The following is a 72,089-nucleotide window of genomic DNA, read 5'->3' on the forward strand; positions in this document are numbered from 1 at the left end:
ACCTCATCAGATTTCTTTTGGCCCAATCCTCCATTCAGCACAGCTTATTTTATCAGCCAGTTAAACAAAACAGAATCTAACACATATCTAACTAGATTGCTTACTAACTCTTTACAGGAGTTCTGACCTGCATTCCTGCTCTTGTCCCAGCAAAAACATCACACAGACAGAGAGAACCCTTTGTTTCCCTCCCCCCCCCAGCTTTGAAAGTATCTTGTCTCCTCATTGGTCATTTTGGTCAGGTGCCAGCGAGGTTATCTTAGCTTCTTAACCCTTTACAGGTGAAAGGGTTTTTCCTCTGGCCAGGAGGGATTTAAAGGTGTTTACCCTTCCCTTTATATTTACGGCACACACAAAATAGCTAATTCCAGTAATGTCAAATTTAATTCTCCCCACAACACCATGACTGCTTACTTTGCTTCAGAGCATTTCGTGAGGGACCGCATCAAAGGCATTTATTATATGCACAGGATCATGCTTGTTCACGTATTTATTGACCCCCCTCAAAAAATTCTAATAGATTGGTGAGGCATGATTTCTCTTTACAAAAGCCATGTGGATTCTTCTCCAAAAAATCATGTTCATCTACGTGTCTGGTAATTCTGTTCTTTACTATGGTTTCAACCAATTTCCCTGGTCCTGATGTTAGGCTTGCCTACCTGTAATTGCTGGGATTGCCTCTGGAGCCTTTTTTAAAAATTGGCATCATGGTAGCCATCCTCCAGTCATCTGTTACAGAACCTGATTTAAATGATAGGTTCCATACCAGTTAGTAATTCTGCAATTTAATATTTGAGTTCCTTCAGAACTCTTGATCAGGAGTGTGATTTACCCAAATTCGGTGGGCACAAACAAAGATCTCTGAAGTAATTGCCTGTTTTGAGAGAATGCAGCCTCTAAACTACACGGGGACCACAGATAGGATGCAAGGAGCATGAGTACATAAACTGCAAAGGGTACTATCCCATTGTTATGCAGGCCTTTGTTAACCACAGAGGCTGATTTATGGATGCCAATGTGGACTGCTGCAGAGCACAGCTCTACCAGTCAGTATTATTTGCAGTACAACTGTATAGGGGGATTTAAACACTATGTTCTGGGTACTGGCTGGCCGTTGACATGTTGGATGGATCAAGCCTTTCTACACCTGCTCTGTTTTCCCTACCCTGACATACAGCATGCTCAAAATGGCATTGATACAAGAGACTTTTAAACTCTAATGGGTTTATTTCCCTAAAAGTATCAAATACCACAACCATCAGCGCAATGTGCCACCCAAGATTCTGGGCTGCCTGGTGCTCTCTCTCCTGCCTGGTCCACTGCTGCCCTCCCTCCTCCCCTTTCCAAGAAAATGGCATTGTAGTATTTCAGAAAACAAAAAACAAACGAACAAAACAGATTACAGGGCAGGCATGTTTACTGTTCTGGAAGATACAGAAAGAATAAAGGCAACAGAAAATGTCCTTTGGCTCACAATGTGATCAGTCACCTGCATATCTTCCAGATGTATCCACTATCTTTTTAAACAAGGCACTTCTGTGCCTATTGGAGACTTGCTTCAGGGTAACAGCCTGTAGAGTTGCACCCATAGTTACTATCCTGACCCCTGCTCCCAAGGAAAAACATAGACAAAGGAAAGGACATGCTGCAGAGGATGTCTGAAGAACATGCTACAAGGAGCCAAGTTTGCAAGTGTGCAAGTGATATGCTGGGGCATCTTTATCTTGAGGCAACTTGCATCAACCAAAGTTTGTGATGTAAACATGGCTCTAGTATCAAATAACCAAGTATAAATTCAATGAAAGGTTTCAGAGTAACAGCCATGTTAGTCTGTATTCGCAAAAAGAAAAGGAGTACTTGTGGCACCTTAGAGACTAATCAATTTATTTGAGCATAAGCTTTTGTGAGCAACAGCTCACTTCATTGGATGCATACTGTGGAAAATACAGAAGATGTTTTTATACACACAGACCATGAAAAAATGGATGTTTATCACTACAAAAGGTTTTTGAAGTTTTTTTGTTGAAGGATAGTCACTTTGAGATCAGAAATCGAGTGACCAGAAAGATTGATGTGTTCTCCAACTGGTTTATGAATGTTTTATATATATATATATATATATATATGTATATAATGTTACAACTACAATACCCACCTGTGGAAGTGAAGAAACAGATTGATAGAGCCCGAAGAGTTCCCAGAAGTCACCTACTACAGGACAGGCCTAACAAAGAAAATAACAGAACACAACTAGCCGTCACTTTCAGCCCCCAACTAAAACCCCTCCAACGCATTATAAAGGATCTACAACCTATCCTGAAGGACGACCCCACACTCTCACAAATCTTGGGAGACAGGCCAGTCCTTGCCTACAGACAGCCCCCCAACCTGAAGCGAATACTCACCAGCAACCACACACCACACCACAGAACCACTAACCCAGGAACCTATCCTTGCAACAAAGCCCGTTGCCAACTGTGCCCACATATCTATTCAGGGGACACCATCACAGGGCCTAATAACATCAGCCACACTATCAGAGGCTCGTTCACCTGCACATCTACCAATGTGATATATACCATCATGTGCCAGCAATGCCCCTCTGCCATGTACATTGGTCAAACTGGACAGTCTCTACGTAAAAGAATAAATGGACACAAATCAGATGTCAAGAATTATAACATTCATAAACCAGGTTTCAGAGTAACAGCCGTGTTAGTCTGTATTCGCAAAAAGAAAAGGAGGACTTGTGGCACCTTAGAGACTAACCAATTTATTACAGCATAAGCTTTCGTGAGCTACAGCTCACTTCCTCAGATGCATCTGAGGAAGTGAGCTGTAGCTCACGAAAGCTTATGCTCTAATAAATTGGTTAGTCTCTAAGGTGCCACAAGTCCTCCTTTTCTTTTTATTCATAAACCAGTCGCAGAACACATCAATCTCTCTGGTCACTCGATTTCTGATCTCAAAGTGACTATCCTTCAACAAAAAAACTTCAAAAACAGACTCCAACGAGAGACTGCTGAATTGGAATTAATTTGCAAATTGGATACAATTAACTTAGGCTTGAATAGAGACTGGGAATGGTTGATTCATTATAAAAAATAACCTATTTCCCCTTGTTTATTCCTTCCCCCCCACTGTTCCTCAGACGTTCTTGTTAAACCCTGGATTTGTGCTGGAAATGGCCCACCTTGATTATCATACACAGTGTAAGGAGAGTGATCACTTTAGAGAAGTTATTACCAGCAGGAGAGTGGGGTAGGGGGAGAGAAAACCTTTTGTAGTGATAAACACCCATTTTTTCATGGTCTGTGTTTATAAAAACATCTTCTGTATTTTCCACAGTATGCATCCGATGAAGTGAGCTGTAGCTCACGAAAGCTTATGCTCAAATAAATTGGTTAGTCTCTAAGGTGCCACAAGTACTCCTTTTCTTTTTGCAAATTCAATGAAGTAACTCAATTTAAAACTATAATTTGACTTGATATTAAAACTTTTGAACAAAAAACAAAATTGGACAAAACTAGATAGGGTGGATGGGACAATGGAATTTAAATCAGTGTCAACTTAACAAAATCTAGCAAAATCATTAATACTTCTTTTATTTTGTCTTAAGAAGGAAGCATTCTTAGGCTAAGCATGATTCTTAAATTAAATTCACAGTCATATGATTACTACAGCTTGAAATGCAACAGCATTTAGACATGTCTCTAGCTGAAAATGGTTAGAATAATGCATACAAAAGTTGGAGTACATGAATCACCAATTCTTCCTGGTTCAAAGCAAGAAAGTCGCAAATAAACCATTCTCCTGCCTCAGTGCCCAGAGGCAAGTCAGGACATCACATTGACAACCTAACAGAGCCCATCTCTGCATCTGTATGTATCAATTGTACTAAGGGGAGGCAGGATTCACAAAAGGTTCTTAGGCACCTTTCTAGGCACCCCTGTGATTACAACACTTCCATTTACTTGTCGACTATCCCTGTAGGCTCTTAAACTCACTCACTTTTTGCAGTAAAAGTCTTCTAGATGCCTGTGCTCCTACTTCTGGGCATGCACCCGACTGCCTCACTCTAGGCAACCAAGCCCTTTTTTCTACTCTAAGCCCCAGTACAATTCACAAACCAAGGGAAGGTAGGCAGAGGCCCAATCTGGTAGGCATGATCAGAGGCTCCCTCACTCCACACAAAACAGCCAGGAGTCTGGGAGAACGTGAAAGGAGATATTTCCCTCATAACTTTTAACCCTGTAGTTAGGGTGTTTAGCCAGGATGTGGAAGTTACATGTGAAAGCATGCAGTTTAAAACAGCACAAAGTCAGTTTTAGTTACAATGGTGTCACATTGAAATCCTATAACCCATTCCAGTTTGTGTTTCGAAGAATTTTCCCCAATCTGAAGCACTTTTAAGGCTGTACTACTTTTACTATTTCTAATTCTTTTCTTTTGTACCATTTGAAATTAGGATCTTTTTCATAGTTGGATGGAAGTTGCTGGGTTTATATGACTTGGGTACTTTTCAGTTAACAGCACCTACCAGCCCAAGAGTCCGGTTTTACAGAACAGAACTGAACTCCAATGGGTTCAGTGTTCTAGGAAAGCAATAACTATCTTCTCCAAGGCCAAATTCCAACTTCTCTTAAGCACAGAAATTCCCTATGGAATTTGAGCAACAACAATTGATTTCTTAAACATTTGTGAACATTTTAGCAGCTGAAATTTCTGTAATCTTCTTCTTCGTGGCAGGATGTAGGATTTTGTCTTCAGGGACACTTAGAGAGTCATTGGAGCACAGGGACTGGACTCAGGGATATCCACCTCACACATGGGTGCCCTAACCACCAGTCTATAGAGTCATTTTCACTCTCTGTCTTGAGCAAATGACTCTTGGTTCTAGGACAGATTGAGACACCCACATCAGAATATCTGAGAGCTGAGAGGCCAGGGCACTCCCCTGAGACGTGGCAGAACCCTGTTCTAAACCCTTGGATTAAGTAGGCGGGGAGGGGACCTGGTCTCCCACATCTTGGGTGAGTACCCTAACCTCTGACCAAAAGCTTATGTAGGAGATTCCTGCACCGCAGAGTTAGGCAGCCTCTGAAAACATCTACTGAACTGAGTTCTATCATCAGAGCATCGTCTCACTTCCATGACTCATGAATTGCAAGCAGAGATATGCGCCTATTCCCATAAAAGGGTCAGGGCTTAGGACATACCACTCTCATCAGCATGCTTCACTGGCTACCTTACATGGCTCCCCATGTAATGTGTGGGGATTTGGGGATTCTATTCTAAGGCACCCCTCTCTCCTCATTCATTTTATAAGGGGCTTGGTCACATAACTCAGTCTTTGTGGATCCCACAACTGTTTCTCTGATATTCAAGGTACCCAAAAGTTAGGCATTTGCAACACTCAGTGTCACAAGGCTTAAGTCCTTTGGTGGATTCCAGCCTAAAAACACTATCAGGGATGAATGAGAAGTCACAGCAGACAAGAAAAAGAGGGGGTTAGGTGTATAACATCAAACTTAAATGAAGTGGCTGAACACAAAACATTCAAATTTCCCAGCAAGTCATAATCAAGTCCCATCATAATGTTGGAATCTTATCTCAGCCTCTTGTTCTGCATGGCTCTGTTCTAGAGAGGAGATTTCATTCTCTGCTTTAATAAGGTTGCATGTCATAGAATCATAGAAGATTAGGGTTGGAAGAGACCTCAGGAGGCCATCTAGTCCAATCCCCTCTCAAAGCAGGACCAACACCAACTAAATCATCCCAGCCAAGGATTTGTCAAGCTGGGCCTTGAAAAACAATAAGGATGGAGATTCCACAACCTCCCTAGGTAACACATTCCAGTGCTTCACTACCCTCCTAGTGAAATAGTGTTTCCTAATATCCAACCTAGACTTTCCCCACTGCAACTTGTCCTCACTACATGGCCTCTGATATTTGTCAGAATACGAAAAAATGTTATTCATTTGGCTCATCCCTAGCCAGCACACTTTTATGGTATGTGTCCTGGGTGGATTCTCAGACATCTCGTGAGGGATGAGTTGTGCTAGAAGGCTTTCCCGCACTCAGGGCACTCTTCCCTGTAGGTTCTCTGAGGTTTATTAGGGGCTGAGCTCTCACTGAACATTTCCTAAATTCAGGGCATTTAAAAACTTCTTCCCTGTGTGGATTCTCTGGTGGGCAACAGGATTGACCTCCAACTGAGGCTTTTCCTGCACTTGGCAATTCATAGGGTCTTTCTCACCTTTAGGTTCTCTGATGTGATAGAATGTATGAGCACTGGCTGAAGCTTTTTCTGCTTGCAATGCATCTGTAGGCTCTCTCTTTTGTGTGGGTTCTCTGATGTTCAATAAGGCTTGAGCACTGAGTGAAGCTTTTCCCACAGTCAGAGCAGTAGAAGTGTTTCTCTCTTGTGTGGATTCTCCTATGTCTAACAAGGTCAGAGCTCTGACTGAAGCTTTTCCTGTAGTCAGGGCAGTTCATAGAATCATAGAATATCAGAGTTGGAAGGGACCTCTGGAGGTCATCTAGTCCAACCCCCTGCTCAAATCAGGACCAATCCCCAGCTAAATCATCCCAGCCAGGGCTTTGTCAAGCCTGACCTTAAAAATATGTAAGGAAGGAGATTCCACCACCTCCCTAGGTAATGCATTCCAGTGTTTCACCACCCTCCTAGTGAAAAAGTTTTTCCTAATATCCAACCTAAATCGCTCCCACTGCAACTTGAGACCATTACTCCTTGTCCTGTCATCTGCTATCACTGAGAATAGTCTAGATCCATCCTCTTTGGATCCACCTTTCAGGTAGTTAAAAGCAGCTATCAAATCTCCCCTCATTCTTCTCTTCCGTAGACTAAACAATCCCAGTTCCCTCAGCCTCTCCTCATAAGTCATGTGTTCCAGACCCCTAATCATTTTTGTTGCCCTTCGCTGGACTCTCTCCAATTTATCCACATCCTTCTTGTAGTGTGGGGCCCAAAACTGGACACAGTACTCCAGATGAGGCCTCACCAATGTTGAATAGAGGGGAATGATTACATCCCTCGATCTGTTGGCAATGCCCCTACTTATACATCCCAAAATGCCATTGGCCTTCTTGGCAACAAGGGCACACTGTTGACTCATATCCCGCTTCTCGTCCACTGTAACTCCTAGGTCCTTCTCTGCAGAACTGCTGCCTAGCCATTCGGTCCCTAGTCTGTAGCGGTGCATTGGATTCTTCTGTCCTAAGTGCAGGACTCTGCACTTGTCCTTGTTGAACCTCATCAGATTTCTTTTGGCCCAATCCTCCAATTTGTCTATGTCCCTCTGTATCCTATTCTTACCCTCCAGCGTATCTACCACTCCTCCTATATCTAGTTATAGGGTTTCACTCGTGTGTGAATTCTCGTATGTCTAACAAGGTCTGAGCTTTGACTGAACCTTTGCCTGCAATCAGAGTAGTTATAGGGTTTCTGTCCTATATGAATTCTCTGTTGTAAAATGAGGTGTGAGTGTTCACTGAAGCTTCTCTCGCAGTCAGAGCAGCTGAAGGGTTTTTCTCCTGGTTGGATTATACAATGTCTGTTAAGATTTAAGCGTTGACTGAACCTTTTCCCAATATCGAGGCAGTTAAAGGGCTTCTCGCCTGTGTGCGTTCTCTGATGTTCAATAAGGTATCAGCTCTGATTGAACCTTGTTCCGCAGTCAGAGCAGCTATTGGCAATATTTCTTCTTTTATTTTACATCCATGTACGGAATTAATTTTGTTATGTTCACCAATATGGAGGTGATGTGTGGCGGGGGTGGGGCCCAAGGGGTTCAGAGTGTGTGTGTGGGTTGCTCAGGGCTGGGGCAGAGAGTTGTGGTGCATGGGGGTGAGGAATCTGGTTGGAGGTGTGGGCTCTAGGGTGGGGCCGTGGATGAGGGGTTTGGGATGCAGGACGGGGCTCAGAGTTAGGGCAGAGAGTTGGGGTATGGGGGGGTGAGGACTTCGGGGTGGGGCCAGGGATGAGGGGTTCAAGGTGTGGGAGGGGGCTCAGAGCTGGGGCAGAGGGTTGGGGTATAGGGGGTGAGGGCTCTAGTTGGGGGTGTGGGGCCGGGGATGAGGGGTTTGGGGTGCAGGCTGCCCCAAGGAGAAAAGACTCCCCCCAGCCCTCTCTCACCACACCAGCCTGGGGTCAGGGGAAAGCACCTCTCCATGTCTCCCCATCCACGATAGCTATGGGTCCGGAGGAGAGGCACCTCTCCCCATCCCCAATAGCTCCGGGTTGGGGCCAGGGGAGAAGCATCTCTCCCCACCTGGGCAGCCCTTGATAGCCTGCTGTGCAGTTTAGAGGGAACTTAGGTTATAGGGTTTCTGTCTTGTGTGAATTTTCTGATGTGCAATAAGGTGTGAGCTTTCACTGAAGCTTTTCCCGCAGTCAGAGCAGTTACAGGGTTTCTCTCCTGTGTGGGTTCTCCTATGTCTAACAAGGTCTGAACTCTGACTGAAGCTTTTCCCGCAGTTATAGGGTGTCTCTCTTGTATGTATTATCTGATGTTTAATAAGGTATGAGTTTCGACTGAACCTTTTCCCACAGTCAGGGCAGTTATAGGGTGTCTCTCTTGTATGTATTATCTGATGTTTAATAAGGTATGACCGCCGCGTGAACCTTTTCCTGCAGTCAGAGCAGTTATACGGTTTCTTTCCTGTGTGGATTGTACGATGACTGTTAAGATTTGAGCGCCGACTAAAGCTTTTCCCACAGTCAGAGCAGTTGAAGGGGTTCTCGCCTGTGTGGATTCTCCTATGTCTAACAAGGTCTGAGATCTGACTGAAGCTTTTCCTGCAGTCAGGGCAGTTATAGGGTGTCTCTCTTGTATGTCGTCTCTGATGTTTAATAAGGTATGAGTTCCAACTGAAGCTTTTCCCACAGTCAGAGCAGTTGAAGGGCTTCTCTCCTGTGTGGGTTCTCTGATGTTCAAGACTTGAGTGCTGACGGAAGCTTTTCCTGTAATCACTGCAAGTGTAGTGTCCCTCTTCATGGGGGATTTTCTGTTGATTGGTTTCTTTGTTTCTTTTCACCCCTCTGCTCCTGTGAGAGGATGTACTCCGTCCCTCCCCTAGATGGTTTCCCTGCTGTCTTTGTGGCCTGTGCTGACTCTCGAAGGTTTCTCCCTGCTCAGGACTCTGGGAAACACGCTCTTCAGATCTTCCCCATAACATCCCACACAGTGCCACTTGCTCAGGACCTTCCTGCTGAAGACTTTCCTCACTGTTCTCATTCACTGTCCCCTCCCCTGTGGGATAGAGAGATAATCCAGAAAGGAGTCATTCTCTGTGCTTGAGGGAAAGGAAAACTCTGAAAGGGGAACAGGAAAAGGGGGGAACACACACAAATAACGGCTGGGGAGATTGAAATATCATGAGCTGAGTTCATTCTCCTTCCTCAAAACCCCTCCCCAGAGGAGAGAATCCATCTTTCCTTCACATCCTCTCACTAGAGATGAAGACAGGCTGAAGGGTCACATACACTTGATGAAAATGCAGAAGTGACATCTGCTATGAGGTTTGAGTCAGTGTAGCTGATTCCTCACCTGTGTGGGTGTCGCTGATGATCTCCCCTTCCTCAGAGCCCTGGAGATCCGGGACCCACAGCTCCTCACCTCGCTCCACCCAAGATATCACATTAGGTTTGGAAATTGGAAATCCTACTTGGGAAACAATTAATCAAGTGTTGATTTTGTTCATTAACATCAGTCCTATTACTACTTCCAGACCCAGGATCTGAGTCGCCCACCCAGAGAGGCTCCTCTCCCATCTTACAGAGACTGGGCTATAGATTGTACAAGATCCCATGACACACTCATCTGGAGTAAAGGTGCATCGCCTCTGCCTTGGGAATGCCCCAGCTTGTGCCCCAGGGAAGTTGAGCATTCTGCTACACTCTAGGATACAACTGAATCTCCATCACGGCCCATTCCATGCACCGCATCACAGGCCAGAACACATTACTTAAAATGTGAGCTCCTATGAGGGCTTGTAGGTCTGAAACCGAGGCCCTCAGGCAGTGCTCATACTGCAGCTGCCGCCTGGCAGACCACTTAGAGCTCGCAGAGAAAGGAGTTAGCAGAGTTCTAGCTCCCAGGGGCTCTCTTCTGACTTGGGGGGGAAGCTAGCCCCACTCCTTGGCTCGGATGCACTACTTAAACCAGAAGGAGAGAGAGGAAGCTGTCTGAGGAACGAGGTGAATCCTTGGCTGGCTGCTTCAGATCCTCCCTTTACTCCAAAGTCCTGAACGCCTTACTGCCTGTGCCTGGGTGGGACCCTCCAGCTGCCCACAATAGCTGCTGCTCCCGCAGCTGGCCATAGTGGCGTTTGGCTGTGCTGATCCTCCAGGAGTGTGTGTGGCTATTGCTGCAGCTGAGCTCCCCCTCAACTGCTTTGGTCCTACTCTGCCAGCAGCAGCAGCAGCCTCTTTGTGTTGTTTCCCAACCTTCCTCGGGTGCCCAGTCCCCCACCTCCTTCACCTTTGTCTGGGTGCAGGTGGCTCAGTCACACCCCTCTTGGTTGGACAGAATCTACTTTTCACATTTTCATACCTTGTGGGCCCATTCCTCACACATTCAGCCAGACCCCTTCTCAGACCTAAGTTCCCTCTAAGCTGCATGGTGCGCAGCTGCCTATTAAGCCCTGCGCATGGACTGCAGAGGGGAGAGGCGTCCCTCCCTGCTGGCCCCAGCACGGACCTGCCCCAGACTTGCCACGGCTGGGGAGAGGAGCCCCTCCCTCAGCCCAGCCCAGACCTGCCAGAGCTGCTGCAGTTGGGGAGAGGCGACTCTCCCCCCGAGCTGCTGCAGCGAGAGAGGGCTGGGGGGAGTCCTCTCTCCCCACCGCAGCCCCAGGGCAGCCTGTACCCCAAACCTCTCATCCCCAGCCCCATCCCAGAGCCCGCACTCCCAGACAGAGCCCTCATCCCCCCACACCCCAACACTCTGCCCCAGCCCTGAGCCCCCTCCCACACTCCAAACCCCTTGGCCCCAACCCACCACATGAATTTTGTTATGTGCACCAATATGAAATCCATATTGGTGCACATAACAAAATTCATCCTGCACATGGATGTAAAAAATTAGAGGGAGCACTGTCTTGGACCATCATTTAGTCTTGGGAAGGTCCCCCTGTGCCATTATATGATTAAAATATGACCATGTAAATCATTCTTGCTACCACTGTTATACAACTGGAACAAATCTTGTGCAAAGTATGTCATGTGAGGTGTCAATGGAAAAGTTATGATTTGCTGACTATGATTATCCTGTTTGTATGTGTATATCATTTTTGTATCTCAAGTTATGAATATTGCCTATGTATCTCTATTTCAAATGTGTTTGCTCTTGTTTTTGTACCCACAAGGTAGTTTACATCTAGTCTAGCCTGCATATTGTGAATAGAGTATTCTGGTTGATGGCCAATCAACAAAAACCATGGAAAAAGCTCATCCGCACTTGATGGACTTTCCTGTGGACGTTTCAGCCAGACTATGGGTAATGCCTGCCATGACGCATCGAAGTATGCAAGAGCATGTGACCAGCTCATGTGTCACTAAATTCCATCTTGTGCCTGTACTTTTCAACTAACTATGCTGGGGGCTTTTCTTGGAACAATGAGTGTCACTCCACATGGCAGAAACTACAAAAGGCCCTAGGAACATCTTCATTTTTCCGCTTTCCTGCTCTGATCTCTGGACTACACACTTATACTAATGGGAGCATTCTAACCAAAGGACTGAGGACCTTCCAATCTTTTAGAAGGAAGCAGAGACTTAACAAGCCAGTAGTTTATGTCATCACTGCTTCAAACCTGATACAAAAACTTTGCAATGTGTGTATGTATTTGATTCCTTTAACTGATTTTAACTCTCTCCTCTTTCTCTTCTCTTATAAATAAACCTTTAGATAATTAGATACTAAAGGATTGGCAACAATGTGATTATTGGGTAACATCTGAGTTATATATTGAGCTGGGTACATGGCTGGTCCTTTGGGATTGGAAGAATCCCTTGGTTGATTAAATTGGTTTTAAATAGCCACTCATCATTAAGTCTAGCGTTTGGGTGTTGAAATAAGGACTGGAATACCCAAGGAGGCTGCCTTTCTGACTTCTTGTTAGCCAGTGTGGTGAGACAGAAGTTTATTTTCGTTGCTGGTTTGGTATATCTTATGGAAGAATAATCACCAGTTTTGGGGTGTGTCTGCCCTATTGCTTAGCAGTTTGTCCTGAATTTGGTATTCTCAGTTGTGACCCACGGAGGCAAAGTTTTGGTAAAATCCATGGAACCAGGTCAATTAAACTTTGGATCAGAACCCAAACTAGTCAAAAATTTGAAATTTTACATTGAGAGTTTTGGTGGTTGAAGAGTAATTACAATGAGTGAGCAACGATCATATGAGGGTCCTGACAGAAAAACCCTGGAAGATTTGTGCTCCCAAAAGGCTTTATCCTTTAAGAAGAACTCCCCCCGATTGATTAAATCCACTCTCCGGGAGGCCCTCTGCAGCTGGAACCCATCCTGATTGATAGAGGGTGATGGGAGGAGTTCTTAGAGCGGTCACATGACTCACTTCTGGATGGATCACCCCGCCCCAGAACTCATAGAATCATGGAATATCAGGGTTGGAAGGGACCTCAGGAGGTCATCTAATCCAAACCCCCTGCTCAAAGAGGACCAATCCCCAATTTTTGCCCCAGATCCCTAAATGGCCCCCTCAAGGATTGAACTCACAACCCTGGGTTTAGCAGGCCAATGCTCAAACCACTGAGCTATGTGCCCCAAAGCTGCAGACTTAGCTGAAAGCAACTAAAGAAGCGTTCCTACCTTTAACACTCAGATGCTCAACGCCCAATGGGGTCCAAAATCTAAATAAATCCATTTTACCCTGTGTAAAGTTTATACAGAGTAAACTCATAAATTGTTTGCCCTCTGTAACACTGATAGAGAGATATGCACAGCTGTTTGCCCCCTCCCCCCAGGTATTAGTACATACTCTGGGTTAATTAATAAGTAAAAAGTGATTTTATTAAGTACAGAAAGTAGGATTTAAGTGGTTCCAAGTAGTGACAGACAGAACAAAGTGAATTACCAAGCAAAATAAAATAGAACATGCAAGTCTATGTCTAAGAAAACTGAATACAGATAAAAACCTCACCCAGTAAGCTTCCTTTTACAGACTAGTCTCCTTCTAGTCTGGTTCCAGCAATCACTCACACCCCCTGTACTTACTGTCCTTTGTTCCAGTTTCTTAGCTCAGAGGCTATCTCTTGAGCCAGATGAAGACAAAATGGAGGGGTCTCCCAGAGGTTTAAATAGACTTTCTCCTGTGGGTGGACACCCCACCCCCTGTGTAGAATCCAGCTACAAAATGGAGTTTTGGAGTCACATGGGCAAGTCACATGTCCACGTATGACTGAGTTTTTTACCGGCCAAGCCACATTCCTGGGAAAGCTCAGATGTGGATTGGCATCTTCAAGATCCATTGTCTGTTAAGTGCTTCTTGACTGGGCATTTAACTTGCACATTCCTTTCTCAAGAAGCTGACCAAATGCCTAGTAAGTCTACTTCAAAATCAAGCCAGTACACAGCCAATATTCATAACTTTGAATACAAAAAAGATACATGCATACAAATAGGATGAATAGATTCAGTAGATCATAACCTTCACAGAGATACGTTACATGGCATATGTAGCATAAAACATATTCCAGTTATGGCATATATATATACACACACACACATTCATAAGCATATTTCCATAAAGCCTTACGGGGGGCACCATCACAGTGGCCAAACCAGTTCCTCAGGGACAAAGAGCAAGCTGATGCCTCAGTCAGGTGAAAACAAGGCTAATGGACCATTACCTGCTCAATGGCCATTCTTTGGCAAGAAATGGGGTGGGACAAAAATTTACATCCTGGCAAAGAAAAAGCATGGTTTCCATCCACACAGACTTCCTGTCACCTTGCCCCCAGCTGGAAATGCTTCTTCTCAAAGGGAGGACAGAACTATAAAAAGGGGAAAACACCCCAAGACACCCCCTCCCTCTCCCTGTCTGTCTCTGGCATCGCACCTAAGAAGACAAAACAGCTGTTGGACTCTGGGAGAGTGGTCCTGACCTAAAGAGTTTGGTTCGTAAGACTGCTGAAAGCATGTGATGAGAAACTTTGCTTGAAGAGAATACAGTTTGTTAAGAGAGGAGTGTGTTGGGGTCACCCTGAGGTAATCTTTAAGGCTGCTAAAAGCCAGGGTGTGGCAGGCTATCTGACTGCAACTCATATAGACATAGCTGGGAGTGACAAATGTTTTTGTAAAAGGAAATCATGCCTCATCAATCTATTAGAATTCTTTGAGGGGGTCAACAAGCAAGTGGACAAGGGTGATCCAGTGGATATAATGAACCTGGACTTTCAGAAAGTGTTTGACAAGATCTCTCACCAAAAGCTCTGAAGCAAAGTAAGCAGTCATGGGATAAGAGGGAAGGTCCTCTCATAGATCAATAACTGGTTAAAAGCGGGAAACAAATGGTAGGAATAAATGGTCAGTTTCAGAATGGTGAGAGGTAAATAGTGGTGTCCCACAGGGCCTTTCTTATAATTTTGAGGTCTTATGCCTTCCTCCATTGCCTCTGAGTCTTCTGATATGACCAGCAGCTTGCTTTCCTCCATCTGAGATGTCTCCTCCAAAATCTCTGTGAATTGACAGCGATCTCCTCAGGCCACACAAGTTGGTCTCTGCAATCAGATCTGTTGCAGCTGCTGAGGGTGGACACCTCCTTCCTGAACTCCTGTTGCACAATCCACCTTTTGTGGCACAGGGGGTGGAGGTTCCTGGTTTTGGCTGGTGTAATCAAAGTCCGTGACCTTCTCAACTATGTTTTGCAGGACTGGGTGGACCCAGTATGCTTGCCCAGTATATAGCACTGCCCACCCCACATGTCCCCCACTATGTGCTCCAGAAGATAAAGGCTGCCCTATCCCCCGTCTCTGTGGCTTTCCCTGGGCAAGGTGTTCCCGACCTGCCCGTATCCCCTGGCTCTCTGGAGCATGGATGTCAGGCTCCTAGCCCATGAGCCCCACCATCATTTTCAATCTCCCATTTGAGCTGACTCATATTGATACAGCCAGTGAGCCCCTCAGCCACATCACAAGAGAAGCTATATACACACACACTGTCCCCAATTCATTTCCTTGCACTCATGTCCTCCCCAGATACAAAATGGCTGGACATTTTGTCACCTATTGAGGAGAAGGAGCCCTGGTGGGCCAGCCTGTATTCCACCTTGATTCCGCGGCCGACCAGGAATATAAGTTGGTTGGGCTCTTTCACGTAGCGCGGGCATGTTGTTGACACAATTTTCAGACTTCCCTGGCACTTGTTCATTCTGTGGGAGAGGGAGACCCTGGCATATCCGTATCTGGAGTGTGACAGGTGGCAGCCCCTTTTCTGCACCCTCTGGAACCCCTTGTGCAGGGAAAAGTGCAGCAAGAATCTCAACATTTTTATTTACTCCCTGCCCATCCATGGCCCCACAAAATCTCGGGACTTCCTCGTCGGCCTATTCTTCACCCTGGTGAAGAAGGCCATATATCTATCCAGGAGGAGAACATTGGATGGGGTGTATTTTGTGATGTGCGGTCAGTGACACAGAATCCTAACTGAGGCACATATTATTCAAAACCATCTTGTTCAGTGTCTGGTAACCAACACTCAATCCTGACAAAGTAATATTTGATCATTAGAAACAACTGGGCGGTGGGGGAGAGGAAACTGTCCACAGGTCATATGAGAGAATGTGGAGACCAGTGGACACATGGGGCATGAATGTATAGATGGGTAAAGCAAAATGGCCAAGAAACAGCGTTTAGCCCACTGAGTATTTTCAGTTCATACAGTATGCTTTTCCGGGATGATGGGTAAACATCCTCCCATAAAAAGACAAAAAAAGAAGGGAATGTAGACCTTGTTGGAGCCCTAGGCATAACTAACAGTGTGAACCAATGGCTGGGAACCAGAATAGGCCTGGCCTTGGCAGAATGGTACCACACTAGGTGTCAGCTAAGCAAGTAAGCACATTCCTGATGGGTAAGGAGGGCATAAAAACAAAAAGATCTCTCAAGTATCTGTTAGGATATAGATATTCAGGCCTGTCTGTAAAGGCCTGTACTTTAAGAATTTAGGGGTATTCTTATTACTTGGCTAGTTCTAGAGGTATAAAAGAAAGAATCAAAATCACTGTCTGCTGGTGTAAGGGTCTTCTCTTACTGTGACAGTTTGAGGCCCTGTTCTTAGGCTAAGGCCTTTGGCTAAGCAGCAGAGGCAGCCATAAGCTAGGAAGCGAACGGTCACATCCTCACATTCCAAACTAGTCACATTGAAATAAGGTGCTATTTGGGCTGTCAGGCACTATCAGGACAGGATTGTATTCCTATCACCTCCAGAGAAAGGGAAGTGCCTAGAAAATGTAAAAGGAAACTTAGTTTGATAGCATCCTGTCTGGCAAGAACTCACTTATCAATAGCTGGGATGTAAAATCCTCACTTCTGTATTGTTTTGTCATTATAGTTCCCACTTTGCTATTGTTTGTCTGTATAATCTCTGTCTGGTTCTGTGATTGTTCCTGTCTGCTGTATAATTAATTTTGCTGGGTGTAAACTAATTGAGGTGGTGGGATATAATTGGTTAGCTAATCATGTTAAAATATGTTAGGATTGGTTAGTTAAATTTCAGTAGAATGATTGGTTAAGGTATAGCTAAGAATAATACTATATAAATTAGGGGCAAACAGGAAGTAAGTTGGGATCGAAAATAAGGAAAAAGGAACTTGTATTTAAGCTTGCTGGAAGTTCACCCCAATAAACATCGAATTGTTTGCACCTTCGGACTTCGGGTATTGTTGCTCTCTGTTCATGCGAGAAGGACCAGGGAAGTGGGAGAGTGAAGGAATAAGCTCTCTAACAGTAACTACATAAACACATTGCTAAGAGACGGTATAGGAACACACTGACCCCTTGTGAAAATAAGGATGGGATGACAGGATAATGGATAGGGATGTTTTGTTCAAACTAACTGGTACATGGATAAGGGTGGTAGCTACAGTTGGCGTGTAAGATGTATCTTCTTTGCATCAATGTATAGAAGAAGTCACAGGAGGGGATATTTGTGGTAGCTCAGGGGACAGCATCTTGGTTTGCTGATTGAGTCGGTACCATTGTCGGGGTGGGGGGCGGGTGTGGAGGGACTAAAACACGTTACTGTACCTGTACCCATTGACCTGGGACACTAGTACTGTGCTTCGTTGACAATAAACCTGGCCGAATGCGTTAGCCACTGAACCCAGCCTGTGATCTTTCTTTAGGAACGCCACTGAGGTGTGCTGAATGGGCAAGCTGCACTCTCTGCTAGTGCAGCTGACATCAGAGCTCCAGAAACAGCAGCACTGAGCAGCTGTTACAACACACTGTGGCGCTAACAACAAATCATACATCACTGCAGCCGCTACAGGAAGTGAAGATTATGAATTACAGCAGCACCTGGAATCTCCAGTGTAAATCAGGACCCCATTGTGCTATCAGGGTACTTACAGGGGCCCCCATGATCACAGTATCTGAGCATCTCCCAGATTTAATGTATTTATCCTTATACAGAACTGTGAAATAGAGACATACTATGATACCCATTGCAGAGACAGGGGACTGAGGCACAGTCTAAGTGACTTGCCCAAGGTTACTCATGAAGTCTGTGGCAGAACAGGGAATTGAACGGAGGTCTCCTGAGACCAAGTGTAGTGTCTGAAAACAAGAAGAGCCCTCCTCACTTTTTTCTACTACAGCGATACACCCCACAGAAGGCTCACAGAGCATTAACTGCTCAGTCCCAGAACCCAGCCCCGCTCACAGCGATCAGCCATAGCCAGGAAAGGACTCCAGGAACTGCACCCTCCTTCCCAGAGTTCAGCACACTGGCACAAGAGGTAGGCCTGGAGGCACGAACAGCAGCCAGCCCCAGCTCCAGCACTCTGGTATATGCTGTTCCTGACTGGGCCCTTCCACTCACACCTCTAGCCAAGACAGAACATGCACAAGATGGTGGTGAAGCACATTGAAACCTTGTTTGTGGGAAGAATAGCATCATTGTTATGTCACTGAATCTGCTGTTGTATGGGAGTGGACAGTCTCTCACACGGGAGCCAGTGATTATTGGGGCTGATCCCCCTGACATATGGGGGGCCAATGAAGAATCCTGAGCCAAACTCAACTCAGCTACTCCAGAGCCCACACAGCATCTGGCAGCTGAGGGGACAGGAATCCTTACCCAGCGAGGTCACAGTCTCATAATTCTCCTGGATCACATCCCTGTAGAGGGCTCTCTGACCCGGGTCCAGCAGAGCCCATTTCTTCTCAGAGAAATACACAGCCACCTCCTCGAAGGTCACTGGCTCCGCTGCTGCCATTTCCTTTCCCTGTCTCTGGAGGGCATGGGATGATCCGGAGCAAGACATGCGTGTTCTGCAGCCTGTCAGGGTGAGAAGGACAATTGGAGACATTTCAGGAGGGGCTTTAATCCTTTCCACACCCCCATCCCCCCCAAACTCTTTTCCTGTTAACAGACATTCTAGACTCTGATATTTTGGGCAAATGCTTGAATCTAGATATTACATACACAACACACAAAAGTTAGATCCCAAATCCATATTCATTTCTTTCAATACGTGGCTTGAGTTTCCAAATTACTGCGCCTACAACAATGGGATTCAGTTCTGAGTGTCCGGTGTTTCTAAAAAACAAGATGCTTATTCAGCTGCCTGAATATGGATTTAGGTGTCTAAATTTAGGCTCCTGTATTTAAAGCCCCTAGTCTTCATCAGTCTATTTGAAGCACAGAGCAAGGCCCTTTCACCAGGACTAAAGAAACGGAGACTTTTTAAGCCCTCTTCACAACAGAGATTAGGTGAAGTCAATGGGACCATTCAGATGCTTAATATTAAACATGTGTTGTGAGTGTTTGCAGGATGAGATCCTAAAATCCACAGAATAGATTCACAGTACCAGAAGGGATCATTAGTCACGTAATCTGACCTACTGTGTGTCACAAGCCATTACACTTAACACAGTTACCCAGGTACAAACCTGTATTTCCCAAAAGCATATTTTCTAGAAAGTCATCCAGTCTTGATTTGAAGACATCAAGAGATATCCATTGGTCATTTGTTTCAGTGGCTAATCATCTTTACTATCAAACATTTGTGCCTACTCTCTAATCTAAATTTGTCTGGCTTCCATTTTCACTTGTTTGTTCACACTAAACCTTTATCCACTAGACCAAGGGTTCTCAAATTTCATTGCACTGTGACCCCCTTCTGACAACAAAAATTACTACAAGACCCCAGAAGGAGGGATCAAAACCTGAGCTTGTCTGAGCACTGCCACACCAGGTTGGGGCCAAAGCCCGAGCCCCACCGCCCCAGGCGGGAAAGAGGAGGGCAAAGCCAAAGCCCAAAGGTGTCAGCCCCAGCCAGTAACCTGAGCCCCACCACCCAGGGCTGAAAGCCTCGGGCTTTGGCTTTGTCCCCAGGTGGTGGGCCTTGGGCTTTGGCCTCAGCCCAGGGCTCCAGCACGTCTAAGTCAGCCCTGGCGACCCCATTAAAATGGGGTTGCGACCCACTTTGGGGTCCCGACTCACAGTTTGAGAACTGCTGCACTAGACTGAAGACACCTTGGGGATCCATTAGTTTCTGTCCATGAAAATACTTATACAGCGTAAGCAAGTCAGCTTTCAGTCTTTCAACATATTTATTTGTTTAAACCACAGCTATATTTAAACTGACCAGATTAAATATTTAAGTCTCTCAGATTTAAGGTGCTGCAATTTATGTACTTTAACTTCACCTCTTTAGTGTCATACCGTATAGACAAGCCCTTAATAAGGGAACAGAATAACAGGAATTGAAGGTAAAAACCCTATGTTAATTCCTTCAATTCACTGGTCTCCAACCTTTTTATGCCCAAGATAACTTTTTGAATCTAAGGGTATGTCTACACTACGAAATTAGGTCGAATTTATAGAAGTCGTTTTTTTAGAAATCGGTTTTATATATTCGAGTGTGTGTGTCCCCACAGAAAATGCTCTAAGTGCATTAAGTGCATTAACTCGGCGGAGCGCTTCCACAGTACCGAGGCAAGCGTCGACTTCCGGAGCGTTGCACTGTGGGTAGCTATCCCACAGTTCCCGCAGTCTCCGCTGCCCATTGGAATTCTGGGTTGATATCCCAATGCCTGATGGGGCTAAAACATTGTCGCGGGTGGTTCTGGGTACATATCGTCAGGCCCCCGTTCCCTCCCTCCCCCCGTGAAAGCAAGGGCAGACAATCATTTCGCGCCTTTTTTCCTGAGTTACCTGTGCAGACGCCATACTGTTGGGAACACTGGGGCATGGCCACTAGGTAACTCGAGGGGATGGAAGACCACGAGTGTCAATGAAGCCCCCTTGCACTAGGCCCCGGTGTCCTTGGCCCCCCCTCCTGCCTGGAGGCACTCGCAGCAGCTCTGCGTGCTAGGCCCAAGTGTCCTTGGCCCCCCCGCCTGGAGGCACACACAGCAGTTATGCTGAAAATCTGCAACAGTATGTTGCAGAGTCAGACTGCCTGAAACTAAGCAAGGCCAAACAGGGAAAATATAAAAAAACAATGCTAAATAAAGCAGCTTTATGTATAGTTTAACAAATAATACAAAAAATCAAAAAACTAGCTAAAAACTAAATTAGCTGGCTATATAAATACTTAAAGCAGCTTGCTATTAAATAAATATACTAAAAATATATATATATAAAAGCCTATATAACTCCCTGCTCTATTATACAAAATTTAAAATTTTATTCTCCCTGTACCTTTTTGCAGCTGCAAATAAACTTTTCTGCTTCTCCACCCTGTTGTAATTATTAAATATAGCACACCGGGTAACAAACCACTCAAGCTGTTGTTCAGCCTCTCGGCACTGGGTGCCGGCAACAATACCACGGCAAGCATGGAGCCCGCTCAGGTAACCGTCACCCTATGTCTCCTGGGTGCTGGCAGACGCGGTACGGCATTGCTACAAAGTAGCAGCAACCCCTTGCCTTGTGGCAGCAGACGGTACAGTACAACTGGTAGCCGTCATCGTCATGTCTGAGGTGCTCCTGGTCGCCTCTGTGAGGTCGATCAGGAGCGCCTGGGCAGACATGGGCGCAGGGACTAAATTTGGAGTGACTTGAGCAGGTCATTCTCTTTAGTCCTGCAGTCAGTCCTATTGAACCGTCTTATGGTGAGCGGGCAGGCGATACGGACTGCTAGCAGTCGTACTGTACCATCTTCTGCCGAGCAGCCATGAGATGTGGATGGCATGCAGTCCTTCTGCACCGTCTGCTGCCAGCCAAAGATGTAAAAGATAGATGGAGTGGATCAAAACAAGAAATAGACCAGATTTGTTTTGTACTCATTTGCTTCCCCCCCTCCCCTGTCTAGGGGGACTCATTCTTCTAGATCACACTGCAGTCACTTACAGAGAAGGTACAGCGAGGTAAATCTAGCCATGTATCAATCAGAGGCCCGGCTAACCTTCTTGTTCCAATAACGACAATAACTTAGGTGCACCATTTCTTATTGGAACCCTCCGTGCAGTCCTGCCTGAAATACTCCTTGATGTACAGGCACACCCTTTGTTGATTTTAGCTCCCTGAAGCCAACCCTGTAAGCCGTGTCATCAGTCGCCCCTCCCTCCGTCAGAGCAACGGCAGACAATCGTTCCGCGCCTTTTTTCTGTGCGGACGCCATACCAAGGCAAGCATGGAGGCCGCTGAGCTCATTTTGGCAATTAGGAGCACATTAACCACCACACGCATTATCCAGCAGTATATGCAGCACCAGAACATAGCAACGCGATACCGGGCGAGGAGGCGACGTCAGCGCGGTCCCGTGAGTGATCAGGACATGGACACAGATTTCTCTGAAAGCATGGGCCCTGACAATGCATGCATCATGGTGCTAATGGGGCAGGTTCATGCTGTGGAACGCCGATTCTGGGCTCGGGAAACAAGCACAGACTGGTGGGACCGCATAGTGTTGCGGGTCTGGGACGATTCCCAGTGGCTGCGAAACTTTTGCATGCGTAAGGGCACTTTCATGGAACTTTGTGACTTGCTTTCCCCTGCCCTGAAGCGCATGAATACCAGGATGAGAGCAGCCCTCACAGTTGAGAAGCGAGTGGCGATAGCCCTGTGGAAGCTTGCAACGTCAGACAGCTACCGGTCAGTTGGGAATCAATTTGGAGTGGGCAAATCTACTGTGGGGGCTGCTGTGATGCAAGTAGCTCACGCAATCAAAGATCTGCTGATATCAAGGGTAGTGACCCTGGGAAATGTGCAGGTCATAGTGGATGGCTTTGCTGCAATGGGATTCCCTAACTGTGGTGGGGCTATAGACGGAACCCATATCCCTATCTTGGCACCGGAGCACCAAGCCGCCGAGTACATAAACCGCAAGGGGTACTTTTCGATAGTGCTGCAAGCTCTGGTGGATCACAAGGGACGTTTCACCAACATCAACGTGGGATGGCCAGGAAAGGTGCATGACGCTCGCATCTTCAGGAACTCTGGTCTGTTTCAAAAGCTGCAGGAAGGGACTTTATTCCCAGACCAGAAAATAACTGTTGGGGATGTTGAAATGCCTATATGTATCCTTGGGGACCCAGCCTACCCCTTAATGCCATGGCTCATGAAGCCGTACACAGGCAGCCTGGACAGTAGTCAGGAGCTGTTCAACTACAGGCTGAGCAAGTGCAGAATGGTGGTAGAATGTGCATTTGGACGTTTAAAGGCGCGCTGGCGCAGTTTACTGTCTCGCTTAGACCTCAGCGAAACCAATATTCCCACTGTTATTACTGCTTGCTGTGTGCTCCACAATATCTGTGAGGGTAAGGGGGAGACGTTTATGGGGGGTTGGGAGGCTGAGGCAAATTGCCTAGCTGCTGGTTACGCGCAGCCAGACACCAGGGCGGTTAGAAGAGCACAGGAGGGCGCGGTACGCATCAGAGAAGCTTTGAAAACCAGTTTCATGACTGGCCAGGCTACGGTGTGAAAGTTCTGTTTGTTTCTCCTTGATGAAACCCCCCGCCCCTTGGTTCACTCTACTTCCCTGTAAGCTAACCACCCTCCCCTCCTCCCTTTAATCACCGCTTGCAGAGGCAATAAAGTCATTGCTGCTTCACAGTCATGCATTCGTTATTCATTCATCACACAAATAGGGAGATGACTACCAAGGTATCCCAGGAGGGGTGGTGGAGGAGGGAAGGAAAATGCCACACAGCACTTTAAGCACAGCACTTTAAAAGTTGACAACTTTAAAATTTATTGAATGACAGCCTTCTTTTTTTTGGGCAATCCTCTGTGGTGGAGTGGCTGATTGGCCGGAGGCCCCCCCACCGCGTTCTTGGGCGTCTGGGTGTGGAGGCTATGGAACTTGGGGAGGAGGGTGGTTGGTTACAGAGGGGCTGCAGTGGCAGTCTGTGTTCCAGCTGCCTTTGCTGCAGCTCAACCATACACTGGAGCATACTGGTTTGGTCCTGCAGCAGCCTCAGCATTGAATCCTGCCTCCTCTCATCACGCTGCCGCCACATTTGAGCTTCAGCCCTGTCTTCAGCCCGCCACTTACTCTCTTCAGCCTGCCACTTACTCTCTTCAGCCCTCCACCTCTCCTCCCAGTCATTTTGTGCTTTCCTGCACTCTGACATTATTTGCCTCCACGCATTCGTCTGTGCTCTGTCAGTGTGGGAGGACAGCATGAGCTCGGAGAACATTTCATCGCGAGTGCGTTTTTTTTTCTTTCTAAGCTTCACTAGCCTCTGGGAAGGAGAAGATCCTGTGATCATTGAAACACATGCAGCTGGTGGAGAAAAAAAAAGGGAGAGCGGTATTTAAAAAGACACATTTTATAAAACAGTGGCTACACTCTTTCAGGGTAAACCTTGCTGTTCACATTACATTCATAGCACATGTGCTTTCGTTACAAGGTCGCATTTTGCCTCCTCCCACCGCGTGACTACCCCCTCAACCTTCCCCCCTCCCTGTGGCTAACAGTGGGGAACATTTCTGTTTAGCCACAGGCAAACAGCCCAGCAGGAACGGGCACCTCTGAGTGTCCCTGAAGAAAAGCACTCTATTTCAACCAGGTGACCATGAATTATATCTCACTCTCCTGAGGATAACACAGAGAGATAAAGAACGGATTTTGGTTGAATGCCAGCAAACATACACTGCAATGCTTTGTTCTACAGTGATTCCTGAGTACGTGTTACTGGCCTGGAGTGGTAAAGTGTCCTACCATGAAGGACGAAATAAGGCTGCCCTCCCCAGAAACCTTTTGCAAAGGCTTTAGGACTACATCTAGGAGAACCGCAAATGCCAGGGCAAAGTAATCCTTTCACATGCTTGCTTTTAAACCATGTATAGCATTTTAAAAGGTACACTCACCAGAGGTCCCTTCTCCGCCTGCTGGGTCCAGGAGGCAGCCTTGGGTGGGTTCGGGGGATACTGGCTCCAGGTCTAGGGTGAGAAACAGTTCCTGGCTGTCGGGAAAACCGGTTTCTCCGCTTGCTTGCTGTGAGCTATCTACAACCTCCTCCTCCTCCTCATCTTCTTCGTCCCCAAAACCTGCTTCCGTATTGCCTCCATCTCCATTGAAGGAGTCAAACAACACGGCTGGGGTAGTGGTGGCTGAACCCCCTAAAATGGCATGCAGCTCATCATAGAAGCGGCATGTTTGGGGCTCTGACCCAGAGCGGCTGTTCGCCTCTCTGGTTTTCTGGTAGGCTTGCCTCAGCTCCTTCAGTTTCACGCGGCACTGCTTCGGGTCCCTGTTATGGCCTCTGTCCTTCATGCCCTGGGAGATTTTCACAAAGGTTTTGGCATTTCGAAAACTGGAACGGAGTTCTGATAGCACGGATTCCTCTCCCCAAACAGCGATCAGATCCCGTACCTCCCGTTCGGTCCATGCTGGAGCTCTTTTGCGATTCTGGGACTCCATCATGGTCACCTGTGCTGATGAGCTCTGCATGGTCACCTGCAGCTTGCCACGCTGGCCAAACAGGAAATGAGATTCAAAAGTTTGCGGTTCTTTTCCTGTCTACCTGGCCAGTGCATCTGAGTTGAGAGTGCTGTCCAGAGCGGTCAGAATGGAGCACTCTGGGATAGCTCCCGGAGGCCAATACCATCGAATTGTGTCCACAGTACCCCAAATTCGAGCCGGGAACGTCGATTTAAGCGCTAATCCACTTGTCAGGGGTGGAGTAAGGAAATCGATTTTAAGAGCCCTTTAAGTCGAAATAAAGGGCTTCACTGTGTGGACGGGTGCAGGTTTAAATCGATTTAACGCTGCTAAATTCGACCTAAAGTCCTAGTGTAGACCAGGGCTAAGGGCAACTCAGGATCTACCCCGCCTCTTCCCAGAGGCCCTGACTCTTCCCCAAAGCCCCGCCCCACTCACTCCACCCGCCCGTCGCTCACTCTACTGCACCCTCACTCACTTTCACTGGACTGGGGCAGGGGTTCAGGAGGGGGTGCAGGTTCTGGGCTGGGGCCAAGGGGTTCGCAGTGTGAGAGGGGGCTCTGGGCTGAGCCTGGGGCAGGTGGTTGGGGTGCAGGAGGGGGCTACGGGCTGGGGTAGAGGCAGAGAGTTTGGGTGCAGGAGGGGGTGCAGGGTGTGGGCTCTGGGAGGGAGCAGGACAGGGCTCCAGGCTGGGGCAGAGTGTTGGGGTGCAGGATGATGGCTCTGGGAGAGGAGTCAGGGCTGGGGCATAGGGTGCAAGAGCGGTATGGGGTGCTGGCTCCAGAAGGGAACTCAGGGCTGTATGTTGGGGTGCAGGAGGGGGGTTGGGGTGCTGGCTCTGGGAGGGGGCTCAAGGATGGGGGTTAGGGTGCGGTCTCCCGCTGGGCAGCACTTACCTCCAGTGGCTCCTGGTTGGCAGCAGGCGCAGCAAGGCTAAGGCAGGCTTCCTGCCTACCCCAGCCCTACACCGCTCCCGGAAGGGGCCAACACATCCCAGTGGCCCCTGCGATGCAGGGGGCATGTGGCTCCGTGTGCTGCCCCTCTCTGCAAGCATCGCCTCCGCACCTCTCCTGGCCAATGGGAGCTGTGGGGGTGGTGCTTGCAGGCGGGAGCAGAGCATGGAGGAAGACCCCTGCTTCCCTGCCCCTGGGGCCACGGGGATGCAGTGGCCACTTCTGGGAGCAGTGTGGGGCCAGAGTAGGCAGGGAGTCTGCCTCAACAGCAGCCACGCTGTGCTGCCACCTGAGATTGCGATTGACTGGGAAATCCTCTAGAATCGACCAGTCGATTGCGATCAACCGGTTGATGGCCACTGGACTAGATCAAGGTGACTCTGCAAGTCAATAGCAGATCATAGAATATCAGGGTTGGAAGGGACCTCAGGAGGTCATCTAGTCCAACCCCCTGCTCAAGCAGGACCAATCCCCAACTAAATAATCTCAGCCAGGGCTTTGTCAAGCCTGACCTTTAAAACTTCTAAGGAAGGAGATTCCACCACCTCCCTAGGTAATGCATTCCAGTGCTTCACTACCCTCCTAGTGAAAAAGTTTTCCTAATATCCAACCTAAACCTCCCCCACTGCAACTTGAGACCATTACTCCTTGTTCTGTCATCTGCTACCACTGAGAACAGTCTAGATCCATCCTCTCTGGAACCCACTTTCAGGTAGTTGAAAGCAGCTATCAAATCCCCCCTCATTCTTCTCTTCCGTAGACTAAACAATCCAGTTCCCTCAGCCTCTCCTCATAAGTCATGTGTTCCAGTCCCCTAATCGTTTTTGTTGCCTTACGTTGGACTCTCTCCAATTTTTCCACATCCTTCTTGTAGTGTGGGGCCCAAAACTGGACACAGTACTCCAGATGAGGCCTCACCAATGTCGAATAGAGGGGGACGATCACGTCCCTCGATCTGTTGGCAATGCCCCTACTTATACATCCCAAAATGCCATTGGCCTTCTTGGCAACAACGGCACACTGTTGACTCATATCCAGCTTCTCTTCCAGTGTAACCCCTAGGTCCTTTTCTGCAGAACTGCGGCCTAGTCATTTGGTCCCTTGTCTGTAGCAGTGTATGGGATTCTTCCGTCCTAAGTGCAGGACTCTGCACTTATCCTTGCTGAACCTGATCAGATTTCTTTTGGCCCAATCCTCTAATTTGTCTAGGTCCCTCTGTATCCTATCCCTACCGTCCTGCGTATCTACCTCTCCTCCCAGTTTAGTGTCACTTGCAAACCTGCTGAGGGTGCAATCCACGCCATCCTCCAGATCATTAAAGAAGATATTGAACAAAACCAACCCCAGGTCCGACCCTTGGAGCACTCCACTTGATGCTGGCTGCCAACTAGACATGGAGCCATTGATCACTACCCATTGAGCCCGACAATCTAGCCAGCTTTCTATCCACCTTATAGTCCATTCATCCAGCCCATACTTCTTTAACTTGCTGGCAAGAATACTGTGGGAGATCGTGTCAAAAGCTTTGCTAAAGTCAAGGAACAACACGTCCACTGCTTTACCCTCCTCCACAGAGACAGTTATCTCATCATAGAAGACAATTAGATTAGTCAGGCATGACTTGCCCTTGGTGAATCCATGCTGACTGTTCCTGATCACTTTCCTCTCCTTTAAGTGCTTCAGAATTGATTCCTTGAGGACCTGCTCCATGATATTTCCAGGGACTGAGGTGAGGCTGACTAGCCTGTAGTTCCCCGGATCCTCCTTCTTCCCTTTTTTAAAGGTGGGCACTATATTCTCCTTTTTCCAGTCATCCAGGACCTCCCCTGATCGCCATGAGTTTTCAAAGATAATGGCCAATGGCTCTGCAGTCACATCCGCCAACTCCTTTAGCACTCTCGGATGCAGCACATCCGGCCCCATGGACTTGTGCTCATCCAGCTTTTCTAAATAGTCCCGAACCACTTCTTTCTCCACAGAGGGCTGGTCACCTCCTCCTCATGCTGTGCTGCCCAGTCAGTGGTCTGGGAGCTGACCTTGTTCATGAAGACAGAGGCAAAAAAAGCATTGAGTACATTAGCTTTTTCCACATTCTCTGTCACTTGGTTGCCTCCCTCATTCCGTAAGGGGCCCACACTTTCCTTGACTTTCTTCTTGTTGCTAACATACCTGAAAAAACCTCTCTCGTTACTCTTAACATCTCTTGCTAGCTAGATGTGGAATGGGAATTTCAGGAACATAAGGAGAATAGCACAGACTTCCCTCAATGGCTTAGTATTTCTTTTCAGTGTTACATCAGGACTTCATGTTACATTTCATTCAGTTTAGAAAAAAATAAATAATAGTAAAATCTTTGTGCTATAAAATCACAACAATCAGATAGAGCTCTCTCCTTACTAACATGGTCTATGTCTTTTGTGGAAATGGAGGGTTTTGTTTGTTTGCTTTTAATAAAAACATCAACAACAAATGTGTCTTGTCTAACTTTTTATCCCATTTTACGTCTACATTCCAAATGTATGTAGCTGTACATATCAATTACAATGAATTTATCTGGGATTGTTGATAATTCATGGAAGTAATTTGCAAGTGAAGTAAATGCAATAAATACATAATGTATATTTCTGAAGCGGTTTCATTTCTTAATACATTTTCAGTATGCTATAAAATGGAACAACATTTATAAATAATATTCTGAAATACATATCATAATTATGCTGACATAAGGACATAACACTGATAGAGAGGTATGCACAGCTGTTTGCTGCCCCCTACCCCGGTTTTAATATATATTCTGGGTTAATTAATAAGTAAAAAGTGATTTTATTAAATACAGAAAGTAGGATTTAAGTGGTTCCAAGTAGTAACAGACAGAACAAAGTGAATTACCAAGCAAAATAAAATAAAACACGCAAGTCTAAGTCTAGTACAATAATAAAACTGAATACAGATAAAAACCTCACCAGTTACAGTAAGCTTTCTTTTACAGACTAGTCTCCTTCTAGTCTGGGTCCAGCAATCACTCATACCCCCTGTACTTACTGTCCTTTGTTCCAGTTTCTTTCAGGTATCCTTGGGGTTGGAGAGGATCTCTCTTTAGCTAGCTGAAGACAAAATGGAGGGGCCTCCCAGGGGTTTAAATAGACTTCACTCTGTGGGTGGAGACCCCGTCCTCTCTCCTATGCAAAGTCCAGCTCCAAGATGGAGTTTTGGAGGCACATGGGCAAGTCACACGTCCATGCATGACTCAGAACTTAGAGGTGGCAGCCATGGTTCACAGGCTTCCTTGAACATCCTCAGGTAGACTTCTTATATGGGTTGGAGCATTCCAAGATTCATTGTCCTTTAAGTGTTTCTTGATTGGGTACCTAATCTGCACATTCCTTTCTCAAGGAACTGACCAAACTTTTTACAAAGGTTACTTAAAAAACAAGCCAGTACAAAGCCAATCTTCATAACTTCAAATACAAAAACGATATATGCATACAAATAGGATTAATAAATTCAGTAGATCATAAACTTTACATAGATATGCTACATGGCACATGTAGCATAAAACATATTCCAGTTATGTCATATATATATATATATATTCATTCATAAGCATACTTCCATAAAGGCTTATGGGGGGCACCGTCACACCAATATTCTGTGCTACTAATTTGGACTCAGTCAGGATCGCATCCCATTGTTCATGAATCTGTTGAATGTCATTGATAAGACTTTCAATGTTATCCCTCTCAACATCAAGTGTAGCATTGTGTGCTTTAATTACCAGATTAGTTTGATGGATCATTGTAAGTAGCTTTCTCCACAAAGATGACATCTGAATGCATTCAAATTTGGACATGTGCTTCTGAATAAACTGAAGGTCAGTTCAAGCCTGTGCAATGAGATTGAGAAATTCAAGCTCATTTAAAGCCTCTCTCACTGAATTCAAATGCTGCGCAACTGGTTGAATCCTTGCAGACCATCTAGTTTTGGACATCTCATGCAGTGAAACAGGAAGATATTGCTTCAGAATTTCCCACCTTTGGGGACTGCTACTGATGAGATTGTACATTTGCTGAACAGTTCCAAAGTAAATAATTGCCTCCTTGCATGATTCAGCACAGTCAACACCTACAAGGTTTAGTGCGTGTTTAGTGTGGTTTCCACAGCTGGAGAAAATACAGTCTGAAGTATGCTCAAGCAGAACTGCCTGTACACCTTTGTACTTCCCAGCCATATTAGATCCATTGTCATAGGCTTGACCAATGCAGACTTGAAAGTCTAACTTAAAACCTTCTAGAATTGCTAGTACTCAAGCAGCAATTTCTTTTTCAGTTTTTATCGTGAAATTATCAAACAAAATAAACCTTTCTTCAATTGAAAATTTTGAGCTGTCTACAATCTTAACATATTGAATAACCATAGTAGTCTGTTCCTTGTGAGAACAATCTGGAGTTGCATCAACAATGATTGAAAAATACTTGGCATTTTGAATATCATCAAGAATTGTTGTTTGTACGAATGACCCACATAGCTCAATAAACTTGTTTTGTATGTGTGTGGAGAGATAATGGACTTGCATGCGCTTTTGACTCTCTTGCGATTCTTGAACACGTTTAACATGCTCTGATAGAAGTGGGTCATATTTGCTGAGGAGCTCAACTATGCGTAGAAAGTTTCCATTTACACAATCACCAATATGTTGACTGGAACCAAAGAAACCTAATACCCACTCAGAAAGAAAAAGGATGATAAATTGTCATGGGATAAGAGGGAAGATCCTTTCATGGATTGAGAACTGGTTAAAAGACAGGGAACAAAGAGTAGAAGTAAATGGTAAATTTTCAGAATGGAATGGTGTTCCCCAAGGGTCAGTCCTAGGACCAATCCTATTCAATTTATTCATAAATGATCTGGAGAAAGGGGTAAACAGTGAGGTGGTAAAGTTTGCAGAGGATACTAAACTGCTCAAGATAGTTAAGACCAAAGCAGACTGTGCAGAACTTCAAAAGATCTCACAAAACTAAGTGATTGGGCAACAAAATGGGAAATGGAATTTAATGTGGATAAATGTAAAGTAATGAACATTGGAAAAAATAACCCCAACTATACATACAATACGATGGGGGCTAATTTAGCTACAACTAATCGGGAGAAAGATCTTGGAGTCATTGTGGATGGTTCTTTAAAGACGTCCTCGCAGTGTGCAGTGGCAGTCAAAAAAGCAAACGGGATGTTAGGAATCATTAAAAAAGGGACAGAGAATCAAACGGAGAATATCTTATTGCCGATATATAAATCCATGGTATGCCCACATCCTGAATACTGCGTACAGATGTGGTCTCCTCATCTCAAAAAAGAGATACTGGCATTAGAAAAGGTTCAGAAAAGGGCAACTAAAATGATTAGGAGTTTGGAACAGATCCCATATGAGGAGAGATTAAAGAGGCTAGTACTTTTCAGCTTGGAAAAGAGGAGACTAAGGGGGGATATGATAGAGTTGTACCGTATGACTGGAGAATTACTAACATAGTTCCTCTTTTTAAGAAAGGAAAAAAAAAGTGATCCTAGTAACTACAGGCCTGTTAGTTTGACATCTGTAGTATGCAAGGTCTTGGAAAAAAAATTGAAGGAGAAAGTAGTTAAGGACATTGAGGTCAATGGTAAATGGGAAAAACTACAAGACGGTTTTACAAAAGGTAGATCATGTCAAACCAACCTGATCTCCTTCTTTGAGAAAGTAACAGATTTTTTAGTCAAAGGAAATGCAGTGGATCTAATTCACCTAGATTTCAGTAAGGCGTTTGATAAGGTGCCACTTGGGGAATTATTAGTTAAATTGGAAAAGATGGGGATCAATATGAAAATTGAAAGTGGATAAGGAATTGGTTAAAGGAGAGACTACAGTGGGTCTTACCGAAAGGTGAACTGTCAGGCTGGAGGGAAGTTACCAGTGGAGTTCCTCAGGGATCAGTTTTGGGACCAATCTTTTTATTACTGACCTCAGCACAAAAAGTTGGAATGTGCTAATAAAGTTTGAAGATGACACGAAGCTAGGAGGTATTGCCAATACACAGAAGGACTGGGATATCATACAGGGAGACCTGGATGACCTTGTAAACTGGAGTAATAGTAACAGGATGAAATTTAATAGTGAAAAGTGTAAGGTCATGTATTTAGGGATTAAGAACAAGAATTTTTGTTATAAACTGGGGATGCATCACTTGGAAGTAACAGAGAAGGACCTAGGAGTATTGGTTGACCACAGGATGACTATGAGCCACCAATGTGATATGGCCGTGAAAAAAGCTAATGCGGTCTTGGGATGCATCGGGCGAGGTATTTCCAGTAGAGATAAGGAGGTGTTAGTACTGTTATACAAGGCACTGGTGAGACCTCACCTGGAATACTGTGTGCAGTTCTGGTCTCCCATGTTTAAGAAGGATGAATTCAAACTGGAACAGGTACAGAGAAGGGCTACTAGGATGATCTGAGGAATGGAAAACCTGTCTTATGAAAGGAGACTCAAGGAGCTTGGCTTGTTTAGCTTAACCAAAAGAAGGCTGAGGGGAGATATGATTGCTCTCTATAAATATATCAGAGGGATAAATACCAGGGAGGGAGAGGAATTATTTAAGCTCAGTACCAATGTGGACACAAGAACAAATGGATATAAACTGGCCATCAGGAAGTTTAGACTTGAAATTAGACAAAAGTTTCCAGCCATCAGAGGAGTGAAGTTCTGGAATAGCCTTCCAAGGGAAGCAGTGGGGGCAAAAGACAATTTTTTGGCTTCAAGATTAAACTTGATAAGTTTATGGAGGAGATGGTACGATGGGATAACATGATTTTGGCAATTAATTGATTGATAACTTTTCATGGTAAATAGGCCCAATGGCCTGTGATGGAATGTTAGATGGGGTGGGATCTGAGTTAGTACAGAGATTTCTTTCCTGGGTATCTGGCTGGTGAGTCTTGCCCATATGCTCAGAGTTCAGCTGATCGCCATATTTGAGGTCAGGAAGGAATTTTCGTCCAGGGCAGAATGGAAGAGGCTCTGGGATTTTTTCGCCTTCCTCTGCAGCATGGAGCATGGGTCACTTGCTGGAGGATTCTCTGCACCTTGAAGTCTTTAAACCATGATTTGAGTACTTGAATAGCTCAGACATAGATGAGAGGTTTATTGCAGGAATGCGTGGGTGAGATTTGGTGGCCTGCATTGTGCAGAAGGTCAGACTAGATGATCATAATGGTCCCTTCTAACCTTAATATCTATGAATGTATGAAAATCATGAGTGGTGTGGAGAAAGTGAATAAGGAAAAGTTATTTACTTGTTCCCATAATATAAGAACTAGGGGCCACCAAATTAAATTAATGGGCAGCAGGTTTAAAACAAATAAAAGGAAGTTCTTCTTCACACAGTGCACAGTCAACCTCTGGAACTCCTTGCCTGAGGAGATTGTGAAGGCTAGGACTATAACAGGGTTTAAAAGAGAACTGGATAAATTCATGGAGGTTAAGTCCATTAATGGCCATTAGCCAGGATGGGTAAGGAATGGTGTCCCTAGCCTCTGTTTGTCAGCAGGTGGAGCTGGATGGTAGGAGAGATATCACTAGATCATTAGCTGTTAGGTTCACTCCCTCTGGGGCACCTGGCATTGGTCACTGTCGGTAGACAGGATACTGGGCTGGATGGACCTTTGGTCTGACCCAGTATGGCTGTTCTTATGTTCAGGATGCACTCAAGAAGTTTTTTCCAGTTACTAGCTTCTGTAGAGAGTTCAGTCAAGAGTAAATTCTCAACTGAACTTTCAGCTGATGCTGCCTTACTGGCTGATTTCCATGCAACATAGCTTTCTTTGTGTGATGTTGAACTCTCATATAATAGTATTCAGCCTTTCAACTTCCTCCAACGTCTGCTGATGCTCCATCCTGATTGATCAGAGAGAACTGATGCATTTGCAGCATTTTTGTTCAAAATAAGCAGGGTGCACAGTCCAGAGATTGTTCTTCCATACTCCAGCATAACCAGTCTGTTGTTGCAGGTCTCACCATTTGGAAGAGTTTTTGAATGTCAGCAGAAAAGTAGGGAAAGCATGGAATGTTACTTGGAATTTCAAAACAACTACTCTGAAGAAAAGATTGGAATTATTGACAAGAGCAATGCTGCTCAAATGTAATGTCAGTCACAGTCAAACCTGTAGTACTCATGAATAGCTCTTGCTGCATAAGATCTACATCTTCCTGTTGCTGTTGATTTTCTTGATCCTACACAGGGTCTTCTGCTGCATCTGTTACTGTTGGTACATCTCCTTCTTGACTAGTGTCCTCATGTTCAGGTATTGGCATTGAAATATCTCCTGTTGCAGTTGCGGAGTTTTCATTATCTGTAGCATTGTTTGTTGGGTAAGGTGTGTTTTCCAGTGGTTTGAGAAATGAAGTTATTGGCTTTGAGCTCTTAGCTGCTGCTTCACTCAGTTGTTTTCGCCATCTCTTGCTTTCAAATCTCCTCTTCATAGTGATCTATCCAGTTACTATGTAGCCTATCCACACTTAAAATATTCTGCTGTAAATAAGTAGTTTATCTGCACTTGAAATCTTCTATTGTAAACATGTTACACAAATGCTGAAAAGACTTAAAATGAAGGAATACTAATTAAGAACGTAAAATGAAGCACTCAGAGAGGTTATTATCCTTATCACTGAATCAAAACTCAAGCATGCAAGGTATAATATAACAGGCTGAGCTGAGGACAAAGGAATGACATATATACAGTAAACACAGACACGGATACAGACAAAGGGATAATGTCCAAAAATTTCAAACGTGTGTCCTCATGAAACTCACTGTACAAGACTGTCCTCACAAATTTTCACCTTGAGTCTGGGCCTATAGACTACGAAAGCCTATGATGATGGCCAAGCTACCAAGCTAAGGCTCAACCAACCAGTCACTTCTTTTAGCTACCATATGAAGATAATAATGAGGAATTCTCACACATAAATAATTCCTTAGGCAACTAGATGTAAAATTCTAAAGATACTAAAATGTAACAATTCTCTACCTTTCAACTTACACTTGATCCAGCACCAGCCACTAGTAGTGGTTTGTTTATATAATCAGCAGATCTGAGAGGATAGGTTCATCACCGTCTAATCTTGTGCCATCAGAACCGGTATATTTTTATTAATATTTATGAACATTTTAACTCTTTAATCTGACAACATATATATATATATCAGTTAACAAAAAAATATGTCTTTTACCAAATCACATCTCTTATTTGCTTAAATTTGCTGCTCTAAGCTGATAGTGTGTGTCATATTTTAGTCCAATACAGATGAGCATTAAAAAAAGTTGTGAAACTTATCAAAGACCAAAAAAATTTACAAGGGTCTAAATTTGAGGCCCCCTTTGAGCTTGAGCCCCAGGCCAAATGGCCCTCCTACCCCTCGATTGGCCCTGGCTGGCAGTGCCTGTATCCTGTTCTTAAGCCTGGTGCCTACCCCCTGCCCTGGTGGGACTGAGCAGCCTCGGTTTGCAGGAGGCTGCTCAGGAGCAGCAAAGCAGCAGATGGTGCCATAGCCCCGGCCCCAGCCCTTCCCCCGGGTCTCTCCCCTCACCTGCAGGCTCCAGCTCAGGGGCTGGTGTCGGCAGAGCCCGGGGCTGGTTCCAGCCCCCGGAGAAAGTCCCCGCGGCTGGGCCCCGAGGGGCGCTGGGGAAGGGCTCTCCCCGCACACACCCCGCTGGGCAGCGGCAGCGGCTCAGCCCGGGCTCCGGCTCACGATGGAGGCGGCGGCAGCGTCTGACCCGGGAAGCTCAGCCCCGGAGCTGCGGAGCAGCAAGAGCCAGAGCAACTTCCCCGCCCCCAGCAGCGGGCCACAGGGTTAACCCCTCCGCTGCCAGAGACCAGCCACAAGCCTCGCCCTGCTCCCCGTCCGGAGCCAGTGACACCCCCGGCGCGACCGAAGCCGAGAGAGTCCCCGAGAAACCGGCCCCTGGCGCTGCTGGGGCGGCTTGTGCGGGGAGCATCGGGAAAGAGGTGGGGGCTTCTGGAGTAACAGCAGCCACTTGCCCGACCTCTGCAGAGCGGGGCGGCCCGTTGCCAGGGTAGTACAGGAACCTGCTCCCTGTAGGAACATCAGGCAGCAGTTTCTTACATCCATTGCGTATCAGTAACTGCTGCTACAGGGAGCACATTGCTACAGGGACCAGTTTCCTACATTATACTCGGAACAAGCCGCCCCAGCAGCGCCAGGGGCCGGTTTCTCGGGGACTCTCTCGGCTTCGGTCGCGCCGGGGGTGTCACTGGCTCCGGACGGGGAGCAGGGCGAGGCTTGTGGCTGGTCTCTGGCAGCGGAGGGGTTAACCCTGTGGCCCGCTGCTGGGGGCGGGGAAGTTGCTCTGGCTCTTGCTGCTCCGCAGCTCCGGGGCTGAGCTTCCCGGGTCAGACGCTGCCGCCGCCTCCATCGTGAGCCGGAGCCCGGGCTGAGCCGCTGCCGCTGCCCAGCGGGGTGTGTGCGGGGAGAGCCCTTCCCCAGCGCCCCTCGGGGCCCAGCCGCGGGGACTTTCTCCGGGGGCTGGAACCAGCCCCGGGCTCTGCCGACACCAGCCCCTGAGCCGGAGCCTGCAGGTGAGGGGAGAGACCCGGGGGAAGGGCCAGGGCTATGGCACCATCTGCTGCTTTGCTGCTCCTGGGCAGCCTCCTGCAAACCGAGGCTGCTCATCCCAGCTGCTGGTGCCCGGGCTGAGTTTTCCCCAGGAATTTAAATGTGGGGGGAGGGGTGGGGTGTCAGGGCTGATGAGGGGTGAGACCCTGAGGGTGAAGGTGGCTCTATGGCACCATAGTAAAAACTGAAAAATGTTTCATGACCATTTAATTAGATTTAACTCATGTTTTAAAATCATCACAAAAATTAAAGTGGGCTACTCAAGGCTTCTATGAAGCACTACATCTACATCCTTCTTGATTTCTTGTTATAATTTTGCACAACTCTGTTAATGAACTTCTTGAATGCAATGCATTCATCTTTGGTGGCTTCTCCTGTGTCCAGTACTTCCATTCCTTCCATTGATACGCTCATTAGATCATTCACATGATCAGGCAGAAGGCGACTTCTTTTAGAACACAAAATTTTATTCAATGAGGCAACAGAACGCTCAGCTGTAGCGGTTGTGACTGGGGGTAACAAGAGATGAATTCCTACTTCTTTCATCCCAGGAAACACAGCGCAAAGACCGGGTCGAGCCACTAGTGATGATAAAAAAGAAGTAGAAGTCAAATCTTCATTCATTCATCGTATGATATTCCACTGTGTGTTCAGATTCTCTATTCTGTCCTGAGCACAGGGCAGCCTCATTGCTGGTAGTGCCTCACTCCACTCAGCTGTCGGTGTTTTATAGGACAGGGATCTGTGAAAGCTGCGTAGAGGTTGAGTAGAATCTAGAAGTCACTGTTGTAGATTTTTAAGAATCATGTCTGTACTTTTTCAGTTGTCTTAACAAACACTTCTTGTCCTCTTCACTTAAGGATTCAATATAAATGCTTTCATTACTCAACTTCTGGACTGAAGTCTTTACTTCTTCCAGTACTTTTTCAATGGATAGCTCTCTGATTGATCTAATTGTAGCTTCTATTGCTGGACAAAGAACTACTCCTGTTGTAGCAGATGCCTGGATGGTATTATTTAATGACCCAAGTGGTTTCCAACAGTAGACTTAGAAGAGAGAGAATGGCAATAGTCTTCGCTGAATGTAGTAGCAAAAGTAATCCACCAGCTTCACTACTTAGATCCATCCCATCTTGGTAGATACTTTCCAAAGCTGGAGTAATTTTAAGACAACAGCCAAGGATCGTTCATGAGAAAGCCAGAGGGTTTCCGAGGCTGGACTAATTTGAACTTCAGTCTCAGTGTATCTTCTGTATTTTCCAAGATATTCAGTCTTTTTGGACTGTCAGGGTTCCCTCCCCATTCTGAACTCTAGGGTACGGATGTGGGAACCCACATGAAAGACCCCCTAAGCTTATTTAAATCATAGAATATCAGAGTTGGAATGGACCTCAGGAAGTCATCTAGTCCAACCCCCTGCTCAAAGCAGGACCAATCCCCAATTTTTGCCCCAGATCCCTAAATGGCCCCCCTCAAGTATTGAACTCACAAGCCTGGGTTTAGCAGGGCAATGCTCAAAACACTGAGCTATCCCTCCCACCCATTTCTACCAGCTTAGGTTAAAACTTCCCCAAGGCACAAATTCGTTGCCCTTGGATGGTATGCTGCCACCACGAAGTGATTTAACAAAGAATCAGGGAAAGGACCACTTGGAGTTCCTATTCCCCCAAAATATCCTCCCAAGCCCTTACACCCCCTTTCCTGGGGAGGCTTGAGAATACTATCCTAACCAATTGGCTACAAAGTGATCACAGACCCAACCCCCTGGGTCTTAGACAATAGAGAAATCAGGTTCTTAAAAGAAGGATTTTATTTTAAAAAAAGGTAAAAATCCCCTCTGTAAAATCAGGATGGAAAATAACTTTACAGGGTAACAAAAGATTCAAAAACACAGCACAACTTCCTCTAGGCTTAGTTTCAAAGTTACAAAAAACAGGAATAAACCTCCCTCCAGCAAAGGAAAAATTCACAAGCAGAACAAAAGATAATCTAACACGCATTGCCTGGCTTTACTTACAATTTCTGAAATATGAGAGACTTTTAGGATGCTTTATAGGAGAAGGAGTTTTATGACCGGATGCTTCTCTGCTTCCCAAGAGAACACACACAACAAAGCCTTCCCCCCCACCACAAGATTTAAAAGTATCTTCTTTCCCCATTGGTCCTTTTGGTTGGGTGCCAACCAGGTTATTTGAGCTTCTTAACATCTTCAGGTAAGGAGGAATTCTAGGCTACCCTTAGCTGTATGGTTATGACATGGACTCTTGCTGAAAAAAGAACATAATGAAGACATTATAATTTATAGCTTTTTAAATGTCTTTTGAAGAGTCTTCAGTTCGTACTAGCGCTTGTTGGAGTAGATGGCCTCTGCAGCGTGTATAGGAGAGATTAGGGTTACACTTTTCTCTGAGCAAATCTTGTACTCCACCATGTCTTCTAGAGAAGTTTGCAGCTCCATCAAATGCACAAGCAGCCATCTGTTTGGGGTCCAATTGACAGGCATTTAATTCTTCTAAGATGTGGGTTGTCACAGATGCAGCCAATCTGCCTTCTATAACTTGAAGATCTAGAAATGCATCTCCTGGCCTGCCACTGACATCAAGATAACATACCCAATGACTTAATACTTGATGCCCATTTGCATCGGTGCATTCATCAGCCATGTATGCAAATTTTTTTTGTCGTGAGAGAGTTCTTCACTTTTTCAACTGTTGAATCTTTCACTGTTGCACCACATGTGTCTAGCCAGTCAGTTGAGTTTCTTGCACAAAGATAGTGAGCATTTGCTGGTCTTGTTCGGAACCAGTGTTCAACTTCAGGATGAACAAGTGAAAATGCACTTAACATTGGCCTCCAGTTTGTAATGTGCGGTATCTCTTGCCTAAATAGAAAGTATGATGCCACAGCCATGTTTGTTCACATGAATTCTGTTGTGTCTCCAGCATTCTTAACAGCCTCATTAACACTCACTGGTGTTGTCCTTGGTAAGTGGAGATTTCCACATGAGTTCACCTCCCAGGTGGAGGGGCAAGAAGGCACCTTGCTCGTTCCTCCAGCTGCTCACTGTTTACTCTGGCCACTGTTGTTCGTTTTACCACCGTTCACTCCATCGCTCTATTGCCAATGGCCCTGCGCAGTCACCTTCTGCTGCCACCTGCCAGTGTGACCGCTGCGACTTGGTCTCTTGAGGTTCCACCCAGCTCTCAGTGATTTCAGCTGAGCTCTTAGTGGGGGAACCTCACTGCTAGTGCAGACTGGGCCATCTCTTCCACAGAAACACTGTCCCACAGCAGGTCTAAGCACTTAGACCTGATTATCAGTGATTTAAGCTGTAGTGGTCACTTAACAAAACAAAAGACTCTCTATGGAGCCTAATCAGCTCTGTCTTTAAACTGTGGAGAGGGGCAGGTCAAATCGTACTTGTGACACAGGCAGACCATCAAGCAAAACACCTGTCCCCACCCTCTCTCTTGATGCCCTCAATCAGCACAGGCTAGGTACAGTTGTACTGCCCTTTACTCATACAATAAGAATAACAACATTTCATTACCCCCCCTTCCCCACATTCAAGGGATTTATAATCCAAACCCAGCCAAAATCTATCACTTGGGCAACATGGCTCTGTTTGCTGGACACCTAGGTAGATTAGGTGTGAATGTAAATACAGTCTGGTCCTGAAGCCTTTCCCCCCCAGCCCCAGCTCATCACCTGCTGTCAGGGAGAGCTCATTCAGACTTTGCTTGAAATTATTAGGTTGGTCAACATCACCGAAATGAATGCACTGACATTGTCATAAAAAACAACAGCTGTATAAGGAAGCTAGTCTATGGGGCTACGCTTACAGATGTAGAGCGCTTTGAGTTAAACCAGCCTTTGGAGACTGCAGTAGGGAAAGCGCTGCAGTCTGTCCACACTGACAGCTTCAAGCGCACTGGCGTAGCCACATTTACGGCACTTGCAGCGGCATTGGGAGCGGTGCATTATGGGCAGCTATCCCAGCATGCAAGTGACTGCAACGTGCTTTTCAAATGGAGGTGGTGGTGGAGTGTGACAGGGAGTGTGTTGTGCATATGTGGGGAGAGAGAGAGAGGGTTTTTGGAGGACTGAGAGCATGTCAGCATGCTGTCTTGTAAGTTCAGACAGCAGCAGACACCCCCCACACCTCCCTCTCTCACATACAGCATTCCACACCAATGGTTGCTTTGTCTCAGAGCAGATAAGCAGCCGGCTATCAGAAATGGAGCTTTCAAAGAGCATATCTGCATTCCTGTAGCGATTCAAAAACGATGACAAGAGTGGCCACTTGACTTAAGGGGATTATGGGACGTTTCTGGATCAGAGCGCAGTAACGCAACACCTCGTCCACACTGACACCCAGGTGTTTCAGCGAAGACGCAGCAAGCGTTAATCTTCTCGCTGAGGTGGAGCACCAGGAGCGCTCTAGCCATGGAGTCAGAGCTCTCTACGTGCCTTGCCAGTGTGGACGGGTAGTGAGCTAGGGTGCCCGGTGCTGCTTTAATGCGCTCTAATTTGCAAATGTAGCCAAGCCCTATGTTTATACTTTTCAAATCTATTATACTTTTTCAGATACACGTATTTTATCATACACTGTATATGTTTTTAAAGTGTGTATTAACGTTTCAATTTCAATTCAAATTTCCAATCACTAAACAGGCAATACTGCATGTAACTAGTTCACAAAACTGGGCGGGGGGTGGGAGCATTTGGGGAAATTCAGGGGGGGTGTAGGGAAATCCCTGTCCGGCTCCCTCCTGCACAACGCGCTCCTGGGGCTTGAGGGGGCAAATCGGAGGGGCCAAGTCCGTGCAGGGGCCAGACTGACTGGGCGGGGAGTGTCACACAGCTGGAGGCAGGGCCAGGAGAGGGGCCAAGGGGCAACATCAGGGCAGGGGGTAGGCAGCGGGGTTAAGAACAGATACAGGCACTGCCAGCCAGTGGCAGAGGGGAAACCCCATGATAGGGAGCGGCAGAGGCGATAGAAGTGACCCCAGACGTGGGGGAGCCATCTGCAGTCTTTGCAAAAATAGAATGTTGGGGCACAGGGCTTTTTTTCCACTTCCAGGATGGGGCAACCCAGTGTCAGCTTCCCAGGGCTGTAATCTGAATGGCACAGTGTCACCCAATGCCTGGACAAGGCACCTTGTCTCTATCTCAAATGATGGATTTTAGGAGACTAGATTCAGTGAATATTTTAAATACAGTCCCTTCCAAACATTATAACTGTCAGGCATATTTTTAGGGTTTACAAGAATCCCTTATCAGTTTCTGTGTCTGCTTAAAACCTCATAGGAGTTCACAAATGTGTCCTAGCTGCTGTTCTATTGCCTGAATTCCTCTGTCTTTTTCTTGTAATGTTGTTTCGTTCCTTTAAGTCATCCTTTTTAAACTGTTACTTTTAAACTGTTACTTTTATTACTCTGAGCAGTTCATCATATACCTTCATTTACATTGTGCAGAGGACTGTTCTTATGTGTCATTGTGTATATTTTTAATAGCAAGAGATCACTGAAAATATTCTGTTGCTGGTAGTTTCAGCAATTCCGTCTCCCAGTGTTTCTAGTATAGCACTTCCTGTTTGTATGGCAACATTGGTTTTTAATTCTAAATTTTTGTTGTTGTTGTTGTTTTGTTTTCTGTGCAAGTTTATTCTTTCAGACCACATGATATCAAGGCTGACAGATTTCATAGGTTTGTATCAAAACTCCTTCAGTTTCCTTTAATCCTCCAAAGGGGATTGCCTTTGTCAACTGTTGTTTTGCCTCTCTATCCTAATGCTCTCTACCCTAGTGCCTTTTCACATGTCACCATGTAGACCTTGGTTCCCAAATATTCGCTACAGACCTAGATGCTTTTGAAAATGCTTTTGTAATAGAAAACGTATTAAAAATCCTTTTTTTCTGTAAGTATTTCCCCATCTTGCAAACTCTGTAATGAACACTTTACTCTTCTGTTAGTTTATTTATTACATCTATAAATGTTGGCTTTTCTACTCATTTGTTTATACTTCTAATTGCATATTTTAATTTCCTAGCTTTGTATGTAAGCTACATCAATTGTTATGATACAATTCAGTGATGTTCTTCATTCTGACAATCTTATTGTTCTGTGCTGCCAAAATTCAGGATCTTTAAATTGAATTATCCTTTTTTCGCATTGGTTGGGTCTGGGGCATAGTTCTGACCGCCCCAGATTTGGCATTCCCCCCATGTTTTTACAGGGGAATAGCTAATGCATGTTAATTAGTCCAAGACTGTGAGACACACATTTTCATTTTCTGTGGTGACCTAGAATCCTATTTTCGACGTCTCCGACTCAAGGAATATTTCCAAAATACCTCTGAACAACATACTAATCCACAGAGACCTCCCTACCAACACTACAGAAAGAGGGATTCTAGGTGGACTCCTCCTGAAGGTCGAAACAGCAGACTGGACTTCTACATAGAGTGCTTCCACCGACGTGCATGGGCTGAAATTGTGGAAAAGCAGCATCACTTGCTCCATAACCTCAGCTGTGCAGAACACAATGCCATCCACAGCCTCAGAAACAACTCTGACATCATAATCAAAAAGGCTGACAAAGGAGGTGCTGTTGTCATCATGAATAGGTCGGAATATGAACAAGAGGCTGCTCGGCAGCTCTCCAACACGAGTTTCTACAAGCCATTACCCTATGATCCCACTGAGAGTTACCAAAAGCAACTACAGCATTTGCTCAAGAAACTTCCTGAAAAAGCACAAGATCAAATCCGCACAGACACACCCCTGGAACCCCGACCTGGGATATTCTATCTACTGCCCAAGATCCATAAACCTGGAAATCCTGGGCGCCCCATCATCTCAGGCATTGGCACCCTGACAGCAGGATTGTCTGGCTATGTAGACTCCCTCCTCAGGCCCTACGCTACCAGCACTCCCAGCTACCTTCGAGACACTACTGACTTCCTAAGGAAACTTCAATCCATCGGTGATCTTCCTGATAACACCATCCTGGCCACTATGGATGTAGAAGCCCTCTACACCAACATTCCACAAAAAGATGGACTCCGAGCCGTCAGGAACACTATCCCCGATAATGTCACGGCAAACCTGGTGGCTGAACTTTGTGACTTTGTCCTTACCCATAACTATTTCACATTTGGGGACAATGTATACCTTCAGATCAGCGGCACTGCTATGGGTACCCGCATGGCCCCACAGTATGCCAACATTTTTATGGCTGATTTAGAACAACGCTTCCTCAGCTCTCGTCCCCTAAAGCCCCTACTCTACTTGCGCTATATTGATGACATCTTCATCATCTGGACCCATGGAAAAGAAGCCCTTGAGGAATTCCACCATGATTTCAACAATTTCCATCCCACCACCAACCTCAGCCTGGTCCAGTCCACACAAGAGATCCACTTCCTGGACACTACAGTGCTAATAAACAATGGTCACATAAACACCACCCTATACCGGAAACCTACTGACCGCTATTCCTACCTGCATGCCTCCAGCTTTCACCCGGACCACACCACACGATCCATCATCTACAGCCAAGCTCTGCGATACAACCGCATTTGCTCCAACCCCTCAGACAGAGACAAACACCTACAAGATCTCTGTCAAGCTTTCTTACAACTACAATACCCACCTGCAGAAGTAAAGAAACAGATTGATAGAGCCAGAAGAGTTCCCAGAAGTTACCTACTACAGGACAGGCCTAACAAAGAAAATAACAGAACGCCACTAGCTGTCACCTTCAGCCCCCAACTAAAACCCCTCCAACGCATTATTAAGGATCTACAACCTATCCTAAAGGATGACCCAACACTCTCACAAATCTTGGGAGACAGGCCAGTCCTTGCCTACAGACAGCCCCGCAACCTGAAGCAAATACTCACCAACAACCACATACCACACAACAGAACCACTAACCCAGGAACTTATCCTTGCAACAAAGCCCGTTGCCAATTGTGCCCACATATCTATTCAGGGGACACCATCACAGGGCCTAATAACATCAGCCACACTATCAGAGGCTCGTATACCTGCACATCCACCAATGTGATATATGCCATCATGTGCCAGCAATGCCCCTCTGCCATGTACATTGGTCAAACTGGACAGTCTCTACGTAAAAGAATAAATGGACACAAATCAGATGTCAAGAATTATAACATTCATAAACCAGTCGGAGAACACTTCAATCTCTCTGGTCACGCAATCACAGACATGAAGGTCGCTATCTTAAAACAAAAAAACTTCAAATCCAGACTCCAGCGAGAAACTGCTGAATTGGAATTCATTTGCAAATTGAATACTATTAATTTAGGCTTAAATAGAGACTGGGAGTGGCTAAGTCATTATGCAAGGTAGCCTATTTCCTCTTGTTTTTTCCTACCCGCCCCCAGATGTTCTGGTTTAACTTGGATTTAAACTTGGAGAGTGGTCAGTTTGGATGAGCTATTACCAGCAGGAGAGTGAGTTTGTGTGTGTATGGGGGTGGGGGGGGATGTGAGAAAACCTGGATTTGTGCTGGAAATGGCCCACCTTAATTATGCGCATTGTAGGGAGAATGGTCACTTTGGATGAGCTATTACCAGCAGGATAGTGAGTTTGTGTGTGTGGTTTTTGGGAGGGGGGTGAGGGGGTGAGAGAACCTGGATTTGTGCAGGAAATGGCCCAACTTTATTATCATGCACATTGTGTAAAGAGTTGTCACTTTGGATGGGCTATCACCAGCAGGAGAGTGAATTTGTGTGGGGGGGTGGAGGGTGAGAAAACCTGGATTTGTGCTGGAAATGGCCCACCTGATGATCACTTTAGATAAGCTATTACCAGCTGCACAATGGGGTGGGAGGAGGTATTTTTTCATATTCTCTGTGTATATATAAAGTCTGCTGCAGTTTCCATGGCATACATCTGATGAAGTGAGCTGTAGCTCACGAAAGCTCATGCTCAAATAAATTGGTTAGTCTCTAAGGTGCCACAAGTACTCCTTTTCTTTTTACACATTTTCTTAGCACTGAGGATACAGACTATAATGCTGACTCAGATGCGAAATTAAACATTATTATTATTATCTTGACAACTCTGATACTGAATGTGGGGCGAGTGCTGCTTCTTTGCCATGACAAGTATTTGCGTCTGAATGTCTGCAGCCCCCCATTTGTGTGGATATTATGGAAAAGCAGTTAAAACATTTTAAACTAGACTAATTAACATAGTTTTTTTTATCCTCATTTCCCCTTATTCCCTTCCCTTATTAAGGGCTTGTCTACATGGTGTGACGCTAAAGGTGTGAAGTTAAAGCACACAAGTTACAGTACCTTAAATCTGAGAGATTTCAATGTTCAGTCTGTTCAGTTTAAATATAGAAGTGGTTTAAAAAGTAAATATATTGAAAGACTGAAAGCTGACTTGCTTATACTGTATAAGTAAGTTCATAGGGAGGAACTCATGAATCCCCAAGGGCTCTTCATTCTAGTGGATAAAGGCTTAGTGTGAACAAATAACTGGCAGCTGAAGCCAGACAAATTCCGATTAGAGGGTAGGCACAAATATTTGATATCAAAGATGATTAGCCACTGAAACAAATGACGAAAGGAAGTGGTGGATTATCCATCTCTTAGCCCTGGTCTACACTACGAGTTTCGGTTGAATTTAGCAGTGTTAGGTCGATTTAACCCTGCACCCGTCCACACGACCAAGCCTGTTTTGTCGACTTAAAGGGCTCTTAAAGTCTATTTCTGTACCCCTCCCTGGCAAGGGGAGTAGAGCTAAAATCGACCTCGCTGGGTCAAATTTGGGGTAGTGTGGATGCAATTCGAAGGTATTGGCTTCCGGGAGCTATCCCAGAGTGCTCCATTGTGACCACTCTGGACAGCACTCTTAACTCAGATGCACTGGCCAGGTAGACAGGAAAAGCCCCGGGAACTTTTGAATTTCATTTCCTGTTTGGCCAGCGTGGCGAGCTGGTCAGCACAGGTGACCATGCAGAGCTCATCAGCACAGGTGACCATGGAGTCCTAGAATCGCAAAAGAGCTCCAGCATGGACTGAACGGGAGACACTGGATCTGATCACTGTACGGGGAGAAGAATCTGTGTAGGCAGAACTCCGTTCCAAAAGGTGAAATGCCAATATATTTGTCAAAATCTCCAAGGGCATGATGGACAGAGGCTACAACAGGGACACACAGCAGTGCCACTTGAAAGTTAAGGAGCTGAAGCAAGTTTACCAATAAACAAAGGATGCAAATGGTCGCTCTGGGTCAGAGCCCCATACATGCTGCTATGGTGAGCTGCATGCAATTCTAGGGAGCACCCCTAACACTACTCCACCACTGTCTGTGGATACCTGCAAGGGGGGAGTCTCACGCAACAGGGATGAGGATTTTGTGGGTGAGGAAGATGAGGAGGAGGTTGAGGATAGCGCACACCAGGCAAGCGGAGAATCCCTTCACCATGGCAGCCAGGAACTGTTCATCACCCTGGAGCCAATACCCTCCCAACCCTTCCAGGGCAGGCTCCCAGGCCATGAAGCCGGAGAAGGCACCTTTGGTGAGTGTACCTTTGTAAATATAATACAGGGTTTAAAAGCAAGCGTGTTTAATGATTAATTTGCCCTGAAGACTTGGGATGCATTCGCGGCCAGTATAGCTACTGGAAAAGTCTGTTAACGTGTCAGGGGATGGAGCAGAAATCCTCCATGGACATCTCCATGAAGCTCTACTGGAGGTACTCTAAAAGCCTTTGCAGAAGTTTACTGGGGAGGTCAGCCTTATTCCATCCTCTATGGTAGACACTTTTACCATGCCTAGCCAGTAGTCTGGAATCATTGCAGAACAAAGCATTGCAGTGAATTGGCCCGGGCCTTGGTGGCATTCAAGCAACATCCGTTCTTTATCTCTTTGTGCTCTCCTCAGGAGAGTGATATCATTCATGGTCACCTGGATCAAATATGGGAAATTTGTTTAAGGGGACATTCAGAGGTGCCCGTTCCTGCTGGGCTGTTTGCCTTTGGCTGAAAAGAAATCATCCCCGCTGTTAGCCATGGGGTGGTGGGCAGCCCGTTCATACTGAGCTGTTTGCTTTGGCTGACAGGGATCTTCCCTGATACTAGCCATGCGGTGGGGTGGGAGGGGAGGGGTGTGCTGAATCGATCATCCCAGAGAATTGGGGTGGGGGTTAGGTTGTGCAGCACATTCACCCTAAAACCGCAGCCCTTCCTTTTAAATGGCCAACCCAATGGGCTTTGCTTGGTATGGGAAAGGAGGGCGCTGCTGTTTGAAACCGTTCCCACATGTTATGAAAGTTGAAGAAGCTGAAACCCTTTGCCTTACCATGGCTGCCTGCAAGCTGAATTCTGTTGCTCAGCCGAGCATGTGAGATGTCTCACACCAAACCAGCAGGCATTCAATACAAGAGGCAAAATGCGACCTTGTACCAAAAGCACATGTGCTGTGTAATGTGAATCACTTGATTCAGAGTGAGAGAGTCTTCCCTGTGTTCTCTAAAATGTGTCTTTTTAAATACTACTCTCCCTTTTTTTTCCTCCCACAACTGAAAATGTTTCTATGCTCCCCCTATCATCTCTGTCCCAGAGGCTAGCGCAATTTGGAAGGCAAAAAAACCACACTTGCGATGAAATGTTCTCAGAATTCATGCAGTCGTTCCACACTGAAAGAGCTCAGCAGAATGCATGAAGGCAAACAATGGCAGAGACCAGGAAAGCGTTAAATGAATGCGATGAGAGGAGGGAGGAGTGTGATGAAAGGAGGCAGGATGCAATGCTGAGTCTAATGGGGGAGCAAACTGATATGCTCAGGCATCTGGTGGAGCTGCAGGAAAGGCAGCAGGAGTACAAACTGCCGCTGCAGCCCCTGTATAACTGCCTGCCCTCCTCCCCAAGTTTCATATCCTCCTCACCCAGATGCCCAAGAACACGGGGTAGGGAGGCTATGGGCACCCAGCCACTCCACCCCAGAGGATTGCCCAAGCAATAGAAGGCTGGCATTCAATACGTTTTGAACTGTAGTGTTGTCCTTCCCTCCTCCCCTCATCCACCACCCCACCCGGTGCTTCCCGCCTCACCCACCCCTCCTGGGCTACCTTGCGAGTTGTCCACCTATTTGTGTGATGAATTAATAAAGAATGCATGATTTTCAAACAATAATGACTTTATTGCCTCTGAAAGCAGTGATCGAAGGGGGGAGGTCGGTTGGCTTACAGGGAAGTAGAGTCAACCAAGGGTGCGGGTTTTCATCAAGGAGAAACAAACAGAACTGTCATACCGTAGCCTGGCCAGTCATGAAACTGGCTTTCAAAGCTTCTCTGATGCGCAGGGCGCCCTCCTGTGCTCTTCTAACTGCCCTAGTGTCTGGCTGCACGTAATCGACTGCCAGGCAATTTGCCTCAACCTCCCACCCTGCCATAAATGTCTGCCCCTTACTCTCACAGATATTGTGGAGCACACAGCAAGCAGCAATAACAATGGGAATATTGGTTTTGCTGAGGTCTAACCTAGTCAGTAAACTGCGCCAGCGCGCTTTTAAATGTCCAAATGCACGTTCTACCACCATTCTGCACTTGCTCAGCCTATAGTTGAACTGCTCCTTACTACTGTACAGGGTGCCTGTGTATGGCTTCCTGAGCCATGGCATTAAGGGGTAGGCTGGGTCCCCAAGGATAACTATAGGCATTTCAACATCCCCAAAGGTAATTTTCTAGTCTGGGAAGTAAATTCCTTCCTGCAGCTGTTCAAACAGACCAGAGTTCCTGAAGATGCGAGAGTCCTGCACCTTTCCCGGCCATCCCACGTTGATGTCGGTGAATCGTCCCTTGTGATCCACCAGTGCTTGCAGCACCACTGAAAAGTACACCTTGTGGTTTATGTACTGGCTGCCAAGGTGGTCCGGTCCCAAGATAGGGATATGCGTTCTGTCTATGGCCCCACCACAGTTAGGGAACCCCATTGCAGCAAAGCCATCCACTATGACCTGCGCTTTTCCCAGAGTCACTACCCTTGATAGCAGCAACTTAGTGATTGTGTTGGCTACTTGGATCACAGCAACCTCCACAGTAGATTTACCCACTCCAAATTGATTCCCAACTGAAGGGTAGCAGTCTGGCATTGCAAGCTTCTAGAAGGCTCATCTTGGTATTCTTGCACTTCAAGGCAGGGGAAATCAAGTCACAAAGTTCCTTGAAAGTGCCCTTATGCATGCGAAAGTTTCGCAGCCACTGGGAATCATCCCAGACCTGCAACACTATGTGGTCCCACCAGTCTGTGCTTGTTTCCCCTACCCAGAATTGGTGTTCTACAGCATGAACCTGCCCCATTACCACAATGATGTCCAAATTTCTGGGGCCCGTGCTTTGAGAGAAGTCTATGTCCATGTCCTCATCACTGTCATGATCGTGCAGTCGTCTCCTGCTTTTGCAGGTTCTGCACATACTGCAGGAAAATGTGCTAGGAGTTTGCAATGCTCACAACAGCAGCGGTGAGCTGAGTGGGCTCCATGCTTGCCGTGTTATAGCATCTGCAGGAGAGCAGAGTTGCAGCAGAAGCGGTGGAGGACAACAGTTAGCACTGCGCACGTTTCCCGAGGAAGAACACAAGCACCCGGGAGCCCACAACAGACAACATGGAGAAATTCGCTATTGAGACAAGAGCAGCAGAGCAGAGTTGCAGTGGAAGCGGTGGATGATGACGACGGTTAGCAGTCCTACTGCACCGTCCGCTGACAGCAGTATGGCGTTTGCACAGAAAAAAGGCACGAAACGATTGTCTGCTGTTGCTTTCACGGAGGGAGGGGCGACTGATGACGTGTACCCAAAACCACCCGTGACAATGTTTTTGCCCCATCAGGCATTGGGAGCTAAACCCAGAATTCCAATGGGCAGCGGAGACTGCGGGAACTGTGGGATAGCTACCCACAGTGCAACGCTCCGAAAGTCAATGCTAGCCACGGTACTGTGGACGCACTCCACTGACTTAATGCGCTCAGAGTGGACATACGCAATTGACTTTATAAAATTGATTTCTAATTTTGTAGTGTAGACATACCCTTAATGTCTTCAAATCAAGCTGGATGACTTTCTAGAAAATATGCTTTTGGGAAATAAAGGTTTGTGCTGGGGTATTTGGTTTAAGTGTAATGGCTTGTGACACACGGTAGGTCAGACTGCATGATCTAATGATACCTTATGATACTGTGAATCAATGGATCTTAGAATCTCATCCTGCAAACACTCACCACACATGTTTAATTATAAGCCTCTAAGTGGTTCCATTGACTTCACCTAATCTCTGTTATGAAGAGGGTTTAAAAAGTCTCTGTTTCTTTAGTCCTGGTGAGAGGGCCTAGGTCTGTGCTACAAATAGATTGATGAACACTAGGGGCTTTAAATACAGGAGCCTAAATTTAGACACCTAAATCCATATTCAGGCAGCTGAATAAGCAGCTTGTTTATCAAAAACACCGGACACTCAGAACTGAATCCCATTGTTGCAGGCGCAGTCATATGGAAACTCGAGCCATGTATTGAGAAAAATGAATATGGATTTGGGATCTAACGCTTGTGTGTTGTTTATGTAATATCTAGACTCGAGCATTTGCCCAAAACATCGGAGTCTAGAATGTCTGTCAACAGGGAAAGAGTGTGGAGGGAACGGGGGTGTGGAAAGGATTAAAGCCCGTCCTGAAACGTCTCCAATTGCCCTTTTCACCCTGACAGGCTGCAGAACACCCATGTCTTGCTCCAAATCAACTCGTGCTCTCCAGAGACAGGGAAGGAAATGGCAGCAGCAGAGCCAGTGACCTTCGAGGAGGTGGCTGTGTATTTCTCCGAGGAGGAATGGACTCTGCTGGACCTGGGTCAGAGAGCCCTCTACAGAGATGTGATGCAGGAGAATTATGAGACTGTGACCTCGTTGGGTAAGGATTCCTGTCCCCTCAGCTATCAAAAGCTATGTGGGCTTTGGAGCAGCTGGGTTGAGTTTGGCTCCGGAGTCTTCATTGGCCCCCAATATGTCAGGGGGAACAGCCCCAATAATCCCTGGCTCCTGCATGAGAGGCTATCCCCTCCATGTCCCGTCCCATGTGACAGCAGATTCAGGGAGATAACAATGATGCTATTCTTCCCACAACCAAGGTTTCAATGTACTTCACCACCATCTTGTGCATGTTCTGCCTTGGCCAGAGGTGTGAGAGGAAGGGCCCAGTCAGAAAAAGCATGTACCAGAGTTCTGGGGCTGGGACTGGCTGCTGTTCGTGCCTCCAGGCCTACCTTTTGTGTCCATGTGCTGAACCCTAGGAAGGAGCGTGTGGTTTCTGGAGTCCTTTGCTGGCTATGGCTGATCTCTGTGAAATACCAGTTCCTCCCAGTGGGAGGGGCTAGGTTCTGGGGCTGAGTGAGGGCTTATGAAGCAGTTAATGCTCTGCGAGCCTTCTGTGGGGTGTATCACTGTAGTACAAAAAAATGAGGAGGGCTCCTTATTCTTCAGGTATTGCCCTGGGACTCGGGAGACCTGGTTTCAATTCCAGGTTCTGTCCCAGGCTTCCAGTGCGAGCTCTTGTAAGTTACTGAGGCTGTGGCTTTCAAAGACACCCAAGAGAGTTACACATTCAATCCCATTAACCTGGGGGCCTGGGTGTCTTTAAAAATTCTGGCTGTATTCTCTCTGTGGCTCACTTGCCCCTCTGTGAAATGGAGATAATCACTTTGTCTCGTCTTTTTAGATTGAAATATCTGGGTCAGGAACTTTTTCTTCCTATGTGAATGTCTGGCTTGAAACTCGGGAGACCTACATTCAATTCCCTGCTCTGTCACAGACTTCCTGTGTGAACTTGGGCAGGTCACTTAGACTGTCTGTGCGTCAGGCCCCTGTCTCTGCAGTGGGTCTTATGGTATGTCCCTATTTCACAGGGCTGTGTAAGAGTAAATATATTAAAACTGTGAGGCGCTTAGGTACTTTGATCATGGGGGCCCCTGTAAGTACCCTGATAGCGGTGGGGTCCTGATTTACGGTGGGGTCCTGATTTACACTGGAGATTGCAGGTGCTGCTGTAATTCATAATCTTTGCTTCCCGTAATGGTAGCAGTGACGTATGATTTGTTGTTAGTGCCACAGAGTGTTGTTACGACTGCTCTGTGCTGCTGTTTCTGGAGTTCTGATAAAAAGAAAAGGAGTACTTGTGGCACCTTAGAGACTAACCAATTTATTTGAGCATGAGCTTAAGTGAGCTACAGCTCACTTCATCAGATGCATTCAGTGGAAAATACAGTGGGGAGATTTATATACATAGAGAACATGAAACAATGGGTGTTATCATACACACTGTAAGGAGAGAGATCACTTAAGGTGAGCTATTACCAGCAGGAGACCGGGGGCGGGGGGGAGAACCTTTTGTAGTGATAATCAAGGTGGGCCATTTCCAGCAGTTGACAAGAACATCTGAAGAACAGCGGGGAGGAGGAGGGGGGAATAAACATGGGGAAATAGTTTTACTTTGTGTAATGACCCATCCACTCCCAGTCTTTATTCAAGCCTAAGTTAACTGTGTCCAGTTTGCAAATTAATTCCAATTCAGCAGTCTCTCCATGGAGTCTGTTTCTGAAGTTTTTTTGTTGAAGAATTACCACTTTTAGGTCTGTAATCGAGTGACCAAAAAGATTGAAGTGTTCTCTGACTGGTTTTTGAATGTTATAATTCTTGACGTCTGATTTGTGTCCATTTATTCTTTTACTTAGAGACTGTCCAGTTTGCCCAATGTACATAGAATCATAGAATCATAGAATATCAGGGTTGGAAGGGACCTCAGGAGGTCATTTAGTCCAACCCCCTGCTCAAAAGCAGGACCCATCCCCAATTAAATCATCCCAGCCAGGGCTTTGTCAAGCCTGACTTTAAAAACTTCTAAGGAAGGAGATTCCACCAACTCCCTAGGCAATGCATTCCAGTGTTTCACCACCCTCCTAGTGAAAAAGTTTTTCCTAATATCCAACCTAAACCTCCCCCACTGCAACTTGAGACCATTACTCCTTGTCCTGTCCTCTTCCACCACTGAGAATAGTCTAGAACCATCCTCTCTGGAACCACCTCTCAGGTAGTTGAAAGCAGCTATCAAATCCCCCCTCATTCTTCTCTTCCGTAGACTAAACAATCCCAGTTCCCTCAGCCTCTCCTCATAAGTCATGTGTTCCAGACCCCCTAATCATTTTTGTGGCCCTTCGCTGGACTCTTTCCAATTTATCCACATCCTTCTTGTAGTGTGGGGCCCAAAACTAGACACAGTACTCCAGATGAGGCCTCACCAATGTCGAATAAAGGGGGACGATCACGTCCCTCGATCTGCTCGCTATGCCCCTACTTATACATCCCAAAATGCCATTGGCCTTCTTGGCAACAAGGGCACACTGCTGACTCATATCCAGCTTCTCGTCCACTGTCACCCCTAGGTCCTTTTCCGCAGAACTGCTGCCTAGCCATTCGGTCCCTAGTCTGTAGCTGTGCATTGGGTTCTTCTGTCCTAAGTGCAGCACCCTGCACTTATCCTTATTGAACCTCATCAGATTTCTTTTGGCCCAATCCTCCAATTTGTCTAGGTCCCTCTGTATCCTATCCCTGCCCTCCAACATATCTACCACTCCTCCCAGTTTAGTATCATCCGCAAATTTGCTGAGAGTGCAATCCACACCATCCTCCAGATCATTTATGAAGATATTGAACAAAACCGGCCCCAGGACCAACCCCTGGGGCACTCCACTTGACACCGGCTGCCTACTAGACATGGAGCCATTGATCACTACCCGTTGAGCCCGACAATCTAGCCAACTTTCTACCCACCTTATACTGCATTCATCCAGCCCGTACTTCTTTAACTTGCTGACAAGAATACTGTGGGAGACAGTGTCAAAAGCTTTGCTAAAGTCAAGATACAATACATCCACTGCTTTCCCTTCATCCACAGAACCAATAATCTCATCATAGAAGGCGATTAGATTAGTCAGGCATGACCTTCCCTTGGTGAATCCATGCTGACTGTTCCTGATCACTTTCCTCTCATGTAAGTGCTTCAGGATTGATTCTTTGAGGACCTGCTCCATGATTTTTCCGGGGACTGAAGTGAGGCTGACTGGCCTGTAGTTCCCAGGATCCTCCTTCTTCCCTTTTTAAAAGATTGGCACTACATTAGCCTTTTTCCAGTCATCCGGGACTTCCCCCGTTCGCCATGAGTTTTGGGAGAGGGGAACTGCTAGCACATGATGGCATATATCACACATTGGTAGATGTGCAGGTGAACAAGCCTCTGACAGTGGCTGATGTGATTAGGCCCTATGATGGTGTCCCCTGAATAGATATGTGGACACAGTTGGCAACGGGCTTTGTTGCAAGGATAGGTTCCTGGGTTAGTGGTTCTGTTGTGTGGTGTGTGGTTACTGGTGAGTATTTGCTTCAGGTTGGGGGGCTGTCTGGAAGCAAGGACTGGTCTGTCTCCCAAGATCTGTGAGAGTGATGGGTCGTCCTTCAGGATAGGTTGTAGATCCTTGATGATGCACTGGAGAGGTTTTAGTTGGGGGCTGAAGGTGATGACTAGTGGCGTTCTGTTATTTTCTTTGTTGGGCCTGTCCTATAGTAGGTAACCTCTGGGTACTCTTCTGGCTCTGTCAATCTGTTTCTTCACTTCAGCAGGTGGGTATTGTAGTTGTAAGAATGCTTGATAGAGATCTTGTAGGTGTTTGTCTCTGTCTGAGGGGTTGGAGCAAATGCGGTTGTATCGTAGAGCTTGGCTGTAGACAATGGATCGTGTGGCGTGGTCTGGATGAAAGCTGGAGGCATGTAGGTAAGCATAGCGGTCAGTAGTTTTCCGGTATAGGGTGGTGTTTATATGACCATTGCTTATTAGCACCGTAGTGTCCAGGAAGAGGATCTCTTGTGTGGATTGGTCCAGGCTGAGGTTGATGGTGGGATGGAAATTGTTGAAATCATGGAGGAATTCCTCAAGGGCTTCTTTTCCATGGGTCCAGATGATGAAGATGTCATCAATGTAGCGCAAGTAGAGTAGGGGCATTAGGGGACGAGAGCTGAGGAAACGTTGTTCTAAGTCAGCCATAAAAATGTTGGCATACTGTGGGGCCATGCGGGTACCCATAGCAGTACCGCTGATTTGAAGGTATACATTGTCCCGAAATGTGAAATAGTTATGGGTGAGGACAAAGTCACAAAATTCAGCCACAGGTTTGCTGTGACATTATCGGGGATACTGTTCCTGATGGCTTGCATTCCATCTTTGTGTGGAATGTTGGTGTAGAGTGTTAGGGGGTTTATTCCTTCACCCACTTACTTCCCTGGTCCTTCTCGCATGAACAGAGAGCAACAATACCCGAAGTCCAAAGGTGCAAACAATTCAATGTTTATTGGGGTGAACTTCCAGCAAGCATGATTCCAGTTTCCTTCCTTAGTATCCTCCTTCCCAGCTCTGACACCACAAAGCCTTACACCTGTGTCCCTGTTCCCATTCTTGCCCTTAGCCAAACATGATTCCAACTTCCTTACTCCCATTCCCTGTTCCCATTTCCCCCTTTAGCAAAACATGATTCCAATTTTCTTACCCCCATTCCCTGTTCCCATCTCCCCCTTTAGCAAAACATGATTCCAATTTTCTTACCCCCATTCCCTGTTCCCATCTCACACATACACATCCCCATGCCCACCCACGCCCCGTCACTTCCTCATTGACTACAGATTATATAGTAAAACTTGAGTTCTGCTTAGCTATACCTTAACCAATCATTTTCCTGAAATTTAACTAACCAATCCTAACATATTGTAACATGATTATGTAACCAATTATATCCCACCACCTCAATTAGTTTACACCCAGCAAAATTAATTATACAGCAGACAGGAACAATCACAGAACCAGACAGAGATTATACAGACAAACAACAGCAAAGTGGGAACTATAATGACAAAACAATACAGAAGTGAGGATTTCACATCCCAGCTATTGATAAGTGAGTTCTTGCCAGACAGGATGCTATCAAACTAAGTTTCCTTTTACATTTTCTAGGCACTTCCCTTTCTCTGGAGGTGTTAGGAATACAATCCTGTCCTGATAGTGCCTAACAGCCCAATAGCACCTTATTTCAATGTGACTAGTTTGGAATGTGAGGATGTGACCGTTCGCTTCCCAGCTTATGGCTGCCTCTGCTGCTTAGCCAAAGGCCTTAGCCTAAGAACAGGGCCTCAGACTGTCACAGTAAGAGAAGGCCCTTACACCAGCAGACAGTGATCTTGATTCTTTCTTTTATACCTCTATCACTAGCCAAGTGATAAGAATACACCTAAATTCTTAGAGTACAGGCCTTTGCAGACAGGCCTGAATATCTATATCCTAACATAGAGGGCTTCTACATCCATAGTGGCCAGGATGGTGTTATCAGGAAGATCACCGACGGATTGTAGTTTCCTCAGGAAGTCAGTGGTGTCTCGAAGATAGCTGGGAGTGCTGGTAGCATAGGGCCTGAGGAGAGAGTCTACATAGCCAGACAATCCTGCTGTCAGGGTGCCAATGCCTGTGATGGTGGAGTGCCCAGGATTTCCAGGTTTATGGATCTTGGGTAGCAGATAGAAGATCCCTGGTTGGGGTTCCAGGGGCATGTTTGTGCGGATTTGTTCTTGTGCTTTTTCTGGGAGTTTCTTGAGCAAATGCTGTAGTTTCTTTTGGTAACCCTCAGTGGGATCAGAGGGTAGTGGCTTGTAGAAAATTTTGTTGGAGAGCTGCCTATCAGCCTCTTGTTCATATTCCGACCTATTCATGATGACGACAGCACCTCCTTTGTCAGCCTTTTTGATTATGATGTCAGAGTTGTTTCTGAGGCTGTGGATGGCATTGTGTTCTGCACGGCTGAGGTTATGGGTCAAGTGATGCTGCTTTTCCACAATTTCAGCCCGTGCACATCGGCGGAAGCACTCTATGTAGAAGTCCAGTCTGTTGTTTTGACCTTCAGGAGGCGTCCACCCAGAATCCTTCTTTTTGTAGTTTTGGTAGGAAGGTCTCTGTGGGTTAGTATGTTGTTCAGAGGTGTGTTGGAAATATTTCTTGAGTCAGAGGCGTTGAAAATAGGATTCTAGGTCACCACAGAACTGTATCATGTTCAAGGCTGATTCCCCACTCTGGCACTTCGAGTGCAGAAGGTGGGGGCCCACAAGGATTCTAAAAATTAATTCTGGCCACTCCAGGCTTGTATTAAACTCCCAAGGTTACAGTTTCCCTCTGAACTTGGATGGGTAGATGCTGCCACCATCCAAATGCAAAACCACTTGGAATCCAGGAAGGCGCACTTGGGAATTCCTTCCTGTGGAGTACACTCAAGCCCTTTCACTCCCTGTCAGGAGAAGAGCTGAAAAAGAAACACAAAGATATCAGCTGTTGCCACCAGCTAACTAAAAAACATGTGCACAAAGCTCTTAAGACACAAAAATTCAAATCCTCTTCTTAAAAAGGTAAATTTTATTAAAAACAAAAAGAAAGAAAATACATCTGAAAAGTCAGGCTATTGTTTGATTTTAAAAAGAGCACTTCCAAAATTTAAGCACCCAAAATAGTTTTCTGGGGGTTCAACTTAAAGGTTACAAGCAACAAAAGCATCTGGGGTTAGCACAGAGGAATCCACAAGCCATAATAAACAAAATAAACCTAATCACAACTTTCTACACATTTTCTGATCTACTTACATATCTGGGTTCCAAATAGGCAATTCTAGGTATGATTCTGATGATTTTCATACCTGGCCTTCAGCTTCTCACAGCATAACTGTTCTCCAGAGAGCCACAACAGACAGACAAAGGGAAGTTTTTTTCCCAATTTTAAAAAGTTCTATTCCTCCCATTGGCTCTTTTGGTCAGGTGCCCACTCACTTCCCTTTACCTATGTATGCAGTCAGACTTTTTAACCCTTTACAGGTAAAGCAAGTAGAGAACAGCTGCCAAAAAAAATTCTATAGCTAACTGGCTGGGTGGGTGTCCACAACTTGAGGGGGCCATTTAGGGATCTGGGGCAAAAATTGGGGATTGGTCCTGCTTTGAGCAGGGGGTTGGACTAAGTGACCTCCTGAGGTCCCTTCCAACCCTGATATCCTATGATTCTATGAAAAGGAAGCTACCCCCCACCCCATCTCATTTATCACAGCTGCACTAGGAGAGAGTGCAGCTTGCCCATTCAGCAGACCTCAGTGTCGTTTATAAAGAAAGACCACAGGCTCGGTTCGGTGCAGGTACTAGTGTACGGGCACAGGTACACAAACGCATGTTTTCCCCCCTCCATTCCCCCCGACAATGGTACCGGCCCAATCAGCACATCAGGATGCTATCCCCTGAGCTAGCACAAAGATGCCCCTCTTGTGACTTCTCCTTTTATACATTGACACAAACAACGTCATGTCACGCTCCATGTGTTGCTATCACCCTTATCCTTGTACCTGTTAGTTTGAACAAAACATCCTTGTCCATTATCCTGTCATCCACTCCTTACTTGTAGAAGGGCTCAGTGTGTTCCTGTACCCTCTCTTAGGAATGTGTTTATGCAGTTACTTGAGAGATCTGTGTGTTTTTGTACCCTCCTTAATGGTCAGGAATGTACTGCCTTGGTTAGCTGATACCTAGTGTGTTACTGTTCTGCCAAGGCCAGGCCTATTCTGGTTTCCAGCCATTGGTTCACGCTGTTAGTTATGCCTAGGGCTCCAGCAAGGCCTACATTCCTCTCCTTATTGTCTTTTCCATCATCCCGGAAAAGCATAATGTATGAACTAAAAATACCCAGTGGGCTAAACACTATTTCTTGGCCATTTTGCTTTTATCCATCCATGCATTCATGCCCCATGTATCCAGTGGTCTCTATATTGCCTCATACGACCTGTGGACAGTTTTTTCCCCCCTCCAATTGTTTTTAGTTATCAAATACTGCTTTGTCAGGATTCTGTGTTAGTTACCAGACACTGAAAACGATGGGTTTGAATATCATGTGCCTCAGTTAGGATGCTGTGTCACTGACCACACGTCACAAAATACACCCCATCCAGTGTCCTCATCCTGCATTGATATATGGCCCTCTTGACCAGGATGAGAAGGAGACCAACGAGGAGGTCAGTGGGCCGTGACCTGGGCAGTGAGTAAATAAAAATGTGAAGGGAAAAGTGCAGCAAGAATCTCATCAAGGGGTTCTGGAGGAGACAGAAAAGGGGGTGTAATGTGGCACTCTCCAGATATGCATGGGCCAGGCTCTCCCTCTCCCACAGAATGAACAAGTGCCAGGGAAGTCTGAAAACTGTGTCAGGAACATGCCCGTGCTCCATCAAAGAGCCCAACCAACCATTATTCCTGGTGGGCTGTGGAATCAAGGTGGAATACAGGCTGGCCCACCAGGGCTCCTCATCCTCAATAGGTGGCAAAATGTCCAGCCATTTTGTATCTGGGCAGGACATGAATGCAAGGAAATGAGTAGGGTGAGTGTCTGTAGTTTCTCTTGTGATGTGGCTGAGAGGCTCACTGACTAGATCAATATGAGTCAGCTGAAATGGGAGATTCAAAATGATGGGTGGGAGCTGATGCGGCAGGGGCCTGACATCCATGCTCCAGAGAGCCAGGGGATACAGGCAGGTGGGGAACTCCTTGCTCGAGAAGAGCCATAGAGGCAGGGGACAGGGCAGCTTTTACCTCCTGGACCACACAGTGGGGGATATGTGGGGTGGGCGGTGCTATATACTGGGCAAGCATACTGGGGACCACTCAATTCTGCAAACCATAGTCGAGAAGGTCACTGACTTGGGTGACACCAGCGAAGACCAGCCTCTTATGCACCAAGGGAGCTTCCCAACCCCCGTGCCAAAAGATGTAGACTGTGCAACAGGAATTCAGGAAGGAGGTCTCCACCCTTGGCAGATGTGACAGGTCTGATTGCAGAGACCAACTTGCAAGGCCTGAGGAGATCTCTGTCAATTCACAGAAATTTTGGAGGAGACATCTCAGATGGAGGAAAGCAGGCTGCTGGTCATATCAGAAGACTCTGAGTCAGCAGAGGAAACCATAAGACCACAAGACTATAAAAGTGGCCCTGGGGGTCACCACTATTTGCCTCTCTCCATTCTGAAACTGACCATTTATTCCTACCATTTATTTCCCTTCTTTTAATTAGTTACTGATCCAGGAGAGGACCTTCCCTCTTATCCCATGACTGCTTACTTTGTGTCAGAGCCTTTGGTGAGAGACCTCATCAAACACTTTCTGAAAGTCCAAGTACACTATATCCACGGATCACTCTTGTTCACTTGCTTGTTGACCCCCTCAAAGAATTCTAATAGATTGATGAGGCATGATTTCCTTTTACAAAAACATGTTAGTCGCTCCCAGCTATGTCCATGTGTGCTGCAGTCAGCCACACCTTGGCTCTTACCAGCCTTAAAGATTACCACAGGGTGACTCCAACACACTCCTCTCTTAACAAACTGTGTTATATTCAAGCAAATTGTATCATCACATGCTTTCAGCAGTCTTACTGACCAAACCCTTTAGGTCAGGACTTCTCCCTCAGAGTCCAAAGGCTGATTTGTCTTCTTAGGTGCGATGTCAGAGACAGACAGGGAAAAGGATGAGGTGTCTTGGGGTGTTTGCCCCTTTTTATAGTCCTATCCCCCCTTTTGAGACTCATTTCCAGATGGGAGCAAGCTGACAGACAGTCAGTGTGGATGGAAACTCCATGCTTTTTCTTTGCTAGAATGTAAATGCCCCCCGTTTTTTGCAAAAGAACGGCCACTTAGCAGGTAATGGTCCATCAGCCTTGTTTTCACCTGACTGAGACATCAGCTTGCTTTTTGTCTCTGAGGAACCAGTTTGGCACTTCCCAGACTTAGGATATGTCTACACTTGCAGAGTTTTTGCGTTGTAAGTTTCACCAGTGATAGGGGACCAGTGAAAGTAAAGCGCTGGTTTGTGTACTCACCCAGTTCCTCAGGCGTCAGAGTGTTTACACTACCAGCACTTCCATCGCTGATGAGAGCAGCGCTGTAGGGCAGCTATCCCACAGTGCAGCTCTCTCAATAGGTCTTGTGGGAAGTGAGGGAGTGAACAGAAGGCATTCTGGGTCCCTGCTTAGTGCCCTGTGCTGCCCTGCTTCATGTTCCAGCAGCCCCATGACTTCCTTGTTTCTTTCGCAGCATTTTTTAAAACCCCTTCTGTCTGGCTGCTTTCCCTGCCACATCTGCAAACAGGAATGGATCCTGCACTGCTGTCCACTACTCTGATAGCTGTCACTTGCACATCGCGCTTGGCTGTGCAGCTGTTCTTAAACTTGCAAAGAGAGCTGCAGTCAGAGATGCCTGATGAGCTGCCTGAAATGGAAATAAGTAACATTCGATTGCTTTTGGCATTAACTGAAGAGCTGTGCACTGTGGAACGGTGTTTTTGTGCTAGGGAAACTAGCTCAGAGTGGTGGGATCATATCATTATGCATATCTAGGATGACAACCAGTGGCTTCAAAACTTTTGGATGTGGAGAGCCACCTTCATGGAAGTGTCTGCTGAGCTTTCCCCAGACCCGTGTCGCAAGGACGTCAGACTGAGAGCTGCAATCACTATAGAGCAGTGGTTCCCAAACTGGGGTTTGTGAACCCCTGGGGGTTCGCAAAATGTTACAGGGGGTTCTCAGGAAAAAAATTCCCTAATGGCGGCCAAAGCTCTCCCTGGGGACCCCGTGCAGCACGGGGCCAGCAGCCCGGAGCCTGTGGATTTCCAAGGGCTAAGCAGATCAAAGCAAGCATATCTATCACAATGAGGAGATTGAAATGTCAAGATTCCTTATAAGAAATGGAAAGGGAAAAAAGGGAGATTAAAATTGAAAAAGACACATTGGCCATTTAAAAGGAGGGGCTGATGTTTTCGGGTTAACGTGCAGCACAAACCCAGCTAAACCCTCCCCACACCCAAATCTCTGGGATGATCGCTTCACCTGTCCGCGTGGCGAACAGTGGGGATGATTTCTTTTCAGCCACAGGCGAACAGCCCAGCAGGAACAGCTACCTCTGAATGTCCCCTTAATAAAATTCCCCTATTTCAACCAGGTGACCATGAATGATATCAGTCTCCTGAGGATAACAGAGAGAGATAAAGAACGGATATTGCTTGAATGCCAGCAAACACCAGGACCACACACTGCCGTGCTTTCTTATGCAATGATTCCAGACTACATGCTACTGGCCTGGCGTGGTAAAGTGTCCTACCATGGAGGACGCAATAAGGCTGGCCTCCCCAGAAACCCTTTGCAAAGGCTTTGGGAGTACCTCCAGGACAGCTTCATTGAGGTGTCCCTGGAGGATTTCCGCTCCATCCCCAGACACATTAATAGACTTTTCCAGTAGCTGTACTGGCCACAAATGCATCCCAAGTCTTCAGGGCAAATTAATCATTAAACATGCTTGTTTTAAACGGTGTATTATATTTACAAAGGTACACTCATCAGAGGTGCCTTCTCTACCTTCAAGGTCTGGGAGCCCGGGTTGGGAGGGTATTGGCTCCAGGGTGATAAACAGTTCCTGGCTGTCGGGGAGAATAGTTTCTCCGCTTGCCTGGTGTGCGCTATCTTCAACCTTCCACTCCTCATCATCTTCCTCGTCCCCAAAATTTTTATCCCTGTTGCGTGAGTCTCCCTTGCAGGAGTCCACGTACAGGTGTGGGGTAGTTGTAGGGGCACCCCCTAGAATTGCATGCAGCTCATCATAGAAGCGGCATGTCTGGGGCTCTGACCCTGAGCGGGCGTTTGCCTCTTGGGTTTTTTGGTAGGCTTGCCTGAGCTTAAGTTTCACACGGCACTGCTGTGAGTCCCTGTGATAGGCTCTCTCCTTCATGTCCTTGGAGATTTTTTCAAATATTTTGGCATTTCGTCTTTTGGAATGGAGTTCTGATAGCACGGATTCATCTCCCCATACAGCGATCAGATCCAGTACCTCCCGTTCAGGCCATGCTGGAGCTCTTTTACGATTCTGGGACTCCATGGTCATCTCTGCTGATGAGCTCTGCATGGTCATGCCACGGTGGTCAAACAGGAAATGAAATTCAAAAGTTTGTGGGGCTTTTCCTGTGTACCTGGCCAGTACATCTGAGTTGAGAGTGCTGTCCAGAGCGGTCACAGTGTAGCACTGTGGGATTGCTTCTGGAGGCCAATACCATCGAATGGCAACCACACTAACCCAAATTCGACCCGGCGATGTCTATTTTAGCGCTAATCCCCTCGTCGGGGAGGAGTACAGAAATCGATTTTAAGAGCCCATTAACTCGACAAAAGTGGCTTCATTGTTTGGACGGGTGCAGGATTAAATCGATAGAACACTGCTAAATTAGACCTAAACTCGTAGTGTAGACCAGGGCTGGGAGTGTGTTTACACAATAACCTTGTAGCGGGGTGTTCTTATACTACCCTTCTGGAATATGTTTACGTGAATATTTTGAATTGTAGAATTGAAGGATGGGACCTTGAGAGGTCATCTAGTCCAATCCCCTGCACTCATGACAGGACTAAATATTATCCAGACCATTAGGTGTCTGTCTAACCTGTGCTTAAAAATCTCCAACTCCTTAATGCCTAGGAGTGTGTGTATTTTTTTTTTTTTAACACAAGCCATGTTCTTGCCAAGTTCATGTATTGGACGGTGAACCTGCAAATAGGCATGTTTTGCACAGGGTCTGATTTTTGCTCATAGCTTAGACTCTTCCTAACTTTCCTTTTACAGCAGCAGGGCCTGACTTTACTTCAGGCCTTATGCCTCATACCAGACTCTTTATACTAGGCCTCATGTCTCAGGCTCTCTTTCTACTACACCTTGTACAAAAATTATTACTTTAGTCTGTAGACTGTGAACACAGCTTCTGTGACAGAATACACACCTATGGACACCTTCAGAGACCCAGTGCTTCCCAGGGCAAAAAACCGCCAAGACCTTCCTGTGGAGGTTGGTTAGAGTCCTCAGTGGCAGGCTGAGGGTGTTGAACTGGTATTAGAGTATGGAGAAGACCAACTGGTTGATGACCAGTACCCTCCACTGAAGGGAAAGGCACCAGAGAAGCCCTGTTATTGCCTGCAACCAGTCCAGGGCCGTCCCTAGGGTATGACAAATCGAGGTGGCCGCCCTGGGCCCTACGCTTTGGGGGGACCCCTCAGCGGCTGTCTCAATTCGCTGTACGCACTGGTGAGAAATGGAAGCAGCGGCCCCACTCTGCCCCACCCTGCTCTGCCGGCTCTCAGCGTCACTCGGGGGAGGGGGCGAAAGCCGGAAAGGGGCAGGGCTTGGGGAAGGGGTAGAATGAGAGTGGGGCAGGGGAGGAGCAGGGGTGGGAAGAGATGGGGTTTGGGGGAAGGGCATGGGGCAGAGGAGGGGAGTTGTCCCGGGCCCTGCACCACCCTAGGGATGGCCCTGAACCAGTCAGAAACCAGTCAGTTCCGAAATCCATCCAGTTTTTCAGGGGGAAAAGATCAGTGGCGGAAAGCTAATAGAGCAGACCTGTAACTCATTGGCTGGTACAGAGCATGGGGAAGAGGGAGCCAAACTACCACCCATCCCTGACCAACAGACCAGAACTCCTGACCTAGTTGAGCTCTGGCTCAGAGGAGTCCACTGAGTAATTGGTTTGGCAATCCTCCACCTACACCAGGGCTTCCTGATGAGAGCCTCATCATCATACACTGACAGCACCATGGCAGAGTCATTCAGCACAGCCATGTCAATCACTTGTACAAAAGACAAAGGAAAGGCTTGACAATGACAGCATACAAGTTGCCAGACAAAGGGCAGCCCTGATGCTCTCCCTGACTGAGAGTAACAGATTCAGTCAAGGCCAGCTGAGCTTCACTGTAAACTCTACAGAACCATACTGCACCTGCAGGAAGCCTAAAACACAGGGACTGAAGCCAAATTCCTGCAAGGTTCCCCTGAGATACCCGTGATCCACTCTTTCAAATGGCTTTACCTAGTCAAGGGAGAGGAAGGCAAGAGACCGATCATGTCTACAAGCTAGATGGAGAAATTCCTGTGCCTGAGAGAAGTAATCAAGAATAGTCCTGCTTGGGATAGTGGAGGTGTGGTCAGGCTGGATCACATCTGCCAGAAAAGACTTCAGTCACAGTGAGTTGTCTTTTGCTATGACTTTATAGTCCATGCCAAGTAGTGATACTGAGCCCCAATTCCTCAGGGCGTGAAGCTTCCTTTTCTCCACTAGCAGGGTGTGCACAGCCCTCCTGCATGACAGGAAGAGCACCATGCTGCCCAGGAGCTCTGCCCAGATGATGGCAAGGTCCCAGCCAAGGCCATCCAAGAATGTGTGGTAGAACTGCATGGTCAACCATCGATGCCTGCAGATTTTGTTAATGGGCATTGTGGCAAATTGCCACTATGATTATGATGGGTCCCGCGCTTCCTCTTCTTGGGGTGGGGGGGTTCAGGGCACAGTTTCCTGCCCCTGAACTAGGGTATTTACTGTCCCACTAGTAACCAGAGAAGGGTAGTGGAGAGGGAGGGACCTGGGCCCGCCCTCTACTCTGGGTCCCAGCCCAGGGGCCCTAGGGATAGTGGTAAACCACTTGAACTAATGCTTCCTTCCCCTGGGCTACTTCCCTCTCTTGCTCTTCAGCTTGTGGGGTTCCTGCCCTCACTCTCTGCACAAGCCGGGTGTCTCTTTACCTAGAATCTTGGTCTTCTAACCAGCCACGGCACTTCTCCAAACTGCTCTCTGCTCCAACTCCAAACCACTCTGCTCCAACTCCTTCCCCTGGCTGATTGAAGCAGGGGGTTTTATCAGGTGACTAACTTCAGGTGCTGTAATTGGCTTCAGGTGCTTTTAATTAATCTATAAAAACCTTTATTCCCTCTACAGGGAATAAGGCTTCTCCTCATCCTGGGACTTGCATATCTCTCCTATATCACTCTCCTGCTGCCTTCTGGTCATGCTGTATCACATATCCTCCCCCGCCCCGCTCAACACCAGGGGGTTGCGCTACCTGGGACGAGAGGCAATGCTTTCGTGACAAGCCATCTGCGTTGCTGTGTTGGCTTCCGGCCCTATGCTGTACTCGGAAATGAAAGGGTTGCAGAGATAGGAACCATCTAGTCACTCTTGCATTCTTCTCCTTGTTTCTGTGCACGCACTGGAGCGGAGCGTGGTCTGTCACCAGGGTAAATCGCTGCCCCAGTAGGTAGTAGCAGAGAGTTTCCATGGCCCATTTTATCGCCCGACATTCCTTTTCAACAACGGTGTACTTTTGTTCCCTGGGGAGGAGCTTCCGGCTGAGGTACAGGATCGGGTGTTCCTCCTCCCATACGATCTGCGAAAGGACGGCTCCTAGCCCTACTTCCGACGCATCTGTTTGTAGGACAAATTCTTTCTTGAAGTCTGGGGCTATGAGTACTGGATGGCAGCAAAGGGCTGTCCTTAAATCTGTGAATGCTCCTTCTGCTGCATCAGACCATTTTACTATCTCGGGGCCCCGAGCCTTTATCAGGTCCATCAATGGCCCTGCTCTTGTGGCGAAATGAGGGATGAATCTCCGATAGTACCCTACTAACCCAAGAAATGCTCTGACCTGCTTTTTATGGACTGGCCGAAGTCAATCTTGTATTGCCTCTACTTTGTTCCATTGGGGTTTTACCAAGCCTCTCCCTACTACATACCCGAGGTATCTCGCCTCAGCTAGTCCTATCACGCACTTGAGAGGGTTGGCAGTGAGGCCGGCCTTCCACAGGGCGTCTAGTACTGCTTCTACTTTCCCTAGGTGCGTTTCCCAGTCAGGGCTATGGATGACTATATCGTCTAAATAGGTGGCGGCATACCTGGCGTGGGGTCGTAGCTATTTATCCATAAGTCGTTGGAATGTTGCAGGGGCCCCATGGAGTCCAAAAGGGAGGACAGTGTATTGGAACAGGCCATCAGGTGTAGAGAAAGCAGTCTTCTCCTTGGCGTTCTTGGCCAGGGGAATTTGCCAATATCCTTTGGTCAGGTCCAGAGTGGTTAGGTATCGGGCCTTGCCTAACTGATCAACTAGCTCTTCGACACGTGGTATTGGATAGGCATCAAATTGGGATACTTCATTCAACTTCCAGAAGTCATTGCAAAATCTCAGGGTGCTGGCAAGCTTGGGTACTAGGACGATAGGGCTGGACCACTGGCTGTGGGATTCTTCAATAACCCCAAGTTCCAACATCTTCTTTACTTCTGTCCTAATTTCCTCTCTTTTAGCTTCCGGTATCCAGTATGGTCTTATCATCATCCTTATTCCGGGCCTGGTGATGATTTGATGTTGGACCAGTGTCGTACAGCCCGGCTGTGTACAGAACACATCTTGGGTCCGTTGGATCATATCAATGACCTCTGTTCATTGTTCTGGGGCTAACCCGGGGGATATCCTCACCTGCTCCTGTGGGTTGTCCATCTGAGGTGGAGCTCTCCGATGACCAGGCATGTCTCTCGGTCACGCCCTGCCTTCAGTAAGTTTACATGGTAGATCTGCTCTGGTCTTCAGCGGTCTGGTTGTCTGACCTTATAGTCCACTTCCCAGTGGCTTCCACTATCTCATATGGCCCATGCCAGCTAGCCAGGAGTTTGCTTTCCGCTGCCGGCACTAGTACCATCACCTGTTCTGACTGAAATTTCCATACTTTCGCCTGGCGGTTATAATATGTCCGCTGAGTCTCTTGTGCTTTTTCCAAATGTTCTTGTACTATAGGGGTTACTCGAGCTATTCGCTCTCTCATCTGTGTCACGTGCTCAGTGACCTTCTTTCCTGGGTTGGGTTGTTCTTCCCAGTCTTCCTTGGCAATATCTAGTATTCCGCGTCTGTGGCGTCCGTATACTAGCTCAAAGGGAGAGAAACCAGTGGATGCCTGGGGGACTTCCCGTATTGCAAACATTAGGTATGGTAGAAGGATATCCCAGTCTTTTCCGTCCTGTGCTACCACCTTCTGAATCATACCTTTAAGGGTGTGGTTAAACCGCTCTACCAGCCCATCTGTTTGTGGATGGTAGACTGAGATCCATATGGCATGGATGCAGAGCAGGGTACATAAGTCCTTCATTAATTTCGACATGAAAGGGGTTCCTTGGTCAGTCAGGATCTTCTTAGGGATGCCCACTCTGGCAAAAACCTGCAATAGTTCTTTTGCTATTGCCTTGGATGTGGGGTTTCTTAAAGGAATGGCTTCTGGATACCGTGTGGCGTAGTCAAGGATGACTAATACGTTTCGGAGGCCCCGTGCTGATCTTTCCAGCGGGCTCACTAGGTCCATGGCTATCCTTTCGAAAGGGACTTCAATAATGGGCAAAGGTACTAATGGGGCCCGCAAGTGAGGTCGGGGGCTATGCAACTGGCATTCCAGGCAGGAGGTACAATAGTGTTGGACCTCCGCGTGTATTCCTGGCCAATAAAATCTTCTTAGGACTCTATCAAGTGTCTTGTCTACTCCTAGACGTCCCCCCATATAAATGACTGTGAGCTAACTCTAGTACTACCTGTGTGTGTTTCCGTGGGACTAAGAGCTGCTCTACTTCTTCCCCTTGAATTTGCACTATTCGGTACAACAGATCATGTTTGATCACATAATACGGCCTTGGGCCTTTGGTCTTTCCTTCCACGGGTACGCCATTTACTTCCACGACTTCCTCCCTCATATTTGCATATAGCGGGTCATTTGGCTTGGTCCTGCCCAAAATTCTCACGTGCAGTACCGATTTAACCTAACTCCATGGGACCTATTTCTTCTCCGCTCCTTGGCTGGTCCTACTTGGGCTAAGAACCGCCTCTGAGTCCTCACTGGCCTGAATTGTCTCCTGGCCTCCTGAATGGGTTCGCTTACTAACAAGGGAGGCTTTCTGGTTCTCTGCTAGAATCCTGGCCTCTAGCCTTTTATCTGCCCTCTTTTCCCACCTAGACTTTCGGGGTTTCCCGGGGGATGAAAATAGCTCTGGGGCAAATTCGGCAAAAATTGGGGTGAGGCTATCAGGTGCCTCCGTCTCAGCCTGGGGGTTGCTACTCTCCCCTGGATCTACTGGGGGAGTAAGTTCTCAAACCCAGGGAAGTCCCTACCAATTAAGACTGGGTAGGGGACCCTAGGGACCACTCCTGCAGTTACCCTGGTAGTGTTTCCCTGGATCTCAATCCGTACTGGAATTGTGGAGTGTTAGGGGGCTTATTCCTTCACCCACTTACTTCCCTGGTCCTTCTCGCATGAACAGAGAGCAACAATACCCGAAGTCCAAAGGTGCAAACAATTTGATGTTTATTGGGGTGAACTTCCAGCAAGCATGATTCCAGTTTCCTTCCTTAGTGTCCCCCTTCCCAGCTCTGACACCATAGAGCCTTACACCTGTGTCCCTGTTCCCATTCCTGCCCTTAGCCAAACATGATTCCAATTTCCCCACCCCCATTCCCATTTCCCCCACCCACACACGCACCCACTTCCTGACTGACTGCAGACTATATAGTAAAACTTGAATTCTGCTTAGCTATACCTTAACCAATCATTTTCCTGAAATTTAACTAACCAATCCTAACATATTGTAACATGATTATATAACCAATTATATCCCACCACTTTAATTAGTTTACACCCAGCAAAATTAATTATACAGCAGGCAGAAACAATCCTAGAATCACAGAACCAGACAGAGACTATGCAAATAAACAATAGCAAAGTGGGAACTATAATGACAAAACAATACAGAAGTGAGGATTTCACATCCCAGCTATTGATAAGTGAGTTCTTGCCAGACAGGATGCTATCAAACTAAGTTTCCTTTTACATCTTCTCAGCACTTCCTTTTCTCTGGAGGCGATAGGCATTATCAGGACAAGATTGTATTCCTAACAGCCCGATAGCACCTTATTTCAATGTGACTAGGTTGGAATGTGAGGATGTGACCAGTCGCTTCCCAGCTTATGGCTGCCTCTGTTGCTTAGCCAAAGGCCTTAGTCTAAGAACAGGGCCTCAGACTATCATAAGAGAAGGCCCTTACACCGGCAGACAGTAATTTTGATTCTTTCTTTATACCTCTATAACTAGCCAAGGATAAGAATACACCTAAATTCTTAAAATACAGGCCTTTACAGACAGGTCTGAATATCTATATCCTAACATGGGGTAGAAATTTACGGTGCCATGAACGCACGTTACCCCTGTGGTTTTGGCCCTGGTTAGTTGGTCTTGCCCCACCAACTTCCCCGAGACCAGTGTGACAGCACTCCCAGAATCTACTAATGCTATGGTCGCAATACTCTTCATCTTTACTGACCTTGTATACCCATGTGAGGTCTTTGCGACCCCTACCAGGTCAATTAGGCCACATTGTTCCCCAGAATCCCCCAGATTGTACTGCATAGGCTCTTCCCTGCTGGGGCATTGGAATGCTATATGCCCCAATTCCCCACACTCATAACACTGACCCCTTATCCCGGTTGCTTCCCTCTGCCTGGGGCTATTTGATCGGCCCCCCCAGCCCTCTGTTCCCAAACCTCCAGGTCCCTTCTTGGCCTCGGGCCATTCCTCAGTGTCTTTCCTCCCAGTTATGGTTCTTCTGTAGTTCTCGACAGTCCGGGGCCTTGGGTTTGGGGCTGTCTTCCTGGTTTGCTCTGTCTCACCCCCTGGGGTCTGGAACGGTTCACTGGCTGCCAGCTGTCTTCCCACAAGGGAGACCAACTCATCATAGGTAGAGGGGTCATTCTGGCCAACCCAAGCCCGAAGGCCTGGTGGTAGCACCTCATATACTGGTCCAGTACCAGGAGCTCCCTCATTTTTTCAGAGCTGAGGGCCTCAGGGTGCAGCCATTTCCGGGTCAGGTGGATCAGGTCAAACCATTGTGATCGGGGTGTCTTGTCCTCTGTATACTGCCATTCATGAAACCTCTGGGCTTGCAACACCGTGGTTACTCCGGATCTGGCCAGGATCTCTGCCTTCAGCTGCGGGTAATCCTCCGCAGTCTCTGCAGCCATATCGTAGTAGCCCTTCTGGGCCTCTCCACACAGGAACGGGGCGAGGATACCAGACCACTGAGCTCAGAGCCAGGCCTCCCGCAGGGCTGTTTTCTCCAATGCCAGCAGGTAAGCCTCTACATCATCCTTCTGTGTCATTTTCTGTAGGCAGTGGCTGGCCTGTATAGTCCGGGTTCCGTCGCAATTGTGGTTCTGCTCCATAAGGGCCTTCGTCTGGTTTGCCAGCTCCTGTAGCAGAGCTTGGTCCTGGGCAGTCTGATTCATCAACAGACTATTAGTCTCCTGCTGCACCCGAGTCGCCTCCTATTGGGCGGTTGCTTGGATTCGGGTAGCCTCC

At 46.7% G+C, this 72,089-nt stretch overlaps 1 protein-coding gene across 2 annotated transcripts; it reads right to left on the bottom strand.

Moving 5' to 3' along the window:
* Positions 1-8,159: 8,159 nt before the first annotated feature.
* LOC311531246 (uncharacterized protein) lies at positions 8,160-36,062 on the bottom strand. 2 transcript variants are annotated; one of them, XM_084648502.1, is made up of 4 exons: positions 35,673-36,062; positions 18,344-18,544; positions 9,573-9,686; positions 8,160-9,275 (listed from the first exon to the last, which is right to left on the bottom strand). In XM_084648502.1, exons 2-4 carry the CDS (start codon positions 18,528-18,530, stop codon positions 8,326-8,328), a joined length of 1,251 nt encoding a protein of 416 aa, XP_084504628.1. In that variant the 5' UTR covers positions 18,531-18,544; positions 35,673-36,062; the 3' UTR covers positions 8,160-8,325. The 2 variants fall into 2 exon arrangements, with proteins under 2 accessions (XP_084504628.1, XP_084504627.1); XM_084648501.1 differs by having other exon boundaries at positions 9,573-9,689.
* Positions 36,063-72,089: the final 36,027 nt, after the last annotated feature.

This window comes from Lepidochelys olivacea (assembly GCF_965140295.1).
Source record: "Lepidochelys olivacea isolate rLepOli2 genome assembly, chromosome: 14".
Lineage (NCBI taxonomy): Eukaryota > Metazoa > Chordata > Testudines > Cheloniidae > Lepidochelys > Lepidochelys olivacea.

What these genes read in the sequence shown, in the direction of transcription:
- LOC311531246 (XM_084648501.1), bottom strand. Translation starts at nt 18,530, where the DNA reads ATGTCTTGCTCCGGATCATCCCATGCCCTCCAGAGACAGGGAAAGGAA. An exon ending in TGAGACTGTGACCTCGCTGG is followed by an intron (nt 9,690 to 18,343) that starts GTAAGGATTCCT and finishes TTGTTTCCCAAG; the next exon opens with TAGGATTTCCAATTTCCAAA. An exon ending in CATCAGCGACACCCACACAG is followed by an intron (nt 9,276 to 9,572) that starts GTGAGGAATCAG and finishes TCTATCCCACAG; the next exon opens with GGGAGGGGACAGTGAATGAG.